General features: G+C 37.3%; 1 protein-coding gene across 1 annotated transcript; it reads right to left on the bottom strand.

The window, feature by feature from the left end:
* Positions 1 to 934: 934 nt before the first annotated feature.
* On the bottom strand, positions 935 to 37,753 carry jam3b (junctional adhesion molecule 3b). The gene is made up of 9 exons (XM_067423997.1): positions 37,610 to 37,753; positions 7,542 to 7,610; positions 7,322 to 7,435; positions 6,002 to 6,154; positions 5,365 to 5,567; positions 4,254 to 4,353; positions 4,043 to 4,172; positions 3,561 to 3,615; positions 935 to 3,433 (listed from the first exon to the last, which is right to left on the bottom strand). The coding sequence occupies exons 1-9, from the start codon at positions 37,692 to 37,694 to the stop codon at positions 3,398 to 3,400; spliced, it is 945 nt and encodes a 314-aa protein (XP_067280098.1). The 5' UTR covers positions 37,695 to 37,753; the 3' UTR covers positions 935 to 3,397.
* Between the last annotated feature and the right edge of the window lie 23,195 nt (positions 37,754 to 60,948).

Below are 60,948 nucleotides of genomic sequence, written 5' to 3'. Positions count from 1 at the left end.
TTGATTTACTCACCCTCAAGCAATTATATGTGTATATGTATCTTCTTTCAGGTGAATACAATCTGAGTTTAATTTTATTTTTTAAATGTCCTGGCTAATCCTAATCTAATGGTAAAATATAATTTTACCATTATCCAATAATGGTAAAAATGGCACATCGATTTTCTTCAGAAGGCCTTATTACCCTCTGGAGCCGTGTGGATTACTTTTATAATGGATGGATGCACTTTTTTGGGCTTCCATTGTAATGTTTGGATTAGCCAGGAAATATTTTAATATATCTCTGATTGAATTCTTTTGAAAGAAGAATGTCATTAACACCTAGGATGGCTTGAGGGTGAGTAAATCATGGAGTCATTTTCAGTTTCGGGTGAACTATCCCTTTAGGGGAGCAAGTCAACCTTATAAAGATTCTAAATGGAGGCCATTTGTGGACTGGCAAAATCATTGTAGGCTACTTTTGATTTGAAACCAATTATCATATTATTACCAATATTGGTAGCTCAAATAAATAGCTAAATTATTTAATTAATTAGTTTCATGTTCATTGATTGGTATAGCAGTCACTTACATTGACGATGAATTTATTTGTGAACATAAGATGAAAAACAGCGTAATTATGTAGAAAATGTGAGACATTCTGCTGTTCATGTGATCTCGGCTGGATATGGCAGCTCCCATAAGATGAAAAAAAGCGGGGGCTTTTATTAGCCTGCTGATCTCTGGAGCCTTCATCTCATGGGAGTGTGATCCTTTTTTGTTTTCAATTTATATTCAACAATGAAACTCAACAACAGCAACAACAACAACAACAAAACTATTTATATGTCAAATTTAACCTGCCACTCCACATGATGCACGCTCTGTCTGTTACCCCTACAACCACCACTATCTATTTTATTAAATGATTCATTTTAAAATGAAGACAACATACTGGATTTAAGAAGTGAGTTTTATTAATCACAAACATACTGTTCAAGAATTCACACAGGATTTGTACCCGTCCCAAACCAATGGGACATTACATGAATTCAGTGAATGAAATATGTTTCATTTAAAATTCCAGCTGTCTCCAAAACAACCACAAACTCCACAGAAACTAAAAGAACATCTGAACTCAGCCTCCAAAAATTTTACTCAAGAGTTACAAAAAAGAGAGAGAGATCTGAGAGCAGAATAATACTGGAATTGGAGAAAATGCTCTTTTGGCAGTCAGTATTTGGTACAGCTCTCCCTGCTTTTTCCCCCAACCCACAAAATACCTTATTTTCTGTCCCCCTCACAGTCCTCCATAAGTAGGGATATATGACTGAATTGGGCCGTGACTCGAAATGTACCTCGCTTTCTAACTTTCTATATGAAATCAATTATATATTGTATGTGTCTAGTGAAACTATAAAACTCCAGATTCCATCTGCTGAAATAACACTAGTGCACTGTCCACCTGAAACATTATTTCAATCTACATTTAGGCACTAATACATAATAGAATATCTACGTCAATGACAAAAAATAAAAATTCCCCAAAATCAATTCACAACAAAAGATCTATTTACAATTGTTTTTATAATATTAGATATGTGACCGAAACAGTGGGCGAGCGCAGAGCCGCAGAACATTATCATTCCTCTCAAACACCTGTTCTTTTCTAAATATTGACCTGGTTTAAGAGTGGTGAATTAGAAGTAAATTAGAAAAAAATGTTCTGCATATTCCAATTATCTGCTACAGCATTTAGTGATTGAAAACTGCATTATTGTCACTGTCTACACAGGAAGGCACTTAAGAGGAATGATTTATGATTCTTTTCAGAAGATAGCTGAAGATTTCTGAGCATGTGGCAAGATACATTTTTTTTTAACTTATAAAATATGAAAAAAAGCATTTACTGAAATCACACTTTATTTTACAGTGTCATTGTTACATTTGTTATATGTATTTACTATAGTAATAGCTATAGATTATGCATAAATACATGTAACTAATCCTAAACCAAACTAAACCATAATCATAACCCTATAGTAAGTACATGTAGTTACTTAATATTAACTCAGTACTTAAATGTGTAATTAGTGTAACAAAGACACCTTAAAATAAAGTGCAACCGCATTCAGTTTCAGATGATTGTACGCTTTAACGTAATTTAGATCACAAATGTGTGTGAATACTGAATAGTCCAAATGTATCTGTAATCATTGCTACAGAAAAAAAGGTCAATTTACATGGCTCCAGGCTTTTTTTTTTTTTTTTTTTAAGGCAGATCCTCTCTCTACCATAACCAATTTTTTTTTCATGGAAAGAGTGTCATATTTGCCTCATTCAACATTTGGTTAAACCAAAAAACATATGCACAGTGTAGCTCACAGTGGATCTATATACAACCAGTTAGTCAACATACAAACCCTGTTATGTTAAAAACGAACATGAAGAGCATTTCTCACTCAAATAAGAAAAAGAACAGACAGAGAGAGAGATCGAGAGAGTGGGAGAGAGAAGGAAAAAAAGAATTGTAAAAAAAAATAAAGCCTAAACTGTGTATTCACTATATACAAAATAAACAGCTAGCATAGAAGGACACTTAAAATGAAGAATACGCAGCACTGGTCTTTTAAAATATTCTCCAGCTTTTTTTTGTGCTGGTGTTTATCCAAAGATACTCACTGTCTAAGACTATCTACAAACATGAACATGGAACGTCCTTTCACCATTAACATGAGATCCCAGCAGTATAGTAATAAGACCTTTGATCGAAGCCGGTGTCGCTGGATATGCCGCCGAAAGGATTTGAAACAAAACAAAACATCCACACGTCAAGCGGTCTGGTACATTATCTGCATGTCCAATGACTAAAACCAAGGATGTGAAGTGAGTGGGAATGGTTTCCCTCACCACCAAAATAGTCCAAAAAAAAACTACTTCTAAGTTAGTATTTTACAAATATTTAAAAAAGTAAAACAATTTATTCTATAGGCATTTTAAAATATATTCCATCAAAAATAGTCTGAGAAATTTAGCTAGTACAAAACAAATGTTTTTTTTAACAAAAAAAAAAAAGAGTAAAAGACAGAAGAGTTCGAGGAAAACGTTTTCTTGCTGTATGTGGTGTTCTGCCAAAATTTTACAACAGGCAAAATTTTAGTCAGCTGTAAACCGGGTCTGTAAAAGTTGAATTAAAGAAACAAGATACATCTAGTGTCTTTAAACAGTGATCAGACATGATTATTTTTCACCTTTGGCAAATACAAATTGTGTCATTGCGGACGTGCCGAATAGCAAGGCACGTGCCATGGCAGCTCCGACATCTGTGTCCTCAAATGGGGATTTGTGTCTGCGAGGTACAATAGTGCCAATAACTTGAAATGTAATTCTGAATCTCTTCCATCACTCGTCTTCCTCCTCAGATGACAAATGAGGATTTGTGTCGGAAATCCCCCTGAAAGAGAGAAGATTGAGTAAAGGAGGTTTAGACGATTCTATGTCTTAAACTGTTAGGATTCCACAAAATGTCTTAAGCTCTCGAAAGCCTTGATAAAAAATAAAATCGCTTTATTTCCACCTACCTCGTCCTCCTTTCTGACATAGTCCACTCCATCTCCTTTTGCTGGAGCTTTGTAACTGAAGGAAAAAAACAAAACATATCAAGCAGTCAGTCACTAATATATCATATTAGCATTAAAACTAAATTTGGTAACACTTTGTCACATGTACTTTCTATAGTAATAACAGTAAAATTACAAGCAACAAACCCTCAACCAAACCTTAATCCTTTAGTAAGTACAGTAGTTAATCAATATTACTCAGTACTTAGACATATAATTAAACCCTAGCAATGACAGTGTATAAATTAAAATAAAAGTGTAACCCTAAATGTTTTTTATATAACTGAATAATCTACTGTACATGTGATGTTAAGGGTGAGCAGGGAACATTCGGGAGCTCCTTTGGAGACGAAATGGAAAAAAAGCTATGAAACGCTCAGTCAAAACTGCTCTGGGACAGAGTGTGACTCAGACGGACGTCGCTGTCAAAGTCTTGTGCTTACTTGTTTCCCGTCTGCTTCTGGCTGGTGAAGTAGCCTCGTTTATAGGCACAGAAGATGCCCACTGTTATACACAAGAGGACTGTCACCACAACCACTACTCCCAGGATGATTCCAGCAATGTTGATATCATCTAGGAAAAAAAGGGAGAGTATGAGATCACGTATTTGAGGGGTGTCCTGTTACATGTGAAAAGGCAAATATAATTACGTACAAACTTCTATCAGCTGCGGCCCACATTCAGAGAAGCCAGCCTCATTCTTGGCTCTGCAGTAGTACTCTCCCGCATCCTCCTTCCTGACCGCACTGAATTTCTGAAGAGCGTAAATTACAGTTATTGACGTCGACAAAACAGTTTGCATAATGACCTACAGTGCTTAGGGTCAGTAAGATATTTTCTTTCTAAAGAAATGTATTATTTTATTCTGCACGGGCACATTGAATTGATCAAAAGCAAACTTTGTATTCAAGGAATCCTGAGAAAAATATCGGTTTCCACAATAAATATTAAGCAGCACAGCTGTTATTAACATTAATAATAAGAAGAAATATTTCCTGAGCACCAAATTGGATTTCTGAAGGATGATGTGACACTGAAGACTTTCATAATATTACTGTTTTTATATATTTTTTTATTAGTTTTGATTATTTATGATTAAATAAATACAAGCTTGGTGAGCAAAAGAGACTTCTTAAAAACATTAGTATCGTCCCGAAACTTTTGAACAGTGTGTATTTAAGCATTGCAGCAATAAACACGTTCTGATTTAAAACACACCGTTGAAAGAAAAAAAAATGCATCGCAGGATATTAACAATGAACTAAACAAGAAAAGAACATACATGTTTAATATACTAAATGGTTTGAATATTTGGTTTAATTTTCAATTATCACTTAAAATGTTACTTTGTTTACCTAATATCAAATGGCAAAAAAATTACATGATGAAAAGGAAAAAAAAGTATCTTCTCATCAAAAGACAAAAACTAGAACACAAATCTGTGTGAAACCTGAAAGCATCTTTTTGATTGTGGTGCGATGTTATAAAAGCAAGACAGAGGTGTCAAACGAGGGTCTGGCAGATCTTAAAGGGCCTTCAGACATCATCTCCTTAGGGGGAAAAGGCTGCACTGCAGCGCAGGCCAAACTTTAAAAAGTGGTGTGAAGGTTGACGAGGGCACTGCGTACAAAAGGCGGAGAATGGCACTCTGGAATGTGCAAATGAGGGCAGCAGATTCCTCTCATGGCTGAGCCCATCGCACATCAACTGGCTCCCCAAAAATATCCCTACGCCTACCCCATTGCCTCTTTTTTTCCGAACTCACCAGAGTGCCCATCTCTCCGTTGAGAGTGTAAGTGGAGTTTAAGAACTTTGGGCTGCTCTTGGGGTCTTCTGGGATTTCCTCCTTGTTACGAAACCACTGGTACTGGGACTTCGGGTAGCCCTCATCCTCCACACAATGCAGTTCTGCTGGTTTGCCCACCGGGACGGACTTCGGTACGGAGCATCTGGGCATGACGGGCTTCACTGCATGGCACACAAGAGAATCATTTTAATGTAACTGCACAGACAATAGCATCTTCGCACACATGCACCATAGTGACTCTGACTGCAAGCATCCTGGCTAACTGAACATGCTGCTCTTTCCCCTTTTAGATTTCTGATTAAACTCAGATGCAGTTTCAGAGGTTTCCTCATATAGCACTGGACACGCCCTGTAGGGTTAGAGCAGCAAGCATCCTCAAATGTGCGCCAAGGGTGGGTGCCTTGGCTCGCCTCGCCGTCTCGTGTTACATCGTAGCAGTTGGGAAGAGCTAAAATGCTACGTCTACCACAGATTCAAAATTCCTCTCAAAAGTATCTACACAAAGTGCCTATTTCAGCACAAGGCATGATACTGTGGGGCTGTCAACCAATTAGAGGACTATAATCAATAGAACATGGAGTTCTATTGAACTCACCTCTTACAACGAGCGATATCAAAATCTCATCGAAGGATTTTTGGTCATTGGGGGCGGTGACTTCACAGCGGTAATTAGCAGTGTCAGATCTTGTAGCGTTGAGAATGACTAAGGTCGCAGGTTCTCGAATTTTCGCTCTCTTTTCCAGGTCACCTGGAGAAAATGAAAACAAGAGAAGGCACACGTTGGTTGAAATAGGTGGACTGAAAGCTGGTCCTGTGATGTCATTTATACTCCAAGCCCAAATGCTTACTAAATATTGATGGAATGTGAGGAAATATGTTTCAACCAAATAACACTGGTTGATGTATTTTTTGAAGTTTGAATATGATAACATTAAGAAGTAACAGTTAAACATTTGGTACAATAGCTAACTTGAACTATAAACAATGGCTTTACAGCATTTATTATCCTTAATGTTAATTTATAATAATAATAATCCTATTATTATAACTAATAACTAATATATAATAATATAACTATTCTGTTATTCTTTTTTATTGATGTTTGTTCATAATACTTTACCTGATATAATATAATTTGAAGCGTTAAAATTTAATAATATAAATTACACAATTTTAATAAATGCTACATTGTTTGTTTGTTCAAGCAAGCCGTTTAGTTAACTGTTACTATAAATGTTAAATTGAATTTTATTATCAAATTAATTTCAAAATAGTTACCTTACGTTTTACAACATTAATCTGGGTTTAAGTTAACATATAAATATATATTTGTGTATTGTTCATTCATATTTATTTATAGTGTTAATAATTTACATTGAAATGTAAAAAAACTGTAATGGATTACAGGTATGTTCAAAAGTTTGGGGGACATTAAGATTTTTCTTTTTGGAAAGAAAGTAATGCATTTATTCTGCAAGCACAAATTAAATTGATCAAAAGTGACAATAAAGATATTAAATAAGACTCTTCAAATATCCTGAAAAAAAAGTAACAGTTTCCAAAAAATTAATTAACAAGCACAACTGTTTTCAACATTGATAATAATAATAATAATAATAATAATAATTATTATTATTATTAATACAAAATTAAAAAAAATCTGTGTGACACTAAAGACTCAAATAATAAGGCTGACAATTCAGATTTGACAGCACAGGTATAAATTACATTTATAATATGTTAAAATAGAAAAACACTTCTTTCAAAACCATTTTAAAAAATCTTAACAACCCCAAACTTTTGAATGTTAATGTATGTAGAATTAACAAATGATTTGATTACTGTTATTTCATGTTTATCTATTGCATTAGCTGAATGTTGGCAACAGTGTCCAGAAGAATGGTGTATAGTTTACCTGCTAATTCTTTTTCAAAATATACATAACTGGGCTCTCCATTCTTAATCTTCTTCCATTCTATTCTGGGATTAGAAGTGGTGATCGACTCGATCAAGCAGGACAGCTCGATTGCTGCATGGGAAGACAAAACGAAAGAGCTTGTGAGCAGTTCAAATGGCACGTTTAATGTTAGACTCAGCGGCTGAAGACTGCTGGAGAGTAAATGACTCGGCCTTACATTCAAACTCATTGACCCATGGTTTAGCGTTCATCGTCTTGAGGATGACTGCCAAGGTGCTGATGTAGACTGCAACGAGAAGACGGAGACAAACATCAGTTTTATGTTGAATTAACAACTTGAACGTCGCCAAATGACATTTCAGGGGTGTCGTTAAGGCCTGAACCACGTGGTATTGGTACCGTTGAACTCTTCTATAGATTTATGAAACTCAATTAACAGTCGAGCCCAGCGGCCAACCCCTCCAGCCTGACAGCACACATTCTTCGCATCCTTGTGAGCTGTGAACGGATATGTTACCAGCCATTTTTAGTTTCACTCTCACAACAAACATCACTGATGTAAAAGCGTCCCACCACAGATAATTGTGTAGGCTGACAAGCAGTCTCCGTTCTGTGTTATGAATAACAGCTGACTGCTTTAAAGTGAAGGCCAAAGGGGCTCACTAAGTTCACGTAGTCGCTAATAAACATGCTAAATCAAAAAGGTCAACTTTGAAGTTCATACTATTTTTAGAGGTCTGTGTCTGATCGTTTTTGTGCAACATCAAGAAAATGTATTTAAATGAATCTAGTTACGATGTCCATTCGGAAGGTTCACAGAGGAAGAAAAACAATTGCTCTATTTGCATAGAACGTGACCTATAAACTTTCTCTACTACTTTAAAAGGTTACAGGTTCACGCCCTATGAAAAACTTTGGGTTCATCATGGATGAGCAATTAAACAATATATAAACATTGTTTGTTTTTTAAAAACATAACATTTTTTTCTGAAAGAGCATATATTCAGGGCACTGAAATTTTAATGGCCATCTGATTGCTAGGGATAATTTTTATGAATCTTTGATGATTGTATTTTGGGCCAAGGCTCTCGAGAATTCATCCATCTAACACAGAACAAGGCTAGTAATACAACAGACATGGCAGCAAATCTGAGAGAGAGAAACCACATCAGCGTGTTGCGGCAAAAAGTGAGAAGGATTATTACTGTCAGAAATATTGGCGTTATCCTTTTTTTGTTCCTGGATACCATTAGTAATTTATACAACATAACTGTTGTGAATATGCATTTTTGTTAAGTCTTTGTCATGTTAACAACCAGAGTAAATAGAATGAGGTCATTAGTTCCAGTTTATTTCATTTCAGATTCCGTTTGAATTATTTAATATACTACATCTTATTTATTGAAGTTAGTAGCCAAGGGAACATTTCTTACTTTCAGTTTTTCATTGAATATTTATATTATTTAATATATTACTGACAATGATTTTTATTAGTTTCAGTTAACAATAACAACACTGTTAGGATCTGGTGAAATAGCACATGGATGTAGAGAAAGTTTTTTGATTGGTTTTTGAATGGAAAGTTTTCGTGGAAAGCATTGGTGACAATTGTCAGCAAAGAGCTAAAGTCCTGCTATTTATTGTTCATAAGGTAGATGTCAACAAATGTTAAAATATTACAAAAAATGTCTTCACAATTTAATTTCATCTATCAATTAGGCATGATAGAATTAGTAAATCATTATTTTTTTAATGTAGAAGTTTTAGGAAGAGCTGCAATGCAATGACCCTGACATAATGGGAAAGGATGCAGGATGTGCCCAAAAAAAAAAAAAAAAAACTTCCACACAATCACATCCACAGGTTTACATCCTCTTTTACAAATTACATTTATCCAGATGGAGGACACAAAGGCCATTGTCTACTCTGTGACTAGACGGCCAGGAAACTTTCCCCTCTTTCCGTCTGCCACATCCTGTCCTCTCATGTCGTCAAATAGGTGGCTGGTGCTCAGCAGCACTAAAAGCGGAGCTTGTGTCAGTAATGTTTGCCTCCGCACACCTCACCCGATGATGTAGGGTCTGTCCTGCTGGGTGAAGTCTCTGTGGTCTGATGCCATTTGAGGGATAATTGAGCCCTCAAACAAGGCAGGTGCTCTATGACCTAAATATCCTGACCTCTCTCTTCCTGTTAGGAGAGCACAGCTGGATGAGATGTGACAATCCTAGCCGAGCTTTAATCTTCTACTTCTTCCTTTAGAGGCATAACTGTTGGTTCTCTTCAGTAATCTTAGTGTAATGCCTGGGTCAAATCCTGGGCATTACAGAACTGAATAATATAATAGAGAGAGAGAGAGAGAGAGAGAGAGAGAGAGAGAGAGAGAGAGAGAGAGAGAGAGAGAGAGAGAGAGAGAGAGAGAGAGAGAGAGAGAGAGAGAGAGAGAGAGAGAGAGAGAGAGAGAGAGAGAGAGAGAGAGAGAGAGAGAGAGAGAGAGATTTAACATTATTTATGTGAGATGTGAGAAAATGACAACTAAGTTATATTCAGTTTTTAAACGTTGTCACAGTGACCATGTAACAACGTAACCCCTAAAACCCTAAAAAGATGAAATGATGATTTAAAATAAACAGCTTTACAGCACACATTTTAACAGTTTTTTTTAGATACACTACCATTCAAAGGTTTAAGGTCGGAAAGATTTTTTAAATGCTTTGGAAAGAAGTCTCAAGCAAGATCAACAACACTGCATTTATTTAATTAAAATAAAGTAAAACAGTTATATATGATTACAATTTAAAATAACTGTTTTCTATTTTAATATATTCTAAAATGTAATTTATTCCTGTGATGGTCTTCAGTGTCACTTGATCCTTCAGAAATCATAATATGCTGATTCAAAACTTTTCTTATTAATGTTGAGAACAGCTGTGCTGTTTTAGTGGAGACAGTGATTCATTTTTTTTCATGGATGATTCACCTTTGAGGATGATTGTTTGATGACTAAATTTAAAAGAACAGTATTTGTTTGTAACATTAAATGTCTTCACTGTCACTTTTGATCAATTTAATGCAGTCTTACTGAATAAGCGTATTACTTTACTTCAGGAAATATCCTACTGACCCCAAACTGTTGAATGATGCAAGTACTTTTGTAAAAATAAATAAATAATATAAGCGTCACATTTCTGCTCTTAATGGGATAGGTGTCTTTTTTTCCTCAGTAGAACACAAATGAAGATTTCTAACTCCAACTGTTGCACCGTGCACAAATAACTTTTTTTGAAGATTAAATATCTTCATTTGTGTTCTACCAAAGAAACAAAGACACCTACATCTTGGATGCCCTGGGGGTAAGCAGAAAAATAGCAATTTTTCATTTTTAGGTGATCTATCTCTTTAAATCAGCTCTCACTTCTATTACAAGTGTCTATAAGAAAATGAGCGACAAGGCCTTAAATTACTGTTTGAGGTGATCAACATTACGCTGAGCTTAACTTGAATTGAACCCGGAATACTTCTTTAAAACTGCTGGGATGGACCACCTGGAATTGAACACAACAGTGCAACGACGGTGAGGCCGCCCTATTTGAGGAGGCCATTTTCTAATCCTGGCTTCAACACCTAACTCAGCATGACGGCTTATGGAGAAACATTACACCACAGAGAAATGGGGCTGTTTGGACAGCCTCCACAGCGCAACGTTTAAAAGCCACCACACCCTGCATCGTGATCTGCGACCAGTGTGCAGAAAAGCCCAAACATATTCTGCTCCGATGCAGCCTGTCAGAGAGCATTCAATACATTCGGTTCACTCAGCAATGCATGGATAATATTCCTTGTTATTTTTAAACTGCAGCATTGATTCATTTCGCTAGGGGGGAGGAGGCTGGGAGGTTGTTCACTGGCTGAGAAAGAGATGCCCACAGAGCCATTCATTACACATCCCGGGTCTACTTCACTGGGATTTGATTGGATGTGTCCCATAGCTCCCTATAAGCTGATCGTATCCAACTGGAATAGATTCTGAAGCTCAGAGTGATATTATATAGACGGTCACACTCGGGCTCTGCCCCCGCAGCTTTAAAACGATCTGCATGTTTGTAGCTCTGAACAATTCATGATGTGCAAGAGGTCACAAATCCTCCTCCACTGACACATGGAGAACTGTACAGCAATATTCCCAGTGTGACTTCGCCAAGGAGTGTATTTCTTACACTACGCCCTTCGAGCCTGTACGAACACTTGTGTAGATTCACGAGAGCAAATGTTTTCTTGGTATAAACTTGAGTGTTGAATTTCTCAGCCATTGAGAAATAACAAAGGAGACCACGTGTTTTAAATTCACATTTTGCCTCATGGGCATTTAAGTATCTGTTCTTGTTTGATGCCAATGGGAGGAATGCAAGCTCGTGAAATATAGTGGGCTACCTACCGCCTACATAGACAGCTGCCTTCTAAGGGAGCATCTTAACCTCATAGTGAGTGGTGTGTAGCACTTTATTTAGGCAATAACTAGATTTTTACACACATTTTGAGTTATCATTATTAACATTTCTCTCGTTTCATCTGCGATTTAGTTTTTTACTCAGCCTGTTGCAGTGCATTATGGGATGGCATTATTTATAAATGATGCCCAAATCGAGGTATCAAAGTAGCACAATTAATTTAGTAATTAAGCAAATGTGAATTTCATAACACTTAAGCATTCAGAACAAAACTGCCACATCATCAGGGGAACTAAAATAATAATATCCAGGTAGTGACATTTTGGACATTTTATTTTAAATTTCATCCAGATTTCTTAGATTCAAAATCCTATAATATTAACCACTTGCTGTCAATATTATATTTCAGCTTTGAAAATGTGCATTTAGCTCATTAGTTTTTGATCAATATATAGCTCATAAACAGAGAAAATAATTTTTTTTTTTTTGTTTAAACAAAAGATGCAAGTCATTAGCAAAGAAACACCAACCACTTCCCTCCAGCCAAAAATAATAACGCCCTGTGGTGTGGCAAGCAGCGGGGTGAGGGACCGCGAGAGCGGGCCGGTGATTAACGTTCACGAGTGCCAGCTGCGTGGCACACCGGTCTCGTCTCGCGGCCATGTGACGGGAGCATATAAGGAGGAGCAAGAGCTGCGGAAGACGAGAGAGGACCAGGCCTGGATTTTATGTTTAGTTTTGTTTATGTGTTTGTGGGCAGTCGTCCGTGAGGGGCTGCCCACGTTTTATTTTGTGTGTGTTTGCGGGCAGTCGTCCGTGAGGGGCTGTCCGCGGTTTTACTTTCATTTTGTTTCTTTACTTTAAATAAATGTTGTTGAACGTTAATCACCGGCCCGCTCTCGCGGTCCCTCGCCCCGCTGCTTGCCACACCACACGCCCATATTAATGAATGTATTCCAACATACTCTATAGCATATAAGCATTAAAAAAATCCCATGGGAAAATCCCATGTAAAAATGCATTTCTGTCTGGCTTCATGTGAGGCCAGTCGCCTGGCATGGCTGTGTTAAACCCCCCTCAACAAATAATCTCTGCGTAGGACATCCCACCTGCTCCAGGGAAAGTAGCTTAGCTGACCTCTCAGAACTCATGAAAACAACAGCATCAACAAAAGTGTAGAGGTTTAAGCTTTGAGTCAGTAATGGAGGTGTTTTTACAGCTGTGGACGGCTCTTACTCACTTGACGCTGCCCAAACGGATGACCTCAATGGTCTACAGTTTTATCTCCTTACACATATTTACACATTTAGGTCTGTCAGTTTTATTTGCATGAGCGTCGCAAGTCAAAAAGGTTCAACAAAGACTCTTCAGAACAAGCACAGAAGATTACGAATAAAAAAGCTCATTGTTAGAGTTGAATATTAATTCACTTACAGTCTAAAAAGTGACAGTAATGACCTTTTGTTGTGCCCTCAGACTCATCTGTTTCATCCAATCTCAAGTGAAGATGTCTAATAATGAAAGCTGAGAGGAAAGTACCTCAGGGAGCTAGACAGTCATTACATCAGCTTTATATTTTCTTCAATTACATGTAACCCTCATGTCGGATATATCCGTATACTCTGATTCTTATTCAGTTGAGGAGAATGATTCTGTTATGTAACATATTCCCAGAGTCCCAATACTCTAAATGTTGTGAACTGCTAAACGAGTATGAATTTCTATCATGAAAAAAAAAATGAGTTTCTTTCTTGTTCCACCAAGACTAAAAATAGTAGCATTCAGCAAAGGCAATCTCCACAAGATAAGGCAATCTCCACAACGAAAATACCTCGGATATTCTTTCAGCTGCTGAGCAAATGTCACTAGGCGTCACTTCAAAGTGCAAGTGTAGAACAAGCAGGCATTCCTCCTGAAGTGCACCTCTAACTAAAACACCACTGACTTGCTATGGTCTACAGTAGGAGGAACGAGCATCGTCTTTGTGAAGATTTGCTTTTTAAAATCTACAGCTACGTAAGACGCATTTGTGTGTTCAAAAACAAGCAGACAAGCAAAGGGAAAAAAGAATTCAGGGAATTGAGACACCTTTTAAAAAGTTTGACTATTTATAACTTGACACAGCATCTTGAAAACACGTCACCATGGGACACTCAGAAAACAGCAAGTGTTAGATGGCATGCAACAGCTAAAGATGTCTGCCTGTATATCCTACATGTAATGTAGCCAAAAAAAAATAAAAATAAGCCTGCCTATCTATCTCTCTATCTATCTCTCTATCTTTTAGAAATGGATCATTTATTTTCATTTTAGAAATTAAAGATGGACAGTATGCTGTAGCATTTTATTTATTTAAAGGTGCCCTAGAATGAAAAATTGAATTAACCTTGCCATGGTGAAATAATAAGAGTTCAGTATAGACATCACATACTGTCAGTTTCAAACATCATTGCCTCCTACTTCATATGTAAATCTCGTGAATCCAGAACTCCACGGAAATAAAAGTGCTTCTCAACATAACGCCAACCGTGACGCAAGGGTTGGGGATCATTTATATGCACGTCCCCAACATTTGCATATGACCAAACATGTTCATTGTCAGGCGGACCTGACGGAGCCGAATCATCAGGACTGCAGGTAAACAAGACACTTGAGGATAGCAAAATCGGCAGCTCTTATGACACATATGTCTTGTTTAGGCTGTGCAGGGGACGTGAGGACTTTTCATATGTCAACAGTCATGGTTGAGGTTTATTATAATCGGATACACAACAATTTATTTCAAAATCATTCGTTTGTTCGGCCCATTTCAAGCAAGCTTCACTCAGCGTCTTAAACTGAAGAACTGTATTCCTGCAAGCAGTAAGTAGCGATTTTATCCACTTATTGACTAGCTGTTTAAACAATTTTTGATTAAATCGAAAGTTTCTTAGAGAGACCGCATTGTCTAGATGACACAAGATGCTAGTACAGTAACAATAGGAAACTCCAAGTACTATACAAAACTAAATAGTGTGTCTAATGACAAAGTTAATATTATTTTGTATTACAAAATACAACCGTAAATACAACCAAAACGACTTTGCTCAGATCGTTCACTCAATCCTTCTAGCAAACGTCACCTTTTCCACCATATAAGTTAAAACGACAGTCATTTGACAAGGCTATTCATTTTGTAAAATATATAAGTTATATATTTATTAGGGCTGTAATGATTCACTCGTTTTCTCGATGCATCGATTACAAATCCTGACAATGCATATGCATCTATCTCATGGTCAGTTCATGTTAGTGAATACATTAAATAATGGTAATGAAACATTGTAAAGTGTAACTGTCTTTTTTTTTTTTTTGGTAACACTTTACAATGTTTTATTAGTTAATGCATTAGTTAACATGAATCGAATCGATTTGCTGCCTACCCAAAGATTCACAGCCCTAATATTTATATTTTTGAGAACTGAAGTAGGCCTATGATGTTTTCGCATGGTTGTATTAAGAGTACATCACAGTCCCTGCGTAGCCTACATTGTGACTAACGTTATATAAACATGCAATATCGTTGACGAAAAAAAAGTCTAAATGTAGACTGAATGACACTTTTGAGATGTTCTGTAAGCAGAACATCTCAAATTGAGATTGCTGAAATGCAGCTTACTTGTTTATTGGTGTTTTCAGATCATCCGTGCACGAAAGCGCTTGTGTGCATATGATTGCCAGATTGGACATGTTTAGGTAAAACACCAGATAGTATACAGGTTTTTTTCACAGAAAAGCTCTGTTTGGGGGATTTAAATTACTGAAATCTGGCAACCGCAAGCACGCAAGCTCTATCTCACGTGCAGATGATCTGAAAACACCAATAAACAAGTAAGCTGCATTTCAGCAATCTCCATTTGAGATATTCTGCTTAAAGTGTCATTCAATCGGTCTGTGTTCTGTCAGGACGGTCAGGACTCACGAGCTGCTTCGCTGAACAGCTGAACTGCAGTGCTGTGAGCGGCTGAAATAAGCCAATCAGAGCAGAGCTCAACATTAATATTCATGACTCTTCCAAATAAGGCAAAAACAGAGCATTACAACCTAGGGACAATTTATAGGGTTGTAAATGGACCTATAAAACTGTATCTGGACAATTGCCCTTATATAAGCCAAATACCCTCTATGTAGATATTACAGAACAATATAACATATTGTTTCAACTCATTCTAGGGCACCTTTAACTTAGGTACATCTAGGCAGACCAGATGCACCGGGATTCATTTGCATTATTTTATATTCGGTGCTCTGTGACAGTTCACTTTTAGCCAGAGGCTCTGCTCTTTGCATTTGTAATTTTTGCATTCACATGTGGATGCTACAGGCTCTCTTAGAGGTATTTGAGGACTAGACTCCAGCCGAGCTCCCCTCTGATCTAGCCAGGTCAAAGACTAAGCTTGAGTCGAGCCAGCGAGAGAGGGGCAGCGGTGTCACAGAATGCCTGAGTACATGTCACTTTGCGTCAGCATTAGTTACTGCAGGAGGCCCCTTTTCCTTTTGTCCTCCAGCCGACTGGAGTTCACGGGACCGGTGGGCTAAGCGAGTATGCGTATCTCCCATTCCACATCTCTGTCCTGTATCCTTTTATGCCCCTTCTGCATAGAGACAGCATTGAAATGAGGTGATATTTTGCCAGTCAGCTGTGATTTAGTGATGGAATTAACTGAATACTATATTTTGGCACAAAAAAAGCAGTACAGGGAAAATAATTTTACAGATACATCACATTAGAAGTACTTTTCACCACCCCATATCTCAGTCACATGAAATAACTGGGCTTGATTAGATCGCCTTCTTTTTTTCCAATAAAAATAGACCTCTTGTTTAGTGCCACACATCACATGGTTGAAGTCCACATGAACCCCAATCGAAACCTTTGTTTTGTGACACAGTTTCAGGCAGTGGGAGTGAATGAATACTAAATTAATCAGGACAGGGCCTGATGGCTACTGTGGCAAAACAAAAGCATTCCAGATAGCAACAGTACAAAGGCGGATCACTTTTTAGTTGTTTGATTTTAGGAAATTAATAAAAAATATTTGATAAAATATAACAAAAATATATTCATTGTAACAATCAAGTTCTTCCTAAAGTGCTGTAAATGTAAAAGTATTAATAATAAAATAAAACTACATTTAAAAAACACTGGCCAACTGTCCATGGTATTTCCCTGCCTATGGTTCAACATGCTGGGATAGTACTAGTAGTTTTGAGAATGGATGGATGAAAATAAATAAATAAATAAATAAATAAATAAATAAATAAATAAATAATATAGTGTACACCAATCTAAATCTCTTTATAAAATATCATTCTAAAATATCATGTAAACATTTATTACATTTTTGAACCCTAAACATAAGCTTATAAAAAGTTTGCATAGGAAAAGCCTTGATATATCAGCCTGATGAGTTATATGACCTCCACAAATCGCATAGAACATGAGGGTTAAAATAGGCTCAACATCACTGAACCTCTCCAAATGCAGGTTAGTGATTTTTCAGCGGGAAGTTGTACCTAGCAAGACCATGAGTTATTTTCCACAGGGGTGAGAACAGAGGTTAGTGTTGGAGAAGCCTTTGCTATTTATAGCAGCTGTCAACAGCAGGCAGAGACTGCGCGACATACTAATTGGTTGCATTTGCAGGTAAGTTAGAGCTGTGCATCTCCTCCCGTCCCATTTGTGGGCAGCTGGGAGCACTGACCACCCCCTGATAAGATTTACTGGAGGCTTATTTTTCAAGCTCTAGGCTGTGAGATGCCATTTCAACAACTGCTTTCTACTGAAACTGATAATCAGAGATCTGAAATGCATTTGCATACATGCACAACATTTAGGCTATGCTTATCTCCTCCGTCAGCGTTAAAAGGAGCCAATTTAGATTACCAAATTGTTTTCAGCTCATCGAGGATCACGTATTCGCCGTGAGGCGGCTCCAACCCAAAATCTGTAAATCGTGTCGCACTCAGTTCCAGAATTAGCCGCTCACTGCTTTCAGCACAGATGGCGTCATCGCCGCTCACTGCAAATGCCTCACATTCTAGTATGAGCACACTGACCTCTTCCATAATCCTAATTAGGACTGTAATTTCTGCCAGAGCCTTCTTCAAGAGCAGTGGCAGATTCAAAGCGTGCACTTTGAAACACCAAGAGAAACCTTCTCTTCTCGTGGCATTAAACAATATGAGATGGTGACGTGTCTGGATTTCTGATGACGTCTTAACGATGACGGATTAGAGCATGAAATACACACAACGCCATCGCAGCAGTGCTCCAGCCCGCTGGTTTCTCTAAATAATGTGTTGTGACAAATACATAGGAGAATTGGGCTAAATCCCTGAGCAGGCTTATTAAAATCGAGTGATTTGAAGTGTAAAGGACATTAACTCGTATATTCCTGACTTAAAAGGTCCCAGTGCTGGAAACAGCATCTATTGTTGAGCACGTGAATTGTGCAGCATAGCAGCGAGGTACTGACAGCTGAATAATGCCACCCCACAGTCGCTGGAGACTTGTTGATTTAGCAGGGATATGCTCATAATCCTTTTTACTTCCTGTTCAAAAGAAATGCCCCAGAATGCAACAGGGCAGGTGAAAAAGAGCACCCTGGGGTGAGGCTTTTTGAGAGGGAATAGTGTTGCGGTTTACAACTTCTCTCTAAAATCACACATAATAAACATTTAGTGGAAAATGTTGTTGTTTTTCTGTACATCCTGGCATTAAAAAAAGTTTTGGGGAATGTGACATGCTTATGTCCATTTAACACACAATAATCTAACGCAGAAGTTATTTCTATTAAACATACATCTTATCTAAATGTATAAAATAAAATACACAATGGAGCAAAGTCTATATTCGAGAGAACCAAGCTTTCACAGAGCAGTGACTAAACCATCAGCAGGAAGCCCATAAACTGCATAATAGACCCGGTCGCAGCATTCACTCCTCTCTTCAAGATACAATCAGTGCTAAAACAGCAAGCCAAGCAAAAACCCCTGAACTCTCATTGTCTATTGTGCAGCGCTGGCCCCCCATAGCATCTCTCATTAATTGTCTTTTGTTTGCACTCTTGTACAAAACCCATGTTGTGTAACGCTACTCGCAGTTCTGAACAGTTGATCCAAAGTTGTTGCTGCTCTTTGGAGTAGGGTTACAAATGAAATCAATATGACTTTTGGCTGAAGCATAACGTTAATTGGTGGATTGATTTCTGGTCTTTAAATACTGTATTTACAATATAGAGAATTATAGAAAATTATAAGTAAAATGAGGATCATTAACTATCTTATACATTTTTTATTCACTTTTTTAAATAGCTGAGGGCATACAATTAGTTAAAGGCACAATATGTAAGATTTTTGGATTAAAATATTCAAAAACCACTAGAACAATGTTATATATTTTGTTGACTTGTGCGCATACATTGTCCAAAATATTTCCAAGAATGTTTAAATCCAGAAAAAACAGACCGTGTCCCAGCGTCGCCTATCAATGACATCATACACACGTTGCCCTTTATTTCTAGCTTTGTTTTGTAGAAATTGACTTAATATACACTTTAATATATTATGTTTTATTAAACAGGTTTGGATACATTCATCGACAGAATTTAATCATTGTTATGCAGCTCAACATGACACGTTTTCTTGATTTACCGTGATGTTTTACCATGTCTAAAATCGATCTACTGCTGCGTGCAACAAGTGTCTTATAGTAGCCACCGAGAGGACGCACAGAGTAGCATTATAACGTAACTTTCGAAACACCTTTAAATATGATAAAACAGCGTTGGGTTGCCCGACATACGCATGACCAGATGAAGCAGAAGTGGTCGTCTGCAACATAATAAAAGCTCTGCAAAATCAAGGCATCACAGCGAAAAATGACATATTGTGTGGCTTTAAAATGCAATTAGTGCATTTATATTTTTTTATTATTTAAATATGTAAATCAAATTTGAATACAATCTTGAAAGAAAAAAAAGTTACATGGTGTTAGTACAATCTGCAAAAGGTACACGGCCAATTCTCTCTTTCATTTGCTAATGTGCAAATACAGGCCACATTCACGTCTGGCTCTATAGCAACACCATAAAACATGCATTCCCTCTCCAGCACCTTCACTTTTCTCAAGTACCAGTGATGTACTAGCACAGACAGTTTTACATCAGGACCACAAACCCAATCAATCCATGAACACAGGCTTTTATAACCAGATATATTATTTGTAGAACTTTCATTTGGGAAAGGGCCAAACACATAAACCTTGAGGTTTGCAGCAACACCAAAAAGCAGCAAAAAATATATCTGCAGAAATTCATTAACATTCATAACTGCATAAGTACGTAACAGCAGACACGAGTACTCAGGTCATCTTGTGACAGTCTTCCGGGCTTTTGTATCTCAAACGGGCCTCTAATGTAAACAAGAGACAGTCTACTCTCAGGATTATTTATACTGTGTTTAACAGACTCGCCTGTTTCAGAAAGGCTTTTGGACACATTTTGAGGAAGCGTAATTCACTGCTACTTTGATGTCCAATTAATGCGCCTTTTCATGCCAGATCCACAGAGGTAATGCAGGCGGGGCATGCACAAGGGTCACTGATAATGTGTGATGGTCTGAAACAACAGACAACATGTGAGCCAGTGTTTGGATAGCCACTGCAGGCGAGAGGTTAACCAGGAAAAGATACTTTAAGGGACGGATCGACTTTCTACTACTGTTGCAACTTTCCCTGTTTGCTGATTACAAGGGAGAGTTCAGCCAAAAATGTATCATATGGTGTTTCAAATCTGTATAGCTATATACAGTAAATATAATAAGAAGAATGTGTTCTTATTATCAATGTTGAAATCAGTTGTGCTGTTCAAAACAACAGCATTTATATTAAATATTTTGGAACATTTACTGACACTTTTGAACAATTTCATGCACCTTTGCTAAATAATAAAAAAATATTGTGTCAGGCCATCCTTAAAAATATTCTTGTTTGCCGTAACCCGACCGACCCTGTCAATTTAGGGCCGACTCAATTTTTTATTTTATTTTTCCTTTTAGTCCGACCGACTTGCCGGTTGTAAATAGGCTTTAAGACCGACCAATTTCTTTTTTTACTTTTCAAACAACTAATACAACAGTAATAAAATAATATGAATTATATTTTAGTAAGTATTATAAATGTATAAATTGCCTGGGCCATACAAACGAAGGCTACGTTCTTTCGTTTATAGAAAAACCCGTGACGTCATCTATGTTTACACTATGGTTAACGGATGTCACACTATGGACTGCACGTGCGTTCGTTTCGGCTCATACTCTCATTCACTGTAACGTAGGTTAGACTGTTAAAGCCCTGTCGGAGATTTCGCCGTGTGACAGGAGTCAGGACCATGGACACGTTACACACACGGGCAAGTGCACTGCAGAAGGGAGGGCTTAGTTTGAGCCCCTGCCCTTTTTTTAAATGAATAAAAAGTGCCGCTCGCAACATTTATCATTACTATATTGTGGCGAATAAAACTGATTTTGAATTATAATTAATATAACAACGTGTACAAAACAGTAACAAATGGCGGAAAAGCCGTTTATCTTGTCTCTGTCAGTCTGAAATGTCGTTGTCATAACGCGTTGCTATGGGTAGCGTGTGTTCTGCTCGACCCCAGCGCGTGGTGCGAGCGGCGGCACTGGTTGTAACTTGAAAAATAATGCTTTATGTATGGTTCTGTCGATGGATACACGTGCACTACAACAGCGATAATAAAAGAAAACATGGGCAAAACGGTCTATATTTGTAAACTGTGTTGCCGTATGACCAGTGCTGCCGTATGACCAGTCATTTTCGCCATCATCACTCAGTATATTCGCCAGAAGACGCGAATGAGAACCCTCTGCAGTGAGAGAAGATCTGTCTCTGTGCGCAGCGCGCGCACGTCTCGCAGCGCGCAAATATTGAGTTCTTTCAAGTCTTGCGTTTGAACGGATAAACTCACACAAAAAGTATGTCAACATGTCGATCTTGATGAGTATCCATCAGACAGTCTATATCCCGTAAGAGAACTTTATACAGTTGAGAAAGACGATGCATATCTCTGTATTAGGTCTTAAAGGGGCAGTAGCCTTTACTGCTGTCTGTCAAACAAAAGATAAGGACTCACTCACTGCTCTTGATTGAATAGCTGGTTATAGCTACTTAATTAATTGAATTCATAAAAACAACTTTTTGCTTTTTAATATTCAAATGCACTAGTCTATATCACCAGATGCGTTGGTCTGGCAAGAAGTGCAAGCCACTTCAGAGACACAGATAGTTGCGTGTTCTGAGTTAACACAATCGAGCATAAAAATAAGAAACATATCACGGGAAAATACTAAAACGGGAAGACAGCGGGAAAATAGCTAAAATACATGAGAAACCCGGAAAAAAAGGGAGGGTTGACAGCTTTGAGTCAATGACAGCTAGCTGTTGGTTGGACCCTTTTCTTAAAGAATGCACCTGAAATTTATGCAATAAACATGTTTTTGACAAATATTTCAATTTGTTTGTGGTCTATATAGCCTGCAATTAGCCTACACGCCCGAAGGCACGGCTTGAAGACCCAGTCAGTGATGTCACGATATGCCAATTTGTTTAAATTCATACCTATGTAATCACCATCACCAAAAATGTACATTTTTTTTGTATGAAAATTTGAAAAAAAAAAAAAATAGACCTACCTACCGACCCTTTTTTTAAAAATTTTTACTGTTACTGCAAACCAAAATATTTTTAAGGATGGCCTCATATGAACTATTTTTATGATACGTTTTCGTGGTCTTTTGATTAAATCTCAAGCCTCCATTCATTGAACTGCATGAAAAATTTGCAGCATATAAGAAACATTCATATGTAAATAAATTCCATTATAAAGAATATGTATAAACATCTTCAAATTAATTTGCCAGACTGATCATTCCTCAGAGACTCTAGTGTCAACACCACTACAAATTAAAACTGAGATTTTTTGCATGAATCTACAAAGTACACTTATGCCTCACCTAAAAAAGGCTGAAGAATTTAAAGAGAGCAAGTTAGGCTGAAACAACAAATGTTCACAAAGGCATGCTTCAGACTCAAATAGTTTGCATACGCCGTCTAAGTGGCCAGAGAGGGAATGTTGCAGTGAAACAGGTGGGGTGAGAGTGGGGGGTTCATGGCTCGGGACGCACACCATCTGAGCACCACGCAAGCAGTGACCTCCCCAAAGGAACCACTTTATCACCTGCTCAGGAAGATCCCCTTCTTGTTTGGGAAACGCTTTGCTCCTGCTCACTCGGCGAAAATGTGGAGCATTCGATGCCCATCCGCTGCCCGGTCATGTAAAACAAATGTGGACATTCCAGTGGACCGTGGGAGGATGCAAAAGACTGACATCTTGATGCAAGTACAGGAAAGCACATGATATCATGTGGCTGTGGCAGCGAAGAGAGGGTGTGTACTTATATTCAACAGTCAGATTCTGTTGCTCTTTTCCCCATTTGCAGATTTGCCAGAAGCGTTAACACTTGCAAAAATAAACACGGCATATTTCAATAAAATGCTCTTGGTTAGCCACAGAGGCAACATTAAAAATTGGACAGAACTCTCACAATCCTTCTTGATTTACCAACAGTGACATTTCAACTGCTTTGGCACTTCTTCAAGGCCCAGGAAGCCACGCTGATTTAGGTCGGAGGTTACAGACACATCTGATGTTTATGCCCGGTTTAAAAAAGCTAAATAATTCATGCTACAAGTGAAGCTTGAGCCAGAAGTATTTAACTAAAGAAAGCCAGATCTCCATTCTTTTATGAGGCAATCTGACTTATTGAAAAGTGGGGCTGGGCATTGATACACATTTCCGGATTCAATTTCCGATTCATTTGGGAATATGTTTCAGTTACAATGTCCATTTAAAAGGTAATGGTAATGCAAGTTAATGGTAATTTGATATTGATCCACTCTGTCGGATTCAGGGAGTTCATTCAGTGCATGATTTGTAAGACTGATTCAAATGATTCATTAAAATGACCTGCTCAAAAGAGTCATGTGTCTGTGAATCGAACTACACTGGTTAATTTCATTAGTTTGCAGGGGTGTCATGAGATTTCGTGCCACGAGATCTCGCAAAATTAAAACTTTATGAGATTTCTCTGCGAGTGAAAAGTGGTCTTGCAATATCGCAATTACAGAGTATGAGGGTGAAATTAGCATGGAATATGCACCAATACTTTTACATTACATTGTCGTTTTGCTTTTTTATAGAAATAGAAAAACAGTCCATTTGATTGGATAAAGATCGCTTCAATTGTAAACTACTGTACAAGACTGCTCTGCTCATCCAGCATGAGCTGCAGCAGAGTCGGGCACAGTGCAGGACTCACAGTTCACCGTTCACGTGATGAGAGTAAGGTGAGATGACTGACAAGACAGACCATGATGGAGGATTCGTTGCGCAACAGAGCCTAAGTGTCTGATAAATGTATTATCTTGTAGAATGGTTCCTCAGCACTGAAGCTCCCTTTACACAGTGTACGTGACGTGCGGTCGTGAAGTAAACACGAGCACCCTGATGCACGCAAATTAGGAAACATGCAATCGCCTGTCTCCCAATATCAAAGATATCTTAGGCTGGGCTGTGAAGTTGTAACCACCTCCTAGCTCTTGTCTCTGTTCGCACTTTGAATATTGAGAGAGCACCTGATTATGGTTGGACTTATTTTTTGTAGTTAATAAGACTAAGACATTTTTATTTTATTTTATTTATATGTTCAATTTGTGGAAAGGAGTTGAATTAGGAGGTCACACACAGCCTCAGTCAGAAGTTCTGGAAGCTCATTATTTATGTCTAAAGAGACTTCTTACATGAGAGAAGCCAGTCAGCTCAGTTTGTGGCCAAACTTTTTACAGTGCTTGTTGTCTTTTACGGCACATGATAAAGAAAGTAGAATTGAAAGGACATTCATTACAAGAGGATTAGTTAAAGGGTTACTTCAGTGATTTAGCATTAAGCTTTGCATCAGTAGAAACCCGGTAGTATATTCGAATTATGGTGCCGCACCAACTTTTCAATGAATGCCTATGAGAGTTTAGCTTCCATTTGCGATGCCATATGTGCCGTGGCGTGATATAACCAGTAGCTATGGCTTAGGAGTGGCCTCGCTGGGCAGCGAAGCAAGTGCATTCTGGAAGTTGTCTTTCATCCCCATGAGACAAAAATACATGTTCTGTACTTTCACAGTCTAGAAGGCACCAAATTCAAAAATAATTTCACATTTCTACTACATTAATGACCCAGTTTAAATACAATGCTAAAGGGTAAGTTCCCCTAAAAATAAAATTCATGTCATTAATGACTCACCCTAATGTCGTTCCACACCCGTAAGACCTCCGTTCATCTTCAGACACAGTTTAAGATATTATAGTCAGAGATTTTCTGTTCCATCAATGAAAGTGTATGCACACTATACTGTCCATGTCCAGAAAGGGAATACAAACATCATTAAAGTAGTCCATATGGGACATCAGTTAGTTAGTTAGAATCTCTTGAAGCGTCAAAAATACATTATGGTCTTTGGTCTATGGACTTTATTCAGCATTGTCTTTTCTTACAGGTTTGTTTTCAATCCTTAAATAAAGATTCAAACGGTTATGAATCAGTGTATTGATTCATGATTTGGATCGCCAATGTCACATGATTGACACGCGATCCAAATAATGAATCAATCAATCACTGAAGTAACCCTGATATTTTTAAAAAGCAACTGCAGACTATTTTTCCAGTTTTTTTTGTCACTGAGGATTGTGTCAAAAAATTCTCGTCTCGTTCTTTTGAATCCAATCTTGTGTCTCGTCCCACCCCTATAAGTTTGTGAATCGGACTATACCAGCCATGCTAATGTTATTGCGTGTTATTATTAAGTTTCATGGAGCATGTGTTTTTTATATCATCATAATGGATTTGGAGAATGCAAAGTAAATAAGTTAAATATGACTTGTTTTTGACGTAGCACAGCAAATTCAGCAAATAAAGTGAAGCAGGAAACATTGGCATAGAGTAAAAGATTGATTTAAAGACTCAAAGTGGGAATTCAACTGTTCTTATCAAAATCTCACAACTACCATCATCGAATGATAGTGCATTCAAGCAAATCCACAAATCTGGAGCAAAGAAAAATACACAAACAACTCCACCTTCACTGTTTATACGTGCTGCATACATTTAGCAACGGTTGATCCAGATGTGTGTGCCTGCCAGTTCCTAATGTCCTGACTGACTGCACAATGCTTATCTGCGTTAAGCCTTTGCAGCCCAGAGAGAATACAATGTAAACTCACTAATGAGGGTAGTTTTTACAAGGGGAATAGTATTTCCTCAACTGCTGAAAATATCTCTCACTCTGTCAACTCTATTGCAGTCATTTTGGAATCTCCAATTTGGATAGCAGTAGATGTAATTAACCCCACCCATGATTAGGATAACATATGTGATGTCTACTTATGATAGACAACTGCACTGCACTTTCCTGAAATGTGGCTAGCTCAAACATCCAGCATTAAGAGAAAACTGATATGAGAGCAAGTGCTTTACCCTATTATTTCGACCTTAGATTTGGAGTCTCCATCACACTGATGGTCTTCGACTAGTGCAAATGTTCTCTCCCAACCATAGGATGTTGCCCACAGACATATGAGGAGTGATCTTGAGTGGTGCTGATAAGAAATAAAGCTGCATGGTTGCCCACTTCTGCATGAATGACTCTGTAGCAGAGAATTTATTTCACTGTACGTCTGCGGCGGTTTCATCCTCTCAAAAAGTGAAAATTCCACGAATGTGCACAGAACCACAAGATCACTTTGATTGTGCAGTGAAGAATAGGAAGAAAAAGTGTCTTCCAACTTTGGGGAAAACTTTTAAGTCAGAAGTGCAATGGCTATATGGGGCCCGTACTTTCAAGGGACCAAGCTAAAAGGCATTATTTGTGTGTCTCCTTGGGTCTTATTTTTTGCCATAAATTATTTGTCTCCTTTCTTTCTCTACCGTTTTATGTTTTTAATATTTCAAGAACCTACACATCAGTGTTCTCTTTGTTCTTCAATACACAGAACAACAAAGGGAAGCTGTAATTTAAGATACCACCACACAACACGTCCTCAGACAATGGTGGCTTCCACTTCCAGCCTCTTTCACTGCAGTGCTTTGAATTTAAACACAATAAACCGGACAAATCCATAATTAGTGCATTGCATTATAGATCATTTAATTATATGTTAATTATACTATGTTATTTTAAGAATATATTACAACATTAAAACTTAAAAACGTACAATCTTTTAGGGAACTCAAGTGGAAAAAAATCAAAATAAAAAGAATTGGTTGAAACTAACATCAATTTTGCACACTAGAAATATTCTGTCCTCTAAAAATGTATGCAAATGCTAACCCAATGAATTTTTTTTAGAAGACTAATTATTATATGGCAATCATAACGGTTTAGGAGAGCATCTCCCAGGCCATGAACACTCTCAGAATCTCGTCATTAACTGTAAATAGAACCATAGTAAATACACGTCCCTCTTTTCACTATATATTGCATACTAAATCAAATCCAGGGCTAAAAGTATGTTGCCCAACCACTGCTTTTTGTTATGGAACATGAAATATAAAATACTTGACAAGTACGATTACATCGAACATTCAAATCTGCAAGATAATAGGATAATAGTACTAGGATAAGAATTTATATTTTGTATAAAACAATGATGTCTATGAAAGCAATCAAAATAGAGAAAATCATCTTTTAAAAGAAACTTACTGCTTCAAATAAAGATTGTATCATAACATCACAAGTAGGTGGAACAAAAACTCTGACTCATCCAGCAATGAAACATGGGAATTCTTTATGAGCGAGTCATTAATTCAAGATTTATTCAGAAATGCTGATTCATCCAGAAATCAAACGTGAAGTCTTTATGAATGAGTCATTGAATCATTCATTCAAGGGAGTCCTTCAAAAGCACTAATTCATCCAGTAATAACACATGCCATTTAATTATTAATTTAAACAGGTTTTATATATATATATATATATATATATATATATATATATATATATATATATATATATATATATATATATATATATATATATATATATATATATATATATATATATATATATATATATAGAACCACTGTAATTTTGTTTAGATGTCTATGCAGAATCATGGGAGAACCGTGCAGCTCTATTTTAATTCAAATCAAAGTTATACAAAGCTTCAACATTACATTCCCTCTGCATTTGCACTCTGTTTTGCTGTGATGTTCTGGAAAACATCAATAGCAAAGGCATCTTTTACACTTTGGTTAGTTACAGTAAGATCTTTTAATTACATCCAGCGTTCTGGCATTGTTTTCATATCTCTGCACGATATTAGGACGTCTTAAGACTCAGCAAATCTTCTTAAAGGCTACTGACTGATTAGTTTCCTGCAGGAAGCTTCTCATGTGCTCTATCTTAGCGACTCCATTTAAGGTCATCTTGGTAAGCGCTGATATGCAGTCGTGATGTAAACACATAGCCTGTATTGTCTGCTGTTGGGCAAATCTCTAAGATAATGTGTTCGCCTTGGGACACCCCCAACAAACTGCTGTGTATAACAGTCACATATCAGACAAAAAGTGATTGCTTTTTGCCATGATACTTAGGCTATAGAACAGTGGTTTTCAACTAGTTTGACCATGGGACCCAAATTTTTCCAGGGTCATTATTCCGTGACCCATTTTTTTTTTAGGAATTTGACCTAATTCCAATATATGTATTCCACTTAAGTTAACATACACATAATTTGTAAGAATACACAATACTAACATGAACTGTTAATAAAAGGAAACTACTGCTGATGAATAGAAAGTGTGCATGCTACAAGCACAGTATAACGTCTGACAGGAGGAAAGTTTGCATTCCTGAGGTGAGAACATTTTTATTTTGTAACAAGTTAACCTGACAACATCTCATCTGACTGCAGACACTGAATCAGGACAACGCATTTATATAAACTGCGTCTGACAGAAGTGTAAACTTTCACGCACATTTTTCAAAATAAAAGTCTTGCATCAGAAAAACATTGGAGAATGTTTGTTGTTGTTTAACTGAAACAAACTCCGCGATCCACCAGTTAAGAAACACTGCTATAGAGCCGTAGATAAAAGTGAATTGCAAAGTAGTTTTCCATGAAATATCCCTTAAACACAAAATATATTTTGAAGTATGTTTCAACCTTTTTTTTCTCCATACAATGAAAGCCAATGGGGTCCAAAACAACAATTAATCGGACCCCATTGACATGCAGAAAAAAAAAGAAAAAAAGCTTTTTGGTGCTTAACAAAAGATAGAAAATCACACAGGTTAGGAACAAATGTTAGTGAGTGATGACAATTTGTGAGTGATTTATCCCTTTAATTGACTCATTTGGAAACTTCAAAATTCCTACGCCTTACTGCTTAACAGCCTTATACATAAAACATCAGTCAAAACAAACCTATTTGCTAATTAAATATTCTGTAAATACATAGGCTTACACACTTCAGGGCCACTGGGCAGGACGATCTTGACAAATGTCTGGCATAGTGACAAACATCCCAAGCACTTGTTCAGGGCACGCTCACAAACCCACAGCGGTTACTTAAGTTTTGAGGCCACTGGAGGAATCAAACATCCGTTTGAAATAATAAGCAAACCATTAAACTCGCATTTAATAGTATTTCAGACAGGTTTCCTGTTTTTTGTCTATTGGGGAACTACAACTATGGTAATCTGAATCAAATGAAGACTTAAGTTCTATATAATGAATCTAAAAATAAAGAAGCTCAGATTTAATCGTGTTTTGTGAATCAGATGGCATCTTGAAATAGATCTGATCTATTACATCTATGGTTATAATAAGAGGATCATGCTCAGCTTTAGGAGTTGCTGGTTTTATTTACAAATTCTTCCCTGTTAACTTAGTAAATAAGTGAGAAGCGTTATGAGGTAGCCTTAACGCCGGCCTGCCAGATGGTCTGGCCACAATCTGTCAGTGCAATCTGACCAGTCGGCTAAACGCACACAACAAATCTGGTGCTAATGGTGGATTTTAACCCAGAGGAGTCACACTCCAAATAAGATTCTCATTAAGGTTGCTCCGTTTCTGTTGCCTTAACTTATCAACAGCTAATCATTCTTTGATAGGCAACAGCACATACGATAAGGCAGTGAAGGCACTATTTTAAGCGAGGTATTTTGCAGCTGCTTTTTAAAATATATAGGCTTAAAATCACTACGAATGGAAACTGTTCAAAATTGATATGAAAGACTAGGGTAATACATTTTCTCTTTTCTGGTGAACAGCCGTGCAAGCCCAATGAAAAAGTGGGCCGTCGAGAAGGTGATAAATTGTTTCTATGATTGACTGTTTGGGGGTCTGACTAGAGTCATAAAAATGACAAAGCATAATTCGATGGAGAGATAATAAATCCAAGTTTGTTGATGGAGTTTCGTATGGTGTATCATGAGTTTCTTGTACAGCCACACATCATCTCCCACAGTCATAATGCTAACCTCAAAAAATGAGCTTCTGCTTGTGCGAAAAGCCTTCTCAGTATTTGGAAATGTGAAAATCTGTCACGCTCATCATCTTATTCCCTCAAAACCTCTGCTGGAACAGTCAAGAAATACATTTGCGGGTCTTTTTTTATCACCCCGCCGGAGTCATCTGCTCTTCATAGCAGTCGTTTTAGAACTTGATATCTGCTGCGAGGGATTCAAATCATCATCACCAAGGTGAATCATGAGAGTTCTATCTGTCAACAATTGTACTTGTGATAGGGAACATCAAATACTAGATGTGCAAATGGCAGATGTTTCAACTCAGTGTAGAAGCTTCATGAAGGCATTATATCCATTTGTTTCCTGTCCTTGCACATCATTGGGGGACAGTTAAACGTGTAAGCGTAATGCAGGGATATGAAATGAAAAACAGACTTTTAAATCTAAGATTTTTTTAACTTGAGCGCTGCATTTTTAGAACACGGTGTCGTTGCGCTCACGCATAGCAAACGACGTGAGCGCAATGGTCAAAGACATCTGCATATACACAGAAAAACATGAAAAAGGCAAGGGAATGAAAAATGCATTCTGCGTGAATAGCACCTAATATGTCAAATTGACAGAAAAATAACGTAATTATGTTAGTTCTAACTATTACTGTTGTATGTATTTCCAAGCTTATAAACAGGACACACTGGCATGGCTTGTTTCCATAGAGAGAGCAGTATTTGATTCCAGCGGCTCTCAAATGATCTGTTGCATTTATATTTTTAGCAATAATAATTTGCTTTGTGATTACATTATATTTACATTACATTAATTTCGCTCCACACAATTCTATTTGAAAATGAAAACCGAATAAGAAAGAAACACTTATTATATCAGTCTCTCATACTGGCTAATAATTGTTACATGAAGCCGACAGTATCCAACTGATTCACTCCAGAGCTATTCACTTACTCAAGCAGCTGGCAAAGACAAAGTTGAGGAAGAAATTTGCACATCCATAATCTGTTCTTTTGAAAGCATGTGACGAGATAGAGATCAGTGACAGAAAAATCATCTAAACAGTCTTCAGTATTCAAAAGTCCCACAAACTTGGAATAATCAAGGAAGAACTGTATCTTGAGTAAGGAGGTGGTTAAAAATAGGGCTGCACGATCAGGCCTGTCAAGATAACACATTTTGCTGGACGATAAATTGGCCAAGAAATTTTTGCGATAAACGATAATATTGTTGTTCTGAGACCATTTTCATCTAAAATAATGATAATGGCATAAAAATCCAGGTACACCAATCAAAGATCAATAAACTTTAATTTCTAAAGACTATTTAACACCAAAAAATGGAAAACATTTTAAATAACCACAATAAATGAACAAAACAACCAAAAACAATAAAAGCATGGACTCTCAGTCTGTTTACAATAATGCATTTAAATAAGTACCAAAAAGAATAAATAAACTGCAACGGATGATTGTGTTTTAGGAGCATATTAGGGGCGGCAGGGTTCACAAAACCCACGGCTCAGTTCGTATTACGGTTTTAGGGTCACGGTTTTGCGTTCTGTACAGTTCTTGTTGTTTTTTTTCTTTTAATCCAGAAATGTGCTTCAGCATAAGATATATTAATTATCCACAATTTAGGATATAGTATTTAAAAAAATGTCATATCAATCATGCACAAACAGAACTTGACCATCTCTGAGGAAAGTGATATTTTGATACAGCAAGAGAGAAGACATTGACATGCTTTTCATTTATTTGGCAAAAAAAAGGAGAATGTGTATTGCTATCTCTACAGGAACTTATGTACCTTTTTAGCACACAAAGATTGAACTGAAGAATTAACTTGCGTTTATCAAACTTCAGTGTAGCTTTAAGCCTCGTTTATACACGACGCGTCCGCTCGGCAAAAATTACGTCGATGCGGGACCCCATTTCGCTTGCCGTTGTGCACGTCAAATTTCGTAGCGTTGCGTGTGGCTCCGCTACCGTATTCACAGTGGTAAACGCAAATCATTTTGGGAATCTGCAGCACAAACGGGCGCCAGATTTCTTATTTGCTTGAAGAACGCAGTGCTCAAGATGCCGTCTACCTGCTGTGTTATAAACTGCAATATTCATTCTCACAATAGAAGTGGCATAAAGCTTAAGAACGGGATATCATTTTATCGTTTTCCAGCGTTGAAAAATAATAGTAAAACTAAGCCATGTTTCCGAGGTGACAAAAAACACAATGAATGGCATGGATAGCAGCAGCAAGGAGGCCCAAGATTACCTTCGTATTAAAGTAATACAACCAATAAAACAATTGATTTTCTTTTTTTCATCCAAGTGTAACTTAAAAATAAACAGATTAGAGTGTTTGAGGACAAGAAAAGAAAACCAACGCAATATGATGAATGTCCAAAAGATGGCATTGACAACATTGTACATTAAATGGGGTTGGGTACATTTTATTGATATAGATCTCATGTTTAATTCGTGTATCTAAACACAATATAGTAGTACGAAAATTTTTCACGTGAATAAAGGCATAGAGTCGCAAACTTTGTTTATCCTAATGGTCCATTGTTAAGCTTGTCAGAAGTTCTCGTTTCTAATCTGCCCTCGTTTTTTTTTCCTCATTAAAACCGAATATCATCACGTTGTACATCGAGCAGGGACAATTTTTGTCAGTTATGTTTCCTGACTTCACCAGAAACAAATAGAAAATCTCTGTGACGGCGTTAAGCGATAGATTAAAGCGTCTGTGTGAAGACTACAGTATGCACAAGAAATCCACGTCACTGATAACAGCGGCAACGTGCGCCAGATCGCCTCTTATTTAACAAATGAATGAAATTATGCTCTTCTAGTTAACCAGAGATGTTTTGTTTGTATTAGTAGATGTGTTTTGTATGATTATATTCAATTTTTCTCTCAAATATTTTATTATTTTAATGCCAGAACACTAGCCTGCTATGTCAGGTAATGTAAACTGGCCAAACATAATTCTTATTACATAATTACGTTCTGATGACGTTGCTGCCCAGTTGGTCACATATCTTGGCAATCTTTCCATGAATGACGTGAGCTCAAGGGGGTAATCTAGCACTCGGAAAGCGTTCCACCCATAGGGGCGGCCATTGGTAACCAAGCCATCACCTGCTGTTAGCAACCCATTGACTCCCATTCATTTTTGAGTCACTTTGACAGTGAATAACTTTACATCTGAGGCGTTTAAAGACTCCATTTGTCCATTGTTTATTTCTAAAGAAACACGACAATGCATAAAAGGCTCCATTACCTTGTATCTTACACGATCACCCTGAAGCTGTTTTTGTAAAAATAGGCTAACGATTGCGTCATAACCAATGCGACTCTGTCACACAGTTGAGAAATTACCGTATAGACAGGAGGAGACGCTCAGAAACAATCTTTTAGCGCTATGAGACAGTCGGGGGGACGTGGAAACATAAAGTCCGATAAATTCAAGGGAGAAGAATGGGGAGAAGCCGATAGTGAGCCAAAAGCAACGGGAGAAAATATTTAAACAATGTGATTCAGATTTCACTTTCCACAACTACTAGAAGACCTACAACTGTCAGATAGGTTGCTCACGTCACATCTACGTCGTCAAGCTCAGTCTGAGCCTGCGCAGTTCGCTCAGCCATCAGGAAGTGAGTGCCTCTGATTGGCCTCATTTTCTGCCGTTGAAGTCAATGGGATAGCTCTGTCCATTTCTTTTACGGTCTATGCGTGAGCTATTGTTCTTCTGCGGCATATACTAGGAGTTCCCTGCGCGAGAGCGCCCTCTGGCTTGCGGAGCAGCGTTTACTACTGATCACAGCCGTGCTGCTCTGAGAAGCTGCGCATGCAATTATAAAAATTAGCCAAATCGCGTGCGTTTTTATTGCGATTTATCGTGCAGCCCTATTTAAAACGGTGACACTTATTATGTATCATGATGATTACATGAACATTGTTTTACAAAAACTGGTGGATAATTTACTCAAAATTTTCATTAACATTTAGAAATTGTTTGTTGTGGGTTTTTTTGTCCATGCAATGTTCAAACATTCTTCAAAATCTCTTCTTTTGTGCTATATAGAAGAAAGTAAGTTATACAGGTTTTGAACGGCATGAAATAAAAATAAAAGTGGGGTCTGTCCTAATCCTGATCCTTTGCACAGGCTCCAGGATATCCATTCCTGCAGTGAGGAACTATTTTGATCAATCGTACACATGGAAGTCTTATTGACATTTAGGGAATGCGCATGCTTGCCATTCCTGAACTGTGAATCTGTTAGTTCTAGGCTTTCCCTTCCACATCTGTCACTGCTTACCAAAAAATACAAAGTAATAAAACCAGGCTATGCATGGAAAAAAAACACCTTTCATGTTTCTTTCAGAGACTTCAGACGGTTTTCCATTTTCATGAGAAACTGTCAGATTTCCTTCTAATACTTAAACGGCTCAGTTTTATTGTTGAAAATGCCCAATGTTTCTTATCAACGGACACTTTTATACGGTTTTCACCTCCATGTCCTGTTATTACGCATATAAACTCAAGGCTTCTGTTTGTGGGTGAACATTCCACATTTGTTTTTAATGCTGAGTATATGCGGTGAGCCGAGTGGGACATATTTCAGCTCCGTGTCAGGGGGGGGTCCTCCGTTCACTCGCACCCACAGCCGCTCAGCTGTTTCTTCACGTAACTCCGGGTTACTCCGGCTGGTCAACCGGACATGTGCCGTTCTCCTGTTGCTCAAAGACTCAGCATGTTTCGTCGTGCAGCCTGTCTGTCATGGTACCCATGTGGATTACGCTGGGACCCCCCGTATGGAATTTTTCCCATCACTATACAGTTATGATAAACATACAAGATACAGTTTACATGTGGTACCTTCTGGCTAAATAGAACCTAAGCACGTGCGGAAGGGCAACGTGTCTTTGTCTGCAACAGCCCTAGGTAAAGCACAGAGCGAACGGCTATCTTTTTCGTGCATATTTCTCTCTGTCGCTTACTGAACACATCAAAAATGTCAGCCTGTAACTGATGGACATGCCTAGAAGCTCCAGGACGCTTTTCATGAACCCCCAGAAAGCCATTTGCTGGGAAGCAGCGGGTGGAAGAGAAAGCACACTCAGCCTTCTAGGGACAAGCTTTCGCTTTGACTGTATTTCACTATTTAAGCTGTATTAAATCACAAGTATCAATCTCAACAACAGACAATTATCAGCATTTTCGTAGGCAACATAACGGTGAATATTTTCTCAGAACACTGTTGCACGACACCACATTTCTTCAAAGTCCAAAGCATTCGGTGTGGACTAAAATGGAAGGCTGCACTCGTCCAAGTATTCGTCTAAAATATGGGGTGTGATCTCAACCTTTGTATTATTCCTGAATCTATTTTATCCTATCCAGTAAAGCATAACTTGGCACCAAAAGTTCTGGCAAAAGACACCAGAGATTTTCCACTGTACAAAAGCACACCATGCCTTAAAACAAACCTTGGAGAAACTGCTTTTGGAGGTGTACATTTTCATCTTACATGACTTTACTTTTAATAGAAATGTCATTATACTAAATAATACATTCTAGGAAACATATATTTTAGCTTAAAATCCCACTTCACATTACTGCAGCAATGTATTACATTTGTAAATATTAAAATATATTAAATATAATATATATAAAATATATATCTTTACAAGTAATATAAGGCCTATGAAACATGGTCAGTTACCTTTTTAATTTATAGCCAGTTAAATACTGAATTTGCTAAATATATTATCAAATAGATTTTAAAGCAGTTTTCATATTTTAAAAAAATTAATACATTTATTTTGATAAATGAGGTGATATAAAGTCACAAGTTAACAGACACTGAGTAAGAGATGGTATACATTAGCCTATACAACACAGCGCAGATTAACCAGCAGTATTTAGTGCTGTGGTCTGTAATTAAGCCAATCAGCACACTTGAATAATCACAGGAGATGGGCAGTTTCTACAACAGCCTACGTGACTCCCTACAACTAATTACAGTTAACCTGTAAAAGGGAAATCAAATGTTCATTATTTTTAGTCAAACAAAAGCTAGAGATTAATAGAAAGAAGAAAAAACACATACAAACTAAATAATTGAAAGAGTTTATAGCTCATAACGACTTAAAAACAACAACTGTCAATATCATTTATAATAGCGAAGCTAGGCTACTATTTTCCAGTCCACAACCAAACTTCATCTTCTGACTGAATAATTTAATTAAGCTATTGGTCTAGACTAGACATATTTAATTAAATTAGACTACAGCCGACTGTTCAAACGATCCAAGAAAAAGAAAAAAAAACCTTTTTAATGATTTGCTTGAGCCCAGAACATAAGACTTGAGCATTACGAATATAGAAGGTAACGTTAGCCTATTCTGCTGTAAATGTTGATATTACAGCCTATGCTAATGCTGCCCGCGCCGCGCGCTACCTGATCCCCTCTCGTGAACACTTTAGGCAGAAAACCGTTATCTTGCAATAAACATGCCCCGTACAGAAATAGTTTCTGATAGTTAAAACACACCAAAACTAACAAAAACACGACCGTTATGAACAAGCAAAATGAAAATCCAAGAACAACACTAGCCACTCGGTCCAAAATGTGTTAATGCCATTTCAAAAACTTTTAAAGCGTGAACAAAGAACTGAGCTGAATGATCCAGCGGAGCAAACACGAACAAAAACAACTTTTTATGTGAGTTTTCTGGCATAGTCCGATTTTAAAAAACACACCTAATGTTCCCGTAAACAACCGATGTAAACTGTAGGATAAGGGAATAACAAAGGCGTGCGGATTTATGTACCGTTAGTTGGACAAACACGCAGAGCGGGATGCGAGTGAGTCTCCAGCCCGCAATGACAAACAGTCCAGCGCGAGACAACTCAAATCTGAAGCTCGTGTCGCCAAACACGGCACATCCGCATCAAAATGTTACTTTTTTCCCAGTTTGTATTCACCATCCACATCTTACATCTCATCTAAAAGAGCTAACGAGTTAGCTCAATAGTTTAGTTGGCTTAAAGAGGCAAGCACTTTTGTGAAACGGGACGCTCACAAATTTCTAGAACTTCGATAAATGATTCCCCACAGTTTGTATCACTTTTGCTTCTTCTACAAAGAAAGTATAAAAGTGTGGTGATGTGTACTTACATTGCATGGAAAGGAGAAGCAGAACGCAAGCCAGTGGTGTTAACGCCATCTTGGAGTCGATGAAATGTTCGGTTTGGCTGTACATGCGCAAAGTAAAGGGCTTTAGGAGAGGATGGAGAGAGCTCGCGCTCACCGACCGAAGTGAGAGAGCCCCACGTCGAGCTATTGTGTGGAGTTTCCATGACTACAAACAGCATCATAATTATGAATATACAGTTTTTTAAAGGATTTTTTCCCCTCACGCCACGCCAATTGCTTCAGTTCTAATAAAACCGCATTAGCTTGAAACATGTTTACAATTTATCTAAGGATGGATGGATTAGACTATTGGTGTTTTTACACGCTTCGAAATTGTATATCACAATATTTTGATATTTCCATTGAACAAGCAAAGAATTAGTATATTTTCAACAATTATGTTTTAATGCTCATTATGCTTTACACATATTTTGATGTGCTCTCTCTCTCTCTCTCTCTCTCTCTCTCTCTCTCTCTCTCTCTCTCTCTCTCTCTCTCTCTCTCTGTGATTAATTGGAGATAAACTGGACATTTCAAAAAGGTGAAATTTCCTTCAGAAAGGGAAAAAATGAAATTCTTTCCATTATTCTTACTGAAAACACATAATCTTAACTTCAGTGTTTGCCAAACTGCCTTTTTTTAACTTTTAACGAAAAAGTAATTTCTTTATTGCATTGTTTGTCAACATTGTTACAGAAAAATAGGCAATGTGTAGAAATAACACCCCCCCCCAAAAAGAAAGATGTTAAATTAATTTATTTAAATTAAGGAAAACTTTTTCACAAAATTGAATTATGTTTTTCAAACAAAATCGAATTGTTTTGAAATTATTTGTTGTAATCTTGTTGTATTAACTTAAATAAAAATTAAGACTAGAAAAAAATTGTGCCATTCCTAGATAAAGTAGGATAAAGAGGGATAGAACTGATGACCATAGACTGTCAAACTAATTTGTATTTATTTCTATAAAAACTAATATAAACGCAACACTTGTTTACATGTTAAGTGTATCTGTATGTAAGTAATGATCAAGTAAAAAACCTCTCATCATTGGCACATTGGCAAGAATAATTAAGTGAGAAATTTAGTGTTTAAAGTTTTGCTGTTAGTTTAGAAGAGTTTATGTTATGTTGTTGTTGTTGTTGTTGTTGTTGTTTTTTTTTGGGGGGGGGGGGTTACCATCATGGTGACAAGTGGAGCATGAGCTTAATTTGAGAACAGATACAGTATATGAAATGTTCTATTACTGTACTCATTCAGCAAGTGCTATACTAATGCTATCAAAGCATTGTGTACCAGTTAACAATTTAGCAGTTGAATTAATTGAATTAATTGAATTAGCTAGTTAAAACTAGCCAAGTTTCTACTACTAAAAAAATGTAAGTTGATAATTTTAATTTAAATGTGCATATTAGCTTATTTGAAGTTAAGAGCAATTAAGATGTTTGAGTACAAAATAAAAATTCTGCTTAAGTTCTGCTTACTTAAACTTAAAATTTCTTAACTTATGTTTATACATTATTTTTGGAGTTTTGCCAACTTATTTGGGTTTACAGTGTATTGTACGGTAATAGAATTGACACAAGATTTATGGACATTTTTAAAAGATAAAACTTATTTTTAAACAATAGTTATGTTAAATGTACGCATGTCTTGTGTCTGTAAGCCTGTGTTTCTCCCCTGTTTAGTTAATTAGTCATGTCAATCACCTGTGCCTTGTCTTTCACCTGCCCCTCGTTATCCTGTGTATATATATTCCCTCAGTTTGCCCTCAGTGTTTGTGGGTACTCGTTCATGTCTCGCTGTGTTGCATGTTTCCCTGAGTTTGTTAAATAAATCCATGTTTATCGTTCTCCTTCGTCTCCGTGAGCTTATCTACGAGCACAGCACGTAACAAGTTACAGACCTCCAAACTTTTGGTGGCCTTCCGATTAGCTCAACAACTGTACAAGCATCCAAGCCTTACCTCACCAAGTGCAATGCAAAGTGTCAGATACAGTGGTGTAAAGCACCCCGCCAATGGACTCAGAGCACTGGTTACATGTTCTTTGGAGTGAAGAATCACACTTCTCTGTCTGGCAAGCCGATGGACGAGTCTGGGCTTGGCGTTGCCAGGAGAAGGGTACTTGCCTGAATGCATTATGCCAATTATAATTTGGTGGAGGGGGGATTATGGTGTGGGGTTGTTTTTCAGGGGTTGGGCTTGTCCACTTCCAGATAAAGGAACTCTTAATGCTTCAGCATACCAAGACATTTTGGACAATTTCATGTTCCCAATTTCGTGGGAAAAGTTTGGGGACGGCCCCTTCCTGCTCCAACATGACTACGCACCAGTGCACCAAGCAATGACCATAAACACACGGATAAGCAAGTTTGGTGTGATGGGACTTGACTGGGCTGCACAGAGTCCTGACCTCAACCCAGTAGAACTCCTTTGGGATGAATTAGAGCAGAGACTGTGAGCCAGGGCTTTTTGTCCAACATCATTGCCCGACCTCACAAATGTGCTTTTAGACAAATTATCAAAAAGTCCCATAAACACACTCCTAAACCATGTGCAAAGCCAGAAGAGTTGACGCCGTTATAGCTGCAAAGGGTGGACCAACTACATATTAAACCCTACGGATTAAGATTGGGATGCCATTAAAGTTCATGTGCATACAAGGTGCCCCAACACTTTTGGCACTATAGTGTATGTATATAATAATACATTTTATTTGTATTGCACTTTACATTTGGAACAAATCTGAAAGTGCTACAGTTAAAATCATTTAAAAATGGGAAAATACAAATAGATTTAATAGCTAAAATACATAAGCTCTCCCAAAAATAAATGTTTTAAGTCCTTTTTTAAAAGACTCAAGAGCTTGAGGTGCCTCAGATGGTCGGGTAGGGCATTCCAAATCCGGCAAAACAGAAAGCCAAATCACCCATAGTGCTGAGCTTAGTCTTGGGAAGATGAAGAAGGTTTTAATTTGTTGAAATATATACATCCCAGTTACTGAGCAGATTATGAAATACTCAGACCGGCCCGTCTGGCACCAACAACCCTGCCATGCTCAAAATTGCTTAAATCACCTTTCTTTCTTATTCTGACATTCAGTTTGGAGTTCAGGAGATTGTCTTGACCAGGACCACACCCCTAAATGCATTGAAGCAACTGCCATGTGATTGGTTGATTAGATAATTGCATTAATGAGAAATTGAAAAGGTGTTCCCAATAATCCTTTAGGTGAGTGTGTGTGTGTGTGTGTGTGTGTGTATATATATATAGATTATGTTAAAGGCAATCAAGCATAGTAGTGGACTTTGAGAATTTCAGGATTTTAATCTGCAGATATGCCACAGCATTAGGTAATAAGTGATGTTTTCACACACTGTTTATGTGAATTTGTCTGATGACAAAGTTAGAGTGTGTGTGGGACCGTTTCAGCACAAATACCATTCCAGTGTCTGACAACAAGAGATAAGCGCAAATCCTGAAGGCTTAGGGCACATTATGTTTTTCCAATTCCAGACATTATTGACAACAAGGACATTCAAAGCAACAGGCTTTCGCTTCGCCAACCACTCGAAGAGAAAAGAGAAGCCTGTAATCAGTGTTCTGATTGTCTGTCGTTCAGTATGAAACTGTGAGTCATTACAGTAGGGCTCAAGCATATCAAGTCAGGGTATTTATATCTTTGTTCTATCTTTTACATGGAGAGTTCATCAGTCAAGGCCACTCACATCCAATGTCTCTCTTGTTCGACGTGAAAGATATAAATAAATAATACAAATTAATAAATAAAAATGGGGAAAGTGACATTTACAAGACAACCACATATATATATTGTATTATTGTTTTCAGACATTCTCTATACTACTCATTGTTGCAAGCTCAGAAACTGGATAAAACCTATATATAGTAAAAGGAAAAATTATAAAATTATAATTAAATTATATCAGTATCGTCCAAAGCTATAGCCTGACAAGCCAGACCTACATAAAGATGTTTGGTCTGGAAACTCACCATTGACAGGGCTCAATCCGAGGGACGGGATAAACGGTTGTCTTTAAAAATCCCTCTGCAAATAATTGATAGAGCTACAACCAACCAGAGCCACATGAAGCAGAGGTAGTTGATAGATAAAACTTTTCCCGAACACATCTTCCCTTTTTAAGAATGACCAGTGCCGTTTTTTTTTTTTTCTCAGAGAAAAGCTTAACTCCAAGTCTTCCAGAGTCGCGGTCAAAGCTGATTCGAAAGACCGACGTTCGCCAACCTCTGTGTTTACTAGTAGCACGCAAGCACAACTCTGCCGTCATTAGGCCTATGTTAAGCCCCGCCCACTGACTCTATACACGATGTGATTGGCCCGACCAGAGTTTGGTTTTTATAGCTCAGACATGTATTGAGAGTTGCTAGACGACACTTGCGACAGATTAGATTTGCTGCCACTAGGGTGCGTCTAGATTTCTAGACTATAGTCCAAAGCCAAAGCACAGCACCCAAATGGAGCTATATAGGTACTGTAAATTGCAATGTTCAGCTATAATATTTTAATTCAAAATGAAAAACTGTCTTATTCTCTAGAACATAGCAATGTAAAATAGCTTTATAACAGTCTTACTTTGTTAAAAATCCTATTAGCAATGGTAACTGGGAATAGAAATATACAATTTTTCCATTTGGTTCAGTTTCACCTTTTGCACGCAGGCCTTTCATGCGATTTGTTTTCGCACCACAAACAGAGAAAATGAACAGTGAAAGCTGTCTGTTGAGAGAAGAGAGCCAGATGGTGCTGTGTAAGGTGGACAGTGTGGTGAGCTCAGGGGAATGAGTGAGTTCCCCTTCGGCTTTTCTGTGGCTTGTGAGCATTCAGGCAGACATCCCGGCATCTCCACATGCACACTCACAGCAACCCCTGGCCGCTGAACACAGGAGAGCAGATTTGTGTGTGAAGTACATGATATTCTGGGAGGCAGGGATTTGATCTGTCAAAGGAATTTTGTAATTTTGCACGGACATTTCTGTAGAACTTCCTGTGAATACTACATCGGAAACTAAGCTTGAGTTGCTTAAGGGCATTACACATGGTTTACTCGAAAACCACAGGCACCTGACAGACGCCTTAAACATGACTCACGTCTGATTAACAGACTGATTAACCGTAGACTCAAGTATAAATTAAATACATCACCATACATTCTACATCAGAATAAATCCCAAGGTATTTAAAAACATGCCTATGTAGTTCCTCCGTTTCCTCTTGTACCATTCATGGAGAATTCTTTTGACTTCCTGATTTGAAACATTTCCCGTCGTGCACTTAAGTTAAACAATATTCCCCACTTCCAGCAGCATATTTCCTCCTATTACTCTAAGGAAGGATGTGTTCATAAACATCACAAAACAATCATGTGTTCTGCGTCTTTTACATTAGAAGATTCTCATACAATTGTTGTTGATGATGATGATGACTATTCTTTTTATTATCAATAAATAAATAAATAAATAAATAAATAAATAAATAAATAAATAAATAAATAAATAATTTCTTGTGACAAAAGCTTGGGACTTTCCTGATGACACCTATATTCTCTTTGTTGTTATTATTATTTATTTATTTGTTTTCTTATGACAGTAAAAAAGAGGATTCATTATTATTTTATTTCTTGTGAAAAATGTGAATCCAAAAGGTTTGTTTCGGTAACACTTTACAGTACGGGTGTATTAAAATGCATTAATTCATGCATAACTAAAGCACATATAATCATGATTTAATGTATGACTCATGAAGAACTAAACCATTTATTAATGATTACTGCATCAGCAATTAATGATTAATAGATGAACTAATCAATAGTTTTTTTCCTATATGTCAATGTATTTATTCCTGTATAGCATAAATTATTAGTGTAAATTCATGTATTAATTGCCATAATGGGTCGAAGCGATGCATTTCAGCTTCCAGTTCAATCACGTGACTGATAACTAACTCATTTAAAATTAATTAAAAATCCATAACCACAATGACACATTACTTAACAATTACTTCATAATCATGTGCCTCACCAAGTAAAGTCATACCAATGAAACCTTTGCAAATTTGCATCATTATCTAATGAACGATTAAAGCAAACAACTGAAGTTGAAATACATAACTTTTACCGTTGTGGAAATTAACATATGAATTTACATTATTAGTTAACATACAGTATGTCATGAGGGAATTAATACATGATGACACATTTAAATAATATCAATTCATATATTGCTTAATCTATTAATAATATTTCATGTTTAGTTGCTGATGCAGTAATCATTAATAAATGGTTTAGTTCTTCATGAGTCATATTAACTTTGGGGTTAGTTCACCCCAAAATGAAAATGATGTCATTAATGACTCACCCTAATGTTGTTCCACAACCGTAAGACCTCCGTTTATCTTCGGAACACAGTTTAAGATATTTTATATTTAGTTACAAACAAGGAAGAGAAGACAATGCTGAATAAAGTTGTAGTTTCTGTTATTTTTGGACCAAAATGTATTTTTTGATGCTTCAAGAGATTCTAACTAACTAACTGATGTCACATAATGGACTACTCTGATGATGTTTTTATTCCCTTTCTGGACATGGACAGTACAGTGTGCATACACTCTCAGACTAAATATAAAATATCTTAAACTGTGTTCAGAAGATGAACGGAGGTCTTACGGGTGTGGAACGACATTAGGGTGAGTCATTAATGACATCAATTTCATTTTTGGGTGAACTAACCCTTTAAGCATTATTTAATGCATTAGTGCACTCGTATTGTAAAGGGTTACTTTTTGTTCTATTATAATCTTCTATTGTGTTTTTTGTCTGATTACAAAGCAGTTTCATTTCAATTATAAAGAAAAAACACCTGCAGTTTATTTGAGGAATGGTGAAAAACAGTTCAGCTCAGTTCAGTAATTTTTGTTGTTTTTCCACTCATTTGCTGAGTCACACTGTAAGATGACACATTAAGACAAGCTGCCAAAAAACTATTTCAGCCAAAAGTGATGAAAAATGATCCAGCCCTCACGCAGCTTAAATAAGCCCATGGTTAAAGGCTTCAGTTTTTAAAGAACATTATAAAATCCTCTAGAAAATGTGGATTTGAACTCAAGTGGCCTGCATCCTGCAACAATGACAAACAAACTCTTTTTTGGGGAGGAAATGTCTTTTAAAGGATCAACATTTTCATAATATCAACCCACATACTTTGATATTTAGTGCACATCAGATCCTTCCACTAATTTGTTAATCGAATTTTGTTACCTGAACCAAATTAAAACCTTTGTTATGTTTCTAGTGGTTCTTAACCCTTTTACTACAAAGCCCACCTTTTGTGGCTCTCCTGTCTAAGCTTCTTTTGTATAAATTTGTATAATATAAATAAGCAAACAAAAAATATATATTAAGTCAGTTTAATGTTGAATATTTAAATAATGCCAAAGACTTATTGGGGCCCCTCTGGAAGTTTGCTGAGGCCCCCTAGTGGGCTCCTGGTTGAAAGCATGTTCTAAATCATGTTAAATGTAGTTCATAATCAAATCAACAGCAGGTCAGAGGTAAAGTCTTGCACTTTTCTTTGCACTTGCAAAAATTAAACCTTAAATGCATGACTGTTTCGACAATCATTGGCGCACATATTCTGGTCTTTAGCGACCCGGATCTGTATCTAACATGGATGGATCTCTACCTGCCACGCTAAAATAAAACTCTGCTGACATTAGAGTACAGAATAGTTAAATAAAGCATATTTTCTTACCTTTTGGAGCTTGTAAGGGTTCAGTTTAAACAGGTTTTTAAACAATAATCTCTGTCCTCAATTCTCAAAACTAATTTTCAGCATCTTCAGAATCAATATTTTCATCGCTGACAGCTTCTTCAGCAAATCCACCATCAAGCAAATCCACGGAGACACTAATATTTGTTTGTGTTTAGTATTTTATCTGCAGTAAATTGCTGAGCTATTTCAAGTTTTGCAGATTATACATTGTGACGAGGTGAACGAGCGAGAGACATGGGAGGAGCGAGCGAGACCGGTCACGTGATTGCGAAAGAGCGTCACCTGCGAGCCACACCGGTCTCGAGTCCTCTAATGAGGGAGCTCGGAGGCATATAAGGACGAGCGACACCAGTCAAGGAAGAGAGAGGACCAGTCCTGGACTTTACGCTGAGTTTTGTTTATGGTTTGTTATGTGCGAGCGGGCCGTCGTCCGTGAGGGGCTGCCCGCGTTACTTTCGTTTTGTTTATTTATTTGATTAAAAGTTATTGAACGTTCGCCGGTTCCCCCCTCCTTCCTTCCCATCTACGATGACATTACATACATATTATTTTTTAATTTTCTGTCTGAGATAACTTTGAGTGAAACGTCACTTCATCATTGTGTATCACACATTCCACCTTGTTGAATAAAGGTGAATTGCACTTATTCCGTCATAGGGTTACTTCAGCGATTAGCATATGGCTTTGTATCGGTAGAAACCCGAGAGTATATTCGAATGATCGTGCTTCCTTTCTGGAAAAAAATGCTGCAGGCATTAATGTAAATGGAGCGGCAGGCCGGCAGAGCAAAGTCAGTGTTTCAACTTTTCAAATGAATTGCTGAAAGTTAAGCTTCCGTATTATGAACTGAAAACGCGACAGACTGAACACGTGCTATGAATGTATGCCGCGCCTTCGCTTACCTCAGCTCTCACTACGAGAACATTCAACTCATTCATCAAGATGAATGTAATCTGATTCCTGCAGCGTTTGTGCCGTGGCACTCACTCATTATATTGAACAGACACGTTCAGTTTTCAATTGTAGTGTCTGTTCTCTAACAGAACTGATTTTATGAAAATAGTGGGCTTATTATAGCCTGACAAGCCAGACCCACAACAAGATATTTGGTCTGGAAACTCACCATTGACAGGGCTCAATCAGAGGGACGGGATAAACGGCTGTCTTTCAAACTCCCTCTGCACGCGATAGGATAGCGCTACCACCAACTAGAGAAATGAAGGTGAAACAGAGCTTGTTGATAGATTAAACATTCGCCATATCCGGTCAGCAAAACTCCGAACAAATCTTCCCTTTTTAAGAATGACTTCTTTTCTCAGAGAAAAGCTTAACTCCAAGTCTTCCAGAGTCATGGTCAAAGCTGATTCGAAAGACCGCCGTTCGCCAGTTTCTGTGTTTACTAAAAGCACGCAAGCGCAATTCGGCCGTCGTTATTATGGCCCCGCCCACCGACTCTATACACAATGTGATTGGCCCTGCAAGAGTTGGGCGATTTCAGCTCAGAAGGGTATTGAGAGTTGCTAGACGACACTCGCGGGCAGATTAGATTTGTTGCCGCTAGTGTGCGTCTAGATTTCTAGGCTAGGCTTATTATATAGTAACCGTGGCTTTGGTAGTAGAGCAGCGAAGCAAGTGCATTCTAGGAATTGTTGTCTTTCATCCCCATGAAACAAAAATACATTTTCTGTCTTTTCTCAGTCAAGAAGGCACCAAATTCAAAAATAATTTCACATTTCCACTACATGAATTACCCAGTTTTAATACAAAGCTTAATGCTAAATCACTGAAGTAACCCTTTAAAGATTAAATTATTGTTGTGCATATTATTATTTTTTTACATACAGTCTTACATACATACACACACACACACACACACACACTCTGACACACCTCGGGTCATTAGCGACCCTATACAATTATTACAAAAAATGTATGGAAAAAATGCATTCTATTATAAAAATAAAAATAAATGTTTTCTTGTTATATTGTGCATAATGAAATGATTGAGGAATACTAAGAAGGTTGATGAAAAAAATAATTAGAAAGAGTAGTAGTGAATGACATTGCGGTTCACTAAAGACCCATGGAATGCATTTAAGGGTTAAATGTCTTGATCTGATGCATAAGGCAAACAACTGAAAGCAACGGAGTACCTTGAAGATTGAAAAAAGACACCAAAGAGAAGTTAAAAAGTGACATAGGGGTCTGGACCATATTGAAGTGTCTTGTGTTGAGCTGGGAGTGAGAATGTGTTGGTTTTACTTGTATTTAAAATCATCGCATTGTATTGTGATTTAGATTTGAAGGAACTTTCCGTAAACGTGACGGAAAAAGTACTGGTAATTTTCTGCCAGAACATTATTCATTTTTCTACAGATCATTTTTTTTCTTAAAGTGGGTGGTTTTTTATATACACATGTGTATATATCCTGCAGGATGCAAACACTATGGACATCATTTCTATTGTTCAGTAGGAGCTCTTGTAAGCTGTCCTATAGGAACTGTTTGAAACAGGAAGTCTGCTTATTAGGTTAGTATCTCCCTGCCCTTTAGATGTTTAGCTATAAATTGTGTAGAATTGAACTCTTTTCACAAATGAAGCGAGTTCAGCTTTATGAGAAGTACATCCATCAGAGAAGACAAGAAAACTGATCAATGCCTAAGCTCAAATGGACATTGATTACTTCCTTCTTGCAAGCTAAATAAGAGTCATTGTGGATGCCGCATGCTGAGAACAGACATTTTAGCAACATTCCCAACTACTGGCATTTCGATTATGAACCAGTGACACAACGTGTGGTTGATTGTGACACTTGTTGGGTGTGGTTGTTATTCTCATCCACATATTTTGAAAGACAGCTGCGTGATAAAGCACACTTACTTTTTGCTCGCATAAATATTTCATGTTGCACAAGAGAGCTTAGCACAGCTTCGGTGTTTACATTAAATGCTGTTGCCATACTCGTCGGTATATTGTCAGTGGACGATTCTCCCTCTCATCGCAGAGAGATTGTCGGACGCCTTTAAAGTCTACAACACGCAGCATCTGTGTGAGGCTGAGCGAGGCACGCCATGCAGGCAGAAACACAGGACAGCTGCATTTCAACTCCAATTAGGTAATGGGAGCTGACAGTGTCTGTGCCCACAGCCTCGGTTCAAGGGGAGAGAGAGAGCGAGAGAGGGGCTGAAGCTCTAACCCTACACCCCTTGAATCCCTTTGGGCCAAGCTGGAGACAGGACGCAGACCCTGCCAGCAACCAAAAACAATTGTGGGGAACCTAGCTGGAAGTAACCGTATGTCAGGATGAAATCATAGCATAGACTAAGTGCAGCACAAGGCGAGGGAATTAATTGCTTAATTCACTTGGGTGAAGTGTAAGCACTGCTGGTTTACACACCTAAATTAAGAGGGATTAAGATTCGCTGAATCCATTTGATGTAAAGCTCTCGATCGGAGTGGAGCTTCTTACAAGAACATTAGAGGAGCTTTCTAGAAGGTATTAAGTCCTAAACCTCTTACACCTTTCTTTTCAAAATGTATGAAGTTGGTCGGTGTCGATTAATGTACATGACATGTAATAAAAGGAGAAATCTCTACTTTTTTCCTCAAAAAAGCGAGACTGATGTAGACACCAACAACGTTTATTCCATGTCGCATACATTTTTGATTACAGAGGCAGATTATTGATGAGTAAATAAGTATTTTTTTTGCACAATTCTTTGAACAATATTATGCTGTGACCGCAAAACACTTTAGTGCATGATTTGTAAACTGTTTTGACTTTTGTGTTACATAACCAGCATATACATGACTTTTTTAATGTTTAGTAAACTTGCTTGGTAGCTCATCTAGTTGAACATTTCACTTGCGATGCAATCCTGATAAAAGAGCTGATCTTAAATTATGTGATTCTTTCAGAAAATGTGATATCTCATGTTTGCTTTTATTAACACTATGGTTAATACTCTCCGTGGAGATTTATGATACATATACAACAACCAATATAATAAACGATAGTCACGATAATCTGTAAATCAAGTCCCTTTTACCACCACTCACTTGACATTTCACTTTGAAAGTGTCATGAAACATGCAAAAAGCACATTTAATATATTTTGCCAGAAAAGTTGGCATGTTTATTTTCAATTAACCTGGGTTTGTGATATAATGTAGTTGATTTAAATGATTCAGTGCTTACAATGCTAATTAAACGAATCCACACACTGCAGAAAACATCAGGTTTTACTTTATAAGAGCCCAAGCTTGTGGAATGTGGAGCTTTTCACAGCTCCCTGTTTACTCTTTCCAGGTATTAGTCACAAATAGATTAAGTCACTTGAACACTGATGCCTCACATTCCTGGCACGTGATATAGGTGTGCCCTTGGCCAACCCCATACACAGATGGGTCTGCTAGTGCTAGTCTCATCCACCTGTTCGCTTCGGCCTGCCAAGACTTAGGCACTGTCACTGTCTGGCCCTCCACAGTTACAGCTGTCATGAGCCTCCAGCATGTCGGGCGTGCATGTGGTCAGGGGAGCTAAAGAGGGCAGAGCCTGGGCTGGCCGAAACAGAGAGACTGGCAGCCTGGCTCTATAGTCATTGCTCTAATAGGACAGAAGGGAACATCTGCAAAGGACTAGACCAATGAAAAGAGTAGGGATACGAATCATAAAGAAATCTCCTTAATGATGTTTGGGAGGAGCATTTTTAGATAATCTACCCAATCAGTTGTGAGGAAGCTTGCGTATAAATAGCTGACTCATTTTTGTCCCACAGCAGTTTTTCAGCATCCCTCCTCCACCACAACTCCTCACTCTCAACTTTCCTATCCCATCCCAACTCTGGGTTCAGGCCGTATTCCGAGCTCGAAGCCTCCCCCCCGGACAGCATGCCAAATATGAATATTTTACACCATTCGATTAGATGTAAGTGTGAACCTGTGAAACGATTCAAGGAATGGTTCACTGAGGTTTGGAGTTACATGAAAGTGAGTAAACAATTTAAATGTTTTGTGTGAACTGTTCATTTAAAGACATTTACGTTTTGCCACTAGAGGTCGCATAAACAATAACAAAGGTGTAGACGTAAATGAGCGTGGAATCATGGGAGTTGTCGTCTTCACCTCCACTGCCGATGGAACCTGATGGGACTCGTGTTCACGGATGAGTTCATGTATTAAAGTTTTACTGGTGTGAAGCAGGCCGGGGCTGAGAGACTGGGACATTTTGCGTTGTTGTCTTTATTATGCCTACATGCAGCAGTTTTGTTATGTTGTTTATGCTTATTTTACAATTAAAGTTACATTTAACATTCGCCTCCTTCTTCCCTGAACTTGAACTTTGTTACAGATTTGTTTGATCATTTAAAGGTGTCATGAACTGGCTTTTTTATTTTTTTATACTGTTTTCTGAGGTCAACTTATGGCATTCGCATGGTTTTTACATTCAAAAACATCATAACTAATAAGTAATAGGTTATTTTCTACACTGGTTTTGACCAGAATACTGGGTTGACCAGAATACTGGGCACCGCTTTTTCCTATGTTCACATTTCTTCTTAAGTTTTGTGTGTGTGTGTGTGTGTGTGTGTGTGTGTGTGTGTGTGTGTGTGTGTGTGTGTGTGTGTGTGTGTGTGTGTGTGTGTGTGTGTGTGTGTGTGTGTGTGTGTGTGTGTGCTATTCAGTGCTGTCTTTTCATTTCTGTATCTCAATGACATGTTCTATCAATAAAATACAGTACAAACAGTAAGAGTGTAAATTTGAATATTTTCCATTCTCTTGCAAGTACACTCACACATAAACTAAGATGTAACTTACAATTGACAATAATTGTCATCAAAACTTTTGTCATAATTTCCATCAGAACATCCCTCCAGAGTAAACTGTTATATTGAAAACATGACTAAACAATTTGACTTATCCGTACACAATGACACAAGAACTTGTCATTGTGATGGCACTGACATGTTCATTGACACAGATATTTACTTTTGAGATATGAACGAAGGATTTTGAGTAAGAGAATGGCTTTTGCAGGTTATCCATGGTGTTTTGCTATTTGTACAAATTGTTTTGAGAAATGCACTTACTGTTTTGCAAATTGTGAGTTTGATTCGAGAAATGTACCAAAGCGACTGAGAAAAACTGTAAAACATCGTATGGTGGAGAAAATTATGTAATACAGTTACAACAATTCAATCTCTGTCTGATTATGCTATGTTAGCCACTTGACAAAATAGCTGTGATTTAGGCCTAGCTATACTGGTTGCTAGCGGTAAATCAATAAAAGAGAATGCAATAAGAATAACCCTGTTGAGCTATTTTACAATGATTTGTTTTCTGTCGATAAAGGTATCCAAACAGTTGCTATACAGCAACAGTATCTAAATGTATCCATATATTAAAGCGCCTTTTGTGTTTCCATTTGTAACGGAGTTCAGCTCTGTCTGTGTGTGCGCGTGCGCGCGCGTGTGTGTGTGTTGGAGAGTAACCTCAATTAGCTCGCCTGTCTCCCATGCCAGAGACACCGGTCCGAATCCCGCTCAGAGTAGGTCGAGACCAGTTACACATGGTTTCTATGGAAGGAAAAAACAAAACAGATATTCAGGGTAGTGCAGATATCACGTCACTGACATGCGATGCAATGATGTCATGTTCCCTCCAAATAACAGTAGATTAATTCTACTACTATGGTCGCTCGGCATGTTTTTGATTCACTAAAAAGGCAGTTTATGAGTGTCATTCGTTTGGGAGTCTGGTTTGTACAATACTCCCTTGGCAAAAGAATGGAGAAATCAAAGCAGCTCTAAACAAGACCCGGATCTCCATTTCCAACCCCCAAAAAAGAGTCAGAAAAGGAGAGCATGGGGAGAGCGACGAGGCTCTGGATGTCTGCCATACGAGCAGATGCTGCACACAAGAGCACCTGGGTCTACAGCTTGTCTAACCTCCCCGTGTACAGATGAGCCAAATAATCACACTTCTAAACACCCCACTGAACCAATGATAATTATCCTATATCGTATTTATAGCCCTTTTCGTTCATTGGCAGCTCCCAAGGTAATTTTGATTGTGGGAGGAAATTTATACACCTGCGTTGCATGGCAACTGTGTTAAGCAAGAATGCAACTTAATGGGAGGCATTTATGGTAGACTGTTGATTACAGCTGGAGCGCTGAGTTGAAACAGTGAGTTTATCCAATTAGAAATTTGCCAAAAGGAAGAAATCTCTATCCAACATAACCACCATCCACCTGTGGTGAAAAGTATACGTTTTTGTGTGGATATACAAAAAATAAATAATAATAATAATAATAATAATAATAATAATAATAATAATAATAATAATAATAATAATAATAATAATAAACACTTTATATTCTGGCTTAAAATATTATTTGAAATCAGGTTACTGAAAAAGATAACAATCACCTGATCTTTTGATTCAGGAAGGAAGGAAGGAAGGCTAAGGAGGGTTGTAACATCACTTTCTGTTTGCTTCTGCTACAAATTTTAAAGGGGTGGTTCCGTGGTTTTTTTCTAATCTTTGTTGTGTTTATGGGGCGCAGTATAACATGTCTCAACACTTATCTTTCTTGGGTTTTTTTTAAAGCCGTATTTTTCATAAATTTTACCTTTATTCCACAACGCTTTCTCCACTTGAACAGCTCGTTTGCTTCCTGCTTCTTTGAAGCCCATCCCTCCGAAAAACGCAATGGTCTAGATGGCCAAATGTAGTTTCATGTATTTTTATTGGCTGAAGTGCCAAGCACAGGTTGCCATGGAAACGCCACGCATCTTACCATTATGAGCAGAAGTCACATCTGTGGTGACTAGCAAGGGTTGATGATGTAACCAACCCAGAAAGAAGCTTGTTGTAGTCCAAACCGGACGTTTTTGTAGTCAATAAATTGCCATAACTTTTAAAGACAATAACTCCGTTTGAATTGAACTTTCAGTGCTGTAACTTTGCAGATACTGTTTATGCTCAAGCTGCAACATTACACACTAAGTGAAGTTTTATTAACTAATTTCGGGAGGAGCACTAATAGATAATTAAACAACGGAGCCGTCAGCTAATCAAACCTATCATCAGATAATTAAACCTAATTAAACGCAGGTGGAGCATGGTAAGCTAATCAATCTGATCAACGATAAGAGGTGTACTTATAATACAGATTTACCTCCTCTCGTTGACCATTTTTATTTTAGCATCCCTCCACCACCCCATCTCCTCACTTCAATTTAATAAACCCTCATTAGATGCCATCACAATCCATAAAACATTACAGTCTAGTTATAGAGTATCTTTACCACGGGGGGGGGGGGGGGGGGGGGGGGGGAAATACTCTGGGTTCGGGCACAAATCCGAGCCCGGAGCCCTCCCCTGGACAGCACGCCAAATACGCATAATCTTTACTCTATTTAATTTGATGTAAGTGGGAACTCGTGAACTAAAGTTAAAAAAGTGAAATCGCATGCAACCAGACCTTTAAACAAAACAGGACAATGTATGAAATCATTGTATAGATGTACACTGTATATTTTAAAAAACATCTTTCATTTTTATAAACAAACAGAAAGCAAAAAGTCAGCTCCAGTCTCCCTTATATCATAATTTCTAACATTTACGCTTAACTGTTAATTACCATACTTTTATTTGCTATGATTCTGTCTAGTCACTGACATAATGTTTACTGTATGATTCAAATTCACCACTGAATGTGTGTGTATAGATGCCCGAGGTGTATTTGCTGGAAAAAAAAGCCTCCCTGCAGTAGAAGGATTAAGGATTTTAGTGTTTCCCAAAGTTTGTTCAGATTCCAGGTCGGTTGTCCAGGTTTCCAAGCCTTTAAGACGCTGCCAGCTCTCAAACCCTCAAATGCCCTTGGTAAAGTGAAATTCTCAAAGCAGAAAAAATAATACAGTGTGCAGATGATGAATTCAAAACACCTGTTTCACTGTCTTTCAAAGCAACCCCTGCCACATTTGAGGCTAACAGGCTAACTTACTCAAGGTGTTCTTTTGAAAGAGAAACTGGTCACATCTGGAGCTGGTTAGCATCTTAACGTCATACGCAAATTAACTTCATACTGTGTAATATGAATCTGTTTAAAGAACACATAGGCCTACATTAATATTGCACTAGTGACACAGGAAGCACACATACTTATGTATATTATGTGTGCATATTATGTAACATTAGCAAATGTATGCATTTGTATATACATAATGTTAAAACATGTAGTCAGTAAAATATTAATTGGCACTTTTTTGTGCAAAGACACATTGGATTAACCAAGATTATTACATTGTTACAGAAAATTTTACAGAAGTCAAATAAATGCTACCCCCCCCCCATTCAAACTGTCATCATTTCACAAAATGTTATTTTTACTGTATTTTTGATCAAATAAAATAAACAAAAATAAATGGAAATATAATGCAAAATATGCTATATATTACACAATACATTTCCATAAACTAGTGCTTATATTTTTCAATATTCTGCAATAAATGGATTGACCATGTCTGGCTACATAATGACGTGTAAAATGTTTAGAAATGAAGACAAAACTATAAAAATTCTGAGTAAAAAACAACCCAATGTTGGGCCAAATATGGACTAACCCAGCAGTTGGGTTGTTTTAACCCAGTGATTGGGTTGTTTTAAGCAAATATTTAACCCAACCACAGGATTAAAACAACCCAATCGCTGGGTTAAAACAACCCAATTGCTGGGTTAGTCCATATTTGACCCAACATTGGGTTAAAACAACCCAGCATTTTTAGAGGGCAGCATTACATGTCACATTAAAAAAGTTTCATCCACTTTTCAGCCAACTTAAAGCTTTATCCTTTATTGTGTATATTGCACAAACATGTCCCAATAAATGTGAATGTATTGTACACACATACACTCACCTAAAGAATTATTTGGAACACCATACTAATACTGTGTTTTACCCACTTTCACCTTCAGAACTGCCTTAATACTACGTGGCATTGATTCAACAAGGTGCTGAAAGCATTCTTTAGAAATGTTGGCCCATATTGTAACCTTTTTTTTGTAGTGGAGATGAGTGGTACCCGGTGGGGTCTTCTACTGTTTTAGCCCATCCGCCTCAAGGCTTTGCGTGTTGTGGCTTCACAAATGCTTTGCTGCATACCTTGGTTGTAACGAATGGTTATTTCAGTCAAAGTTGCTCTTCTATCAGTTTGAATCAGACGGCCCATTCTCCTCTGACCTCTAGCATCAACAAGGCATTTTCGCCCACAGGACTGCCGCATACTGGATGTTTTTCCCTTTTCACACCATTCTTTGTAATCCCAGTAACTGTGCAAATTGTAAAATACTCAGACCGGCCCGTCTGGCACCAACAACCATGCCACGCTCAAAATTGCTTAAATCACCTTTCTTTCCCATTCTGACATTCAGTTTGGAGTTCAGGAGATGGTCTTGACCAGGACCACACCCCTAAATACATTGAAGCAACTGCCATGTGATTGGTTGATTAGATAATTGCATTAATGAGAAATTGAAAAGGTGTTCCTAATAATCCTTTAGGTGAGTGTATATATATATACACACACACACACATTCACAAAAAGCAGAAGTACAGTTCCTAGCATTCTTTGCTTCTGACTGTTAAAGGAGAGTAAATGTTAAAAGTAAGTGTTATTTCATGTTTTGCTCAATATCAATATAGAGGGAGGTCTTAAGTTGCATTGCTTTGTAATTTAAAAGGTTTATTTTTTTGTGGGTTGAAGAGTAAAGCCATTAAGCCATTAAATTACTATATTAAAAAGTAACAGCACAGTCTCTTTGCTAAATACTAAGTACAAAGCAGGTGTGCTTCTATTATTGTTAATTGGCTCGAAAAATATGAAACATTTATTATATAAATAAGTATAAGAAATATATGACATTATATATCTCTATATACTGTATGTGTATTTGTACTGCTTTGTCACATGTTCAGTCTGTTTTGCTTGTGTTTGATTTGTTCCTTTGTTCAGTTTATCGCCACTCCTTGTTTCCATGGTCACCATCATTATGAGTTCATGTAGTTCAGCTGTGTCTGTTTAATTATCTCGTTTGCGTGCACTATTAAAGTCCCTCTTGTTCATGCTGTCTGTGTCTAGTCACTGTTGAGCAAAGTTGAATTCCAGTAGCCTGTTTTGAGTAGTTTGGATTAAAGCTTTTGTTTGATTATTATCTCCTGAGTCTTAAGCTTGTTCCTGATACATTCTTTAAAACAAAGGTGCCAGTAAGAACAAAAAAGGGGTGTTCACAGTGATGCAATAGAATAACCATTTTTGGTTCCCTGAACGTCGTTGTGTGAAAAGTTATTTAAAGAACCCTTTTTTCTAACCATTTTATAGTCTAAAGAACCTTTCTGTACTATAAAGAACCTTCTGTGCAATGGAAGGATTCTTCGGATATAAACGGTTCTTTATGGGACCATAAACCCTGCCAAAGAACCCTTTTTTAAGCGTGTACCTCCAAACGTTACAGCTTACAGTAATGCTCATGCAGTGCATCAATGCAATTACACGTGCAATATATAATCAAATATCTGTATGAAGTGTATTACTGAACATAAAATTACATGAATTATGATAAAGTAGTAAATGTATAGTTACATAATATTCAATATATAAAAGTGACAATTCCTTATGTATTATTATATATGTTTTAATATATTAACACAATATATTTTTCAGTATATTTTCAAATGTAGGCCTACTGTTATACAATTTAATATATTGATCATTCATATATAGGGAAATATCTATTAGTTCTGTAAGTGAAGTTTTTTTCAAAAACATAAAAAATCTTACTTTTGTTTACAGCCACATACATTATTCCCGTATTGAGAGCAACTTAAACACTCAATCAGTTAACTTGTGAACAACTTTATATAAATATTCACAAATCTTTTTAGGTTAACAGAACACTGAATGTATTTAATGAATTGGTGTTATTGTATTTAATCAATATTACATCAATATATTTAATGCCATGACATTTAGCTATTTATTGCATTTGCATTTTTTACTAATTTGACATGTCTGAAACTGGAAATATCTAAATGTGAAATGCAACTACTAATCTAATTATAATATAAATATAATATCACAACTGTGCAAATGGGGATACTTTTACATTTTAGATGCTATTATTCTATCCAAATACGAAGTTCCAACATATATTCAAACAATAATAGGCCAACGTGGCTAACTTAATTTGGCTAACTTAATTTGATTGTGTTCAGTCAACTTAAATATAAGTTTACTTCAAATGTTTGTGTTGAGATTACATGAATGATTTGTGTTGCATTCACTGAAGCTGGGCGGGGCTTGTTAGCATGCTTCGCATATGGCTAAACTTAAGAGAAAGTAAAAGTTGTATGTAAAAGTGTTATTCTTGAGCAGATGAGAAAGGGGGAGACTTGATTGTGTTTATTAGTGTTTAATATTCAATTATGTTGGAATTCTTAGAACCATTTAAATGACAGTGGATTTCCATTGGATTACCATTGTGGAGAAGAGTGGAGTATTCGCAGGCTATAGACTAAAACAACTAATGTCATAACAGTTTTACTGAAGAAGCTTTCATTTTAGATGTTAAGGTGTGCTATACAAGCAAAAAGTTTGTCAACTAGTGCAGTAGATCTTTAATAAATCAGTTGTAAGCATTAAAGTATATTAAATTGAAGTGGATAAATAAATATATCAAACTGAATGTCTGAATCATGCCAGGGAGCCATTTAAAACTAACTTTGAGACTATTTAATTGGGTCAATTAAAAAAAATTCATTCCATGATTTTGAAGTTACATGAACAAATTATGTTTGTTTAACTTAATTGATTCACGTGGGACCGATGTACACAATTAAATCATGTAAATCCAACACACTTTTTTTCAGTGTACATACAAATTTTTCAAATGAGATCAGAGATCACAGTTTTATCATGAATATACAAATATGAAATATACATTACATACACTTTATGGTACTACAAGCCTCAGATCTACAAATCATTAGAGAGATGCATCAAAAAGTGTCAAGATGTGACATCAGAGGAACAGTCAATGTTTCATGAAGGAGTCTCCTGCATTATTCAACACTTCCATCTTTTATGGAAATATGTCATCATACCCTCAAAGATTTAAAAGAAGTTGTCAGTGAGGTTTGTGAGAAGCATCGGTCACACAGAGCGACATCTTGTGACCTTCTGATAAAAGGAGCCCTTTATTCGTTTGGACTGGTCTGTAATGAGATTGTGAGAGGTTGTCACATTTGTTAGATTTAAGTGTAGATGTTTCATCAGGGCTCATGCTAAAAGCTTTCATGCAAACAAGCGTGTGTATATATAATTGAAAATCCTTTCTGTGACTTGCACGCTGCTTTGTGGGTTACGTCATCAATTTGTTTAGAAAACAAGTCGCATATTCCCTCGGCCTATGAACATTTGAGTGTTTCTTTGAGTAAGCAACGCGTTTGTGAAAAAATGAAAATGACCTCACTAAAAATAACCACAGAAAAACCCTTGTGATAGATTACACAAGGGGCAAGGCAGGCTATTTATACAGTACATTTCATGCATAACGGTAAAGTGAAGTGCTCAACAGAGGCATACAGAAAAGATAAATAAATAATAAAAATATAATATAAAGAATTAAATAACATTATATATAAATATAACTAATTTATGTTTAAATAAAAACTTTTAAAATGAAAATATTGAGGTAAAATTGAACAAAAAAAGTACATAAATTGAAATAAAATACTGCAGTGAAATCAGTAAAGCGCAGCTGACTTGTTTACCCCAGGAGCAAATACTGACACCAGAAGGATTTCAACTTCTATATCTCTATCACACTGTATGAAAACAGACATTGCATAGCTTCCATAGCAAGGACAATTGTTTAGCGGTGCGTCACAAAGGCTCCAGACTGTCAGTTGTTGTCATTTTGTGATCTGCCAAATGCTTTCTAATGTTGTAAATGAAACGCTGGAGAAAGAATGTCATCAGAATGTACAGTTGACATCAAAGTGTGTTAACATCAGCCAGAGTCTAGCAGAGCTGTGATGACAGATGAGTGGGCCACTCCGCTATGGGATGTTCCTTCTGCCAAGTCGCAAAAAGCCTCTTGGCCCAGGCACGACTAAAGATGCCCTAAAAGATGAAGAGATAGTCCTCTCATTCGCTCTTTGTTGTCAGAGAAGCAAACTTTGCAGTAGGTTATATGGTGGCAAGTCATGAGAAATCGTTTGCAATTATCAGACTGTCTCTCTGTCCATCCATCCACAGACTAATTTGACCCATGGATTGAATGAATGAGGCCACATGGAATATCAGACAGAATGGCAAATGCGCTAGACTGCGACATCCCAGGCCATTTCCATGCTAAATGTTTAAGCGGCAGGTCTGCCCGAGGCAACGGAGCACAGTGAGGAGGCCTTAAATGCCCTGTCAGATCCAAGGAATCTCATCGTGAACCTGCTATTGCAAACACCTGCCCACAGCAAAGTCATTTCGAGTCTCTCCTCAACAAAAAGGCCCGTTTCAAGACCGCCAGCAGGCACACTGAGGGAAAACGGCTCTGGCAGCATATGGGAATACAAGGAAAAAAACACACTGAGATGCACTTTGACCTTTGTTCCACTCTCAGTCTTTGGAGCTCTACATAAATGTATTTTTAATTTCTTGTAGTATGCATGTAACCTGTTTTTGGTTCTGTGAATGTATGCTTTAAAAAAATTATGACAACACAAGTAATGTAGTAAAATATTAATTGCGGGCTTACGAATAGTTTGCATACCCTTTTTTACCATATTATCGTGAAGACTTTAAAATCAACTGCAGCAGTTTTGAAGAAACATTTAATAGTACTGTATTTCTTATAGTCTTTAATATTGTTTTACACCCTAATTAATATTTTCCAAAATACTCAAAGCTACTATATCTTGGCAAGTTGGCAGAGGAAAAACATTACAGCTGTTTGAAAATTAACCCTATTAACTTATTATAAATAATTGATGATGAATGAATCACAAATATGATTGAATTACTGATTTCTAGATGTTAAGTCCTAGTTAACATGAACGGCAAAACCATTTTAGCAGCTTCAACACTGAAGACAGATAAACTCTGGTTCATGACTGACATCTAGCGGTTGAGACCTGCAGTTATTTCTAAAAAAAAAAAAAAAAAAAAAAAAAAAAAAAATCCTTCTTCTAAATGTATGCTTTGAGCTAGGCTATGCCTGATAAAAGCATTACATTAATAATAATAATGATAATTAGTAATATTACAACATTTTAATAATTATTTAATCATTAAATTTCATAATGAACAATTATTAATTACATGAATAAGGCTAAATATACAATAATGTGGTAAAGTGTGCCGTATGTGAGACAGAGGACTTCATGTTGAAGGTGGAACTGGATCAAGGATCGGCTCTGAGCCCCTTCTTGTTTGCGGTGGTGATGGACAAGC

Source organism: Pseudorasbora parva, chromosome 18, assembly GCF_024679245.1.
Source record: "Pseudorasbora parva isolate DD20220531a chromosome 18, ASM2467924v1, whole genome shotgun sequence".
NCBI lineage: Eukaryota > Metazoa > Chordata > Actinopteri > Cypriniformes > Gobionidae > Pseudorasbora > Pseudorasbora parva.
Note: the sequence above shows the minus strand (reverse complement) of the source record. Positions and strands in the feature narration are given on the sequence as shown.

What these genes read in the sequence shown, in the direction of transcription:
- jam3b (XM_067423997.1), bottom strand. Translation starts at nt 37,694, where the DNA reads ATGTACAGCCAAACCGAACATTTCATCGACTCCAAGATGGCGTTAACA. An exon ending in CAGAAGCAGACGGGAAACAA is followed by an intron (nt 3,616 to 4,042) that starts GTAAGCACAAGA and finishes TTTTTCCTTCAG; the next exon opens with TTACAAAGCTCCAGCAAAAG. An exon ending in ATGTCAGAAAGGAGGACGAG is followed by an intron (nt 3,434 to 3,560) that starts GTAGGTGGAAAT and finishes TCTCTCTTTCAG; the next exon opens with GGGGATTTCCGACACAAATC.